General features: G+C 52.1%; 3 protein-coding genes across 4 annotated transcripts; all 3 read right to left on the bottom strand.

Moving 5' to 3' along the window:
- Nucleotides 1–1250: 1250 nt before the first annotated feature.
- Treml2 (triggering receptor expressed on myeloid cells like 2) lies at nt 1251–9831 on the bottom strand. Of its 2 annotated transcripts, none has more exons than XM_070023797.1 (6): nt 9769–9831; nt 8571–8675; nt 6304–6627; nt 4580–4910; nt 3644–3750; nt 1251–3427 (listed from the first exon to the last, which is right to left on the bottom strand). In XM_070023797.1, the coding sequence occupies exons 1-6, from the start codon at nt 9800–9802 to the stop codon at nt 3348–3350; spliced, it is 981 nt and encodes a 326-aa protein (XP_069879898.1). In that variant the 5' UTR covers nt 9803–9831; the 3' UTR covers nt 1251–3347. The 2 variants fall into 2 exon arrangements, with proteins under 2 accessions (XP_069879898.1, XP_069879899.1); XM_070023798.1 differs by lacking the exon at nt 9769–9831 and adding an exon at nt 9505–9581.
- A 9429-nt stretch (nt 9832–19260) lies between these two features.
- On the bottom strand, nt 19261–21767 carry Treml4 (triggering receptor expressed on myeloid cells like 4). The gene is made up of 3 exons (XM_070023500.1): nt 21707–21767; nt 21206–21544; nt 19261–19322 (listed from the first exon to the last, which is right to left on the bottom strand). Exons 1-3 carry the CDS (start codon nt 21765–21767, stop codon nt 19261–19263), a joined length of 462 nt encoding a protein of 153 aa, XP_069879601.1.
- Nucleotides 21768–26234: 4467 nt separating this feature from the next.
- Trem1 (triggering receptor expressed on myeloid cells 1) lies at nt 26235–29885 on the bottom strand. Its single transcript, XM_070023351.1, has 4 exons — nt 29835–29885; nt 29003–29359; nt 27752–27929; nt 26235–26621 (listed from the first exon to the last, which is right to left on the bottom strand). The coding sequence occupies exons 1-4, from the start codon at nt 29881–29883 to the stop codon at nt 26516–26518; spliced, it is 690 nt and encodes a 229-aa protein (XP_069879452.1). The 5' UTR covers nt 29884–29885; the 3' UTR covers nt 26235–26515.
- Between the last annotated feature and the right edge of the window lie 31063 nt (nt 29886–60948).

Raw genomic sequence — 60948 nt, 5'->3', positions numbered from 1 at the left:
CACACCTCCTCCCCTCCCTCTCTCTATATAACCTCCCTCTGTGCCGTAAATCCACACTGCATCTGGTGCAGGCTAGCTCTGCTGCCCGACTCTCTTCTGCCTTCATACCCACCTGGAGTTCTCCTAAGGGACGTTGGTGTGCGAATTTCAGTTTCCCGTACTTGCTTCAAGCTGAGTTTTTGATTTTTTTTGGGGGGGGGAGGTCCGGTCGTGGGACCTGAACTCTGGGCCTGGGCACTGTCCCTCAGCTCTTCAGCTCAAGGCTAGTGCTCTACCACTTGAGCCACAGCACCACTTCCAGCTTTTTTCTTTTTGCTTATGTGGTGCTGAGGAATGGAACCCAGGGCCTCAGGCATGCAAGGCAAGCGCTCTACCACTGAGCCACCTTCCCAGCCCAAGCTGAGTTTTTGAATACCTGGATATAGTTTACTGTGCCTCACTTTCTCTAATCTATCCTGGGCAACTATGGCCAAGAACCCGCTGCCTGCCCGCCCCGTGTGCACTGCTTCCTCCAAGGCTGGGTTATGCGATGTAACCTTTGACCTAGGATGTAACATGCTGGGGCTTTTTCATCATTTCCATCCTGTTTCCTAACCGGATCAGAGGCAGATAATGACGCACCATGTCACATGGAGATGAACGCTGTTCTGGATAGAACGTGAAATACCCTTGGTCCTCAGCTGGCTAGGTTATTTTGGAAGGTGCTGGAAGCTCTAGAGGAGGGGGAGGAGGCAGCCTAGAAGATGCTTTCGCCGTGCCTGCGAATTAACTAGAGGCTTTGCATCTGTGCCTGTAGATCTGCGCCAGTCTGCCGCGGTCACTTTACAGCCACCTGGGCTCTGGGAAGGTGGGGATTCGGGACAAGCCCCTGTGAGGAAGGCAGGCCCCCCCCCTCCCACAGGCAACGCCACCTTCCCCCCACCTCTGTAGCAAATGCTACAGAACACGCTCCAGGCCCCTAGAATCAAAGTGGGAGCTGAGGTCAGTTCAGCCATACCTGTGACCTAGGACTGGGGTAACTCTGCCTCTTTTCTCACCCCCTGACACCAATTCTCCCTACATAACCACCCCCTAAATCGGCAGAAGAGGCCCTGAATGCTGTCTTCCCATGGCCTTTCTCTGCCCTTCACCTTGCCTCTTCATAAGGCATGGGGTGGGGGAGGGGCCACTGGCCAGACCTAAGGTGAGCCTCCTTGTTAGGAAACTGAGTCATGAGGGCATTGGAATAAAGAAAAGAGCAGAAAGCAAACTCAACAGACCAGATGGACTTTAATGGAAAGTTGAAGCGCGATGCCACAGGGACCTGAGGAGAGTCAGGAGACATGGGGCGTCGTGGAGGGTAGGGGCAGGCATGGAGGGACTTAAGTAGGGTCTGAGGTGGGGGCGAGGTGGAAGGTAGCCGGAGAGTTTCAAGGAGTCTGGGGATGTGCCTTGGGAGTTGGTGGTAATGGTCCGAAATGGAAGAACTCGGGTGTCCAGCACCTGAGAGGTGGGGGTGGGGAACCGGGTCTGCACATTTAGGTAAAGAGTCCTGGCTGGAGAATTTCTGGAAAGTTCGGGGTGGGAAGGGGAGGGAGGAAGGTAGTTGGGGGGCTAAGCTGTGGCGCCATACTGAGTTATGAGAACAGAGTATATTCCCATCACTCCTGGACTTTGGGTCTAGGATTCTAAAACTTCAGTGGGGCCCTCGCTAGAAGTAGGGTACGGGGCGGGGGGCGGCTGACTGTGAAAGCTGAACCTGGTGCAGGTTCCTTCCCTGAGCCTCCGCTTCCACGGGCTCTCGCTGCTTTGATGTCCTGAAATCTCTAAAACCATGAGCTGAAATCAATCTTTCCTTGAATTGTTTGTTTTGTACTGGTCCTGGGACTTGAACTCAGGGCCTCGACGCTGTCCCTGAGCTTCATTTTGCTCAAGGCTGGTGCTCTACCACTTGAGCCACAACTCCACTCCCTGCTTTTTTTTTTCCGAGTAGCTAATTGGAAGAAAGAGCCTCACAGACTTCCATGCCTGGGTTGGCTTCAGATCTGGATCCTCAGATCTCAGCCTCCTGAGTAGCTAGGGTTATGTCAGCTTAAAACATCTACAGCCAGGCCAGGCCGGCCCCTCCCTCCTCACAGGAGGCCCTCACCAAAGGGGCCTCCATCCCAGGCCCCTGTGAGAGCCACAGGAGCTAGAGAAGAACATAGGAGCAGAATCACAGGCGCTTCCCTGGTTCATGTCGGTTTACTGTCTCCAGTAGAGGTAGACGTTACTGTCCCCTTTCACAAGAAAGGAAAAAACAAAGCTCAGATAGCGTGAATGACTTGCTCTGGGTCACACAGCGATGGTGTCATCACTGGCCTCCATTCCTAACTGCTTCTCCCGTGTTCTTGCCTCCCACAGGCTCCGTGCTGTGTGACGGCTATCAAAGGAACTGGCACAGGGTCCCCAGTGGAGGTGGGGTCTTGGGGAGCAGTTTCCCCTCAGATCAGGCAAGATCCCCTAGTTACTCACCAGAGTGATGGTTTTTTTACATATCGTTTACTGACCAAAGACTGGTGTGGGTACATGTTTGTGTGTGTCTGTCTTCTGTCTGTCTGTGTCCTGGGACCAGTTCTGTCTAGACTCCAGTCAATATGTGTCTTCCCTCTACTGCCCTCTGCTGGAAGTACGAAGAGGTGCAGGTGACTCCTCTGCTGGCCCCAGGACTGCTTCCCCTCCCTCCCCCCATCAGGTCCCAGACACATCCCACTGACCATTGTGTCTGCTGTCCCACCAAGCGATCCCTGTCCCAGAGCTGAGAGTAGGGATGTCGCACCTACCCCAGGGCCTGCCCAGTCCCTCTCTGGGGAAGAATCAGCCTGCAGCAGGCAGCAGTCCAGGCAGCAAAGACCAAGCAATGAGTTGAGAAGGCAGGGGGTACACTCCACAGACCACTGGACCCCCTGGCAGGAGGCTGCTGGGGACCCCTTCTTCCTGCCCCCTACCAGAGCCACTTCCCAGGGAGCTGCACTTGCTTAGGTCCAGTCTTTATGATTCAGTATCTGCGGGTGCACTGGCTGGGCAGGAGGGGGGTCTTGGACAGCTGTTGACCCTTCTATGGCTCCAGCTCTTGATCATTGTCTGAGCCCTTTGTCCGTGGGATGTCAGATTCCTCCGGCGCTCGTGAGCCCTGACCCCTGTCCCCAAGTGTATTGGAAAGGTCAAAGGGAGAGGGGAAAGTTGAAGCCTCCGTGGCCCTGGCCAGGGGAGAAAGCAGGTCTAGCCGCATTCCCTCCGCTCGGGCCATCTGTGGTTTTCACTCTTCTTTTGACCACCTGGGCCCGATGAGAGAGAAGTTTTTCACCCGGGCGCTACGTGGTCTCAAACTAAGCAGACTTCCACAGGGGCTCTGGGGCTCGACACAGGTACACCCAGGGTCTGGGGTGCTCACTGCTCATCCTGTAGCCTACAAAGGTCAGAAAGAAATCAAGAAGGGCTGTGCCCCCAGGGCCCCTGGGGTCATCCTGCCCTTCTTCTGGCTCAGCCTTGTTCTGGCCCAATCATCTCCTAGGAGATAAAGAGGAGCCATCCTGGCCTGGCCAGCCTGCTCCTCACTGGCTGGGGACACAGGACTCTAGGGTCCTCAGTAAAGGTGCCTGGAGCTCAAGATAGCACCACTTACTTCCCATGTGCCTCTTCCTCCAAAACCGATAGACCATGGCAAACATCACAGGCGCCGGAAGGAGGGTCAGGACCGCCACCAGCACGGTGAGGTAAGGCTCCTGTGGCCTGAAGAGGTGGGAGGGAGGGAGAGGGGTGAGCCCCAGGCTCCCCACCCCCGGCCTCGACTTCCCGCTAGCAGCATGAGAGGCTGGATCAGAAGCCTAACTACCTCCTCCATTGTGCCCCCAAACCTGTTCATCCATGAGGATCAGCACGCTACAGACCCATTTGTGAAGGGATGGACCAAGGCCTCTCTTGCCTCTGCAGTGACAAAGCCCTCCCTCACCCCTACCCCCACCCCCTGCTCTGGTTCTGTCTGCCAGAGAAGCAGCAGCTAGCGTCCACAGACCAGCCCTGGGGCCTGACTCACCCACATTCATTTCCTTCTCTCTCACTGGCGCCCTCTAATGCCAGCCACAGCAGGTGCCCCCTTACCAGTGATGAACAGGACTGGGGGTATAGAACTTTCCTGACTCTATCACCCGACAGTGGGAGGCTGACCAGATCCAAGGCATTAAGAGTCCTGTGTTCGAGTCTTGCTGAACACAGGAGTCCTGTAAGCTGGCTTTAAGGATGACTTCTTGTCCTCCTTCCCTTTCCTATCGCTCTTCATCACCCTCTTTCCAGAGCCTCAGACCAGACATCCATCCTTACCCCAGCATCTGTTCCAAACCAGTTACTCCACCTTCCTACCTTGCCTTTTCCATTGCTCTATTTAGACTCTCCACAACCCCAGCCCTGGGCCTCCACCCCGCTGCCTTCTTTTAGGGCCCTTCCGGTCCTCCCCCACCCCCATTCAGCAGAGGGGAGAAGGGAAAGGAAGGTCCAGTACTCAGGCTGTCCCTGAGGCCCTCCACCAGGGCCCCACACCTGGCAGAGTGTCCCTGTCAGATACCTGACGGCGGGTAAGTGGTTGTGGCAGGTGCCCGTGGCGGGGAAGCCACTGTTGACATGCCTGGACTTGGTGGGCGTGGACGCTGGGCCAGCAGAGGAGCCTCTGGCCCGGCCGGGGGACTCCGTGGTCCAGCTGGGCCCCGAGGTAGTGGCACTGTAGTCAGCCATGGAGTTTGGCCGGGCCCTCTCCGAGGTAGTGGGGGACGAGGTGAGGAGTCCAGAGGTGAAAGGGGCCTGGGAGCCGGAAGTGGACACGCGGCCCATGGTGACAAATCCACTGTCGAGGCCATCGGCCGGATGTGTCAGGAGCGGGTCCCTCTCTGTTGTCAGGGCTGAGGGAGCAGAGCGGGAGGAGGGTAGACTGAGTCAGGGGTCTTGGTGCGTACCGGAGGGGAGGTCCAATTTCTGGAATCAGTGTTGAACAAGAGCTATCCCCGACGTCCCATCATTGGTCTTTAGGGTCCAAAGATGAGGACATGAAGGGAAGTTTCAAGGGTCCCCAGGCCCCTGGGGCTTACTAGACACATCTGGCTGCCCCTTGGGCTGGCCATCCCTCCTCCCGCCACCCCCGGTCCTCAGGGAGCCTGGCACTCGGGCAGCGGGTGCGGAGACAGTCGTAGGAGTTTCATGAGGAGGGTCGAGGCTGCCCCACAGTCAGAGACGCCGCTGTCCCCACTACTGTGAAGGAGCAGCAAGCGCTCTTGAGGTGACCGCGAGGCGGTAGCTGAGCCTGAGCTTTTGTTCTGAGCCAGAGCAGCTCTCGTGTTCCACACAAGGGCTCCTCTGTCACTGAGGGCTGTTTTGTTTATTCGTCGGTCATGAGGCTTGAACTCTGGGCCTGGGCACTGTCCCTCAGCTCTTCAGCTCAAGGCGAGCGCTCTACCACTGGAGCCACAGCGCCACTTCCAGTTTTCTGGTGGTTAATTGGAGATAAGAATCTCATGGAGGGGCTGGGAAGGTGGCTCAGCGGTAGAGTGCTTGCTTTGCAAGCATGAGGCCCTAGGTTCGATTCCTCAGGACCATATAAACAGAAAAAAAACGGAAGTGGTGCTGTGGCTCCAGTGGTAGAGCGCTAGCCTTGAGCTGAAGAGCTGAGGGACAGCGCCCAGGCCCAGAGTTCAGGCCCCATGACCGGCAAAAAAAAAAAAAAAAAAAAAAAAGAATCTCATGGACTTTCCTGCCCAGGCTGACTTTGAACCACGATCCTCAGATCTCAGCTTCCTGAGCAGCTAGGATTACAAGTGTGAGCCACCAGTGCCCAGCCCTGTTTTTTTTTCTTTCTTTCTTTTGTTGGTCATGGGGTCTGAACTCTGGGCCTGGGCGCTGTCCCTCAGCTCTTCAGCTCAAAGCTAGTGCTCTGCCACTTGAGCCACAGCACCACTTCCAGCTTTTTTCTTTTTGCTTATGTGGTGCTGAGGAATTGAACCCAGGGCCTCATGCATGCAAGGCAAGCACTCTACCACTGAGCCACCTTCCCAGCCCCCGTTTTCTTAAGAGCACAAATGATTCCTGAAGTGACCTGTCCGCAGGTCATCCCCAGCCCTGATGCATCGCTGCCCAGTGTCATTCAGTACCCGCCAGCTACATGCCCTGGGGGTGGATTTCATTTTCTTAGGGAGATGTCTGTGATGGATCATTCTCATTCTAGCTGCTGCTGCTGCCGCTGGCCCACAGAACAGGGAGATCAAATCCCCACCCATCCCAATACCCCGCAGGTCAGCTCACCGGGAGACACTTCCAGCATGAAGCCTGACATAGGGTAGAGGGTCCCGCGAGTGTTCCGCATGCACCAGTACCGGCCCGAGTCCTGGCGCCTGAGGTCCCTCATGGTGACAGTGACCACCTTGGCCTGGGCATCATCCTCCAGCAGGTAGTGGGGCCCCTGCACCCAGTTCCGGACAAAGCCGGGTTCACACTTCCTCTTCCTGACCTTGCACCACACTTTGTCCTCCACGCGGTTTTTGCGGTGGTTGTAGGAGCACTTCACAGACAGGGTGTCCCCTTCCTGGTGACGCACCCGCGTGTACAAGCTCTCCACAGACGAGTAACCTACGGGAGGGACGAGGCCTGGTCAGCAGCAGTAGAAGAGGGTGTCCTGAAACCCCAAGCTCCAGGCAAAGGCCGAGGGCATGGATCTCCTGGCCTGGAGCCACCATGGGAGGCGGGACTGCTTCTCTGACCCCGAGGAGCTCCCTTGGGTCTGCTAACAGCTAGCTTCCAGCCTGACGGGGAAGGGCAGCACAACGGAAGCCCCGGATGAAGCAGAGAGGAGACCCCTGCCACACAGAATTCCATCAGTCACAGTCCTTTTCTATGCCTGCCTCCGAGACAGATGAGAGAAGAGACAGACGCCCAGACACAGCCACATCATTAAGTTCGGGAATTGCAGGATTGAGGAAGAGAAGAAAATGCAACGTTTGAAAAAGTAAAGAGTAATTAGTTCCCAAATAGTTTACAGGAGTTGTCTTTCTTGGTCTTGCTGTGTGTGTGTGTGTGTGTGTGTGTGTGTGTGTACCGGACTGAAGTTAGGACTTCACATTCTCACTTAGCTTTTTCACTCAAGGCTGGCCCTGTATCACTTGAATCTTACGTCCACTTCTGGCTTTTTGCTGGTTAATTGGAGATGAGTATCACAGACTTTTCTTCCCAGGCTGGCTTTGAACCAGGATCCTTAGATCTCAGTAACTAAGATTACAGGTGTAAGCCACCAGCACCTTGCACTGTGGAGGGGGGGAAGGGTTGGGGATGGAACCCAGGACCTCAAGCATGCTAGGCAAGTGTTCCATCACTGAGCCATGTCCCCAGCCCCTAGTTATATTTGTATTTTAAATAATAGCAAGCTGCCTTAGTTCATTCCAGGGGTGATTTAAGTTTAAAACATTCCAGGTGCACAAAACCCAGACTAAGCATACCCCGTCTGGCATACATACAAGCTCTCAAGGGGCCAAGGATTCGCTGGTGATTCACTTCATGGATAATATCTGGCTCTCTGTGCCTAGGCATGAGAGAGGCCCTGTGAGCCAGCTATGGTAGCCCATGCCTTAGAACCCAGCACTAAGGAGGCTGAGGCAAGAGGACAGAGCTTGCAGCCAGCGTGGGGGTAGACATAGTGAGACTCCGGTTCCAGCTGAGCTACAGTATCAACAATCTGAAAAGAGACAGAAACAGAGAAACGAACACAGGGGGGAGGAAGCGAGAGAGAAGGGAAGAGGGAGAGAGGGAAGGCCAGACGATGCCGTCTGGTGGGCAGCAGGGTGACTTGGGACAGAGGAAGGGCGAATGCTCTACTCAAAAACTCCACAACCCCAGACCTTCCGTCCCCGTTGGCTATAAGAAAACTCACTGACCACTGTTTCTCCTCTCACAAACTAAGCAGGCAGGTCCAACGCAACTGGGGGATGGATCACCCCAGGAGAGACACCCTGCGGGGGGGGATGGGGGTGCAGGGGCAGGGTGCGCGTGGGAAACCGTGCCCATGCCCACCTGCACCTTCTGCCCCTCTCCCTGGCTGTGAGGAGTAACAGGAAGTGGTAAGTGGTTGCCTTGGTAATCAGGGAGGCAGACGTGGGAGAGCCCCCCCCCCTTCCATGAGAGCCAGAGGCGTTCGGGGATTGGTCCCTTTCAGGATAGAGGGCAGGGACCGGAAGTGGCATCAGCATTCCGAGAAACACTGAGTTCAAAGCCCGCGCACACGATGCAAACATCAAGGCCGGCATCCGTGAGAACTTTTTCTGCCGGGCCTTCTTCGTAGGCCACTTGGATGAAAATCTGGTGCACTGAGGAAGCCTAGCCAAACCAAGGAGCCAACACAGAAGGTTCCAGAGCTTGGCTTGGCTGGTGAGGCCTGGCCTAGCATTGCCTGGTACCGGATCCTAGAGGACGGAACATTCCCAGGGGTGTCAGCTACGGTGACCCCACCGCCTCCTCCCCAGCCCACTGGGGCTGGGGGCCAGGCAAAGGTGGCCATCCCCCCCCAGCCCTCCTCCCCTCACCTGATGTGACGTCCTGCAACCACCACAGCAGTGTAAGAATGAACGCGGGGGCCATGGCTCCATCCAGACAGGGGGTGTCACGGGCCCAGCAGGGGCCCAGGATACCTGGGGGATCCAAGATGTGGGCTGAGGCGCGGGCAGGACATACCACCTGGGCCTACCAGGCAGGGACGATGGGTTCGGGAAGTGAAGTTGCCCGTTTAGGGAAGTGTGGGGACCCGCTGCTGCCAGCAAACCGCAGCCCCCAGCCTATCGGAGGGCAGCCGGGCAGCGTTTCCGCCCTCTTCCTCAGAACTTCAGGCAGGTGTGGCTGCTCCACCCAGTCGGGGGGGGGGGGCCCAGCAAGGGGGGCCCCCATCCCCAGAGTTCATGGGGCTTGAGGCTGCCTGCCTGCCTGCCCTTCTCTAAAACTTCTAGAACCTCTGCTACAAACTTGGCTGGAATCCAGAGACCCCCCCCTCCCCCAGGACAAAGGTTCTTCTTGGGCTTAGACATTCCTTCAACAAGGAAGGTCTGGAGAACTTCCTCCCTTCTTTCCTTCCTTCCTTCCTACATGCATGCGTGCATTCACTCATTGTGGAATGCCTCCTTCCTGTCACCCGCTTCACGCCTGGCTGCTCACAGCTTCTCACTGCTACAAATAAGCTACTGTGCACATGCATCTTATTTTTGTTATACAGGGGGTGGAGGGAGGAGGAAGATGCAAGTGACCAGACTTAGAGCATGAAAGATTAAGTTTGCAAAGGGCTCCCGTGTTCTCCCTCCGGGGCTGGGGCCTCTCTGCCTCTCGCTCCCCCTCCCCCTCTCTCTTTCTCTCTCTCTCTCTCTCTTTTTCTGTCTCTGTCTCTCTCTTCTCTTTTTCTCTCCTCTATCCTTTTTTTTGTCTAATATCTCTCTCTTCTTTCTCCCCTCTCTTTCTCTCTCACACACTCACAATCTGCCTCTTTCCTCTTTGTCTCTGTCCCTCTGGCTGCCTCTCCTCTCTTCTCTCCAGGCCCGGCAGCCCCGGCAGGCTTCCCTTCCCCCACCCCGCTCAGAGCCCCTTCCTCCGCTCATCCTGTCCCCCAGCACACGGGCCTGTCCCCTCCACTTCCTCTCCTCTGCCCTATCTCTGCTCTCCAGTCACCCAACTCCAGTTGAAATGACCCAGCATTTGTCCCAAGACCCCACCCTTCACTCCCTCCCTTCGGCCAAGTACCAGAAGGATGAGCTCCTGACTTCCAGAGCTGCATGGTAGGACCCGTGGCAGAGGCTAAGTAGGCTTCTGACTCGCTCTTAAGTAGGCTTCTGACTCGCTCTTCTTCCCTTTAGAGTGGACTGGGGTGGGGGAGGAGGAGTCCTCCACCTTCCGTGGCCACGCACTGTAAACTCCACACCCCAAAACAAAGAAGTTTTACCTCTGCAGAGCCTCAACTTTTTCATCTCTCAGCTCATGTGTGCATTAATCTGTTTCTGCACATGCGTGCGCATACACACACACACACACACGTACATGCTATGCATGAGGTTCGTTGTAGGAATGAGACAACCGTTCTTATTTCAAACTCCTTAGATCATGGAAGCTGTGTTGTTCTTGTTGTTTACTGACCTTTCTCTTTTTCAATGATTCTTCTGATACCAGAAAAGTCAGTCACCCGGATTCAAGTCCAATTCACAAATAATGACAGCAGTTTGGGGGAGAAAGGGAAGTCAAGGTTATGTTAATTTTTCCAAGCAAAATGGAGGACTGTACACTGTCAACGCAAAAGTACAGTCCCCCTCTCAGGTGAAGAAGGTGGGTTTTTCTAGAAAACCCCTGGAGCTGGGGATTCCAGACGTGGTTGGTAAGGTGTGACTTCTGGTTGATGGTGACCCTGGACTTCACAGTGTCCTGGAGTGAATCCTGGAGTTGAGTTCTCAGCCTTGGCTGGTGGTGTTTGCTTTGTCTCTGTGAGTCAGTGATAAGCTATTAAGAGAGATAAAGGATAACTGCTTGCCTTGAAATACAAAAGATGTAAAAATACTTTTGAGTTTCACTCAAGAAAGGGGAATATAGGGAGAGAGCCAGGACCAGGAGAAAGAAAAGGACAAACTACCAGATCCTCTTCAACTCTCCATAACTACGTGCACACTGGTGAAGAAAGGGAGTTGGTAATCAGGTTCGAAGTATAGCTGTGGGCTTGCTAAGGCATCTGCTCTTCTTGCATTCTCCACCCACTCCTCCCCCATCCCAGGTCCCTGAGTCCGGAGGCTTAACCCTTCCCCACCACATGGATGTCTTCTTTTCCTCCTTCTCTGTATCAGCTCGGGGGGAGGGGCTTCATGGTAGAGTGCTTGCCTTGCATGCATGCTTGAAGCCCTGGGTTTGATTCCTCAGTACCACATACACAGAAAAAGCCAAAAATGGCACCGTAGCTCACGTGGTAGAGTGCTAGCCTTGATCAAAAGAAGCTCAAGGACAGTAATCACACCCTGAGTTCAAGCTCCAGGACTGGCAAAAACAAAACAAAAAAAGGCTCCCCAAGTGTGCCCAGCACTGAGCAAGCCACGGTATCAACGTGGCCCCTGTGATTGTTGTACTGGTGAGGGTTTTAAGGGCTCAACACGCCTCACTCAGAAATTCACTGGTCTTCTTGGGACATTTGGAAATCTAGCTATTAAATATATGTATACATTAGGTTTTTGTATACAAAATAACAGCATCATTTACATTTATTTTTCCCACTTACACAGTAATTGACATCTAGTAACTATTTCAACCCCTTTGTTCAATGTTCACAGCATCCTTATTTATAACAGCAAAACCAGGGGACAATTCAGATGTCCTTCAATTAGAGACTGGATAAACACACTGGTACCTGCACCAATGAAATACCACTCAGTCACTGTTTTTTGGTGGTATGGGGGGGGGGGGGGAGGTTCTTGTTTGTTTTTTTGTTAGCTAAGAATAATACCAGTCATCTTTTTTTTTTTTTTTTTTTTGATTCCGGTCATGGGGCCTGAACCCTGGGCCTGGGCACTGTCCCTCAGCCACAGCGCCACTTCCGGCTTTTTTTACTTTTTGCTTATATGGTGCTGAGGAATCGAACCCAGGGCCTCATGCATGCAAGGCAAGCGCTCTACCACTGAGCCACCTTCCCAGCCCCCCAGTTATCTTTTTTAATGGAATTTTGGAGTTGGACAAACCCATGGAAACTTGGATCCATTACCATGATTGAGATAGGAAGAGTTCCACTAACACCCCAAAAGTTTCTCCATGCTCCTTTGCCTATAAATTTTCCCTTGTACAGAATGAAAATTATATAATAATTTCATATTCTTTTTGATGAAATCCAATATGTAATTTTTGTGGATCATATTTCTGTCATATCAAAGAAATCTTTCCTTAACAAAAATTGGAAATATTTTAACAGTTTTATGAAATGAAACTCAAATAATATAAATTGTCTCATTTAAAATGTCTAGTTGGGGGCAGGTGGCTCACAATTATAATCCTAGCTATTCAGGAGGCTGAGATCTGAGGATTGTACTTTAAAGCCAGCATAGGCTGGAAAGTTCATGAGATTCTTATCTCCAATTAATCACAGAAAAAGCCAGAAGTGGAGCTGTGGCTCAAGTGGTAGAATGCTAGTCTAGCATGAAAAAGCTCAGGGACCATGCCCAAGCCCTGAGTTCAAGAACACACACACACACACACACACACACACACACACACACACACACACACACACACACACACGTTTGGTTTTGATCTCTGCTAAGACTTCCAGAATGATAGCAAACTAGAGTGAGTCAAATAAACCTTTTCACCTTCCTTGCATTGCCTTTATCTGATTCCTGTTCACCATGAGGTGAACAAGCCTCCTCTTCCACCTGCCTGCCCCCCACCCAGTCTGCTTTGCCACAGATCAGAATCCATAGAGCTGAGGGCCATGGACTGAAACCAGAAGCTAAAAGAAGCCTTTCTCTCATTAATTTTGTTATATCAAGCATTTTGTCACAGTGCTGTGACAGCTGACTAACAGAATGTTTAAGGTAGTCTTATTTGCAGTAGGTAGAACTGAGGACAAACAACATACTCATCTTGGGTTCTGAATGGTGTATTGGGGGAGCAGGGTGCACTGGGTGAAGTAGGCTATGCCACTGAAAAGCACTGTCTGAGAACATACCTCCAGCAACAGGGAGACAGTGGATGGAAAGGTGAGATGCATCATGCACTATTTTATGCTAGTTAAAAATAGTCACACAAGCGGGAGCCAGTGGCTCACACCTGTCATCCTAGCTACTTAGGAGGCTGACATCTGAGGATCGTGGTTCAAAGCCAGCCCAGGCAGAAAAGTCCCTGTGAGACTCTTATCTCCAATGAACCATTCAAGAACCGGAAGTGGTGCTATAGCTCAAGTAGTAGAGCACTAGCCTTGAGCACAAAGAGGCTCAGGAACAGTGCCCAGGACCCTGAGTTCAAGCCCCACAACTGACAAAAAAAAAAATCTAAATCCCCAAGAATTAACAACCCAGTGAATAAGTGGATAAAATGAGTGGAACAGGCAATTCAATTCTTGGAAGAAGTACAAATGGCCAATAAACACATGAAGAAATGTTTACTCTTCCTGGCTATGAAGGAAATGTAAATCAAACAACATTGGGATTTCATCTCATTTGGGTAAAATGGTCATCATCAAGAACACAACTGATTGCTGATGAGGATATGAGGGAAAAGGAGCCCTCATACACCACTGGAATGTAAGTTAGTGCAGCCACTATGGAAAACGGTATGGAGATTCCTCAAAAAACTAAAATTAGATGACCATATGACCTAGTAATACCACTCTTGATGTCTAACTAAAGGATTTTAAGTCAAGATACAAGAGACATTTGCAAGTTTATTACAGCACTATTTACAATAGCCAAGGTATAGAGAAGCAGGCTAGATGGCCTACAACTGACAAAAAGATAAAGAACTATGTGCTACAAAGAATTAAGTAATGCAGATACACAGGGAACATTACTCAGCCATTAAAAAAAAAGAATTAAATTATGTCATTTGCAGGAAAACAGAGTGGAATGAGAGATCATCAGGTTAAACAAAACAAGACATGTTCAGAAGCACAAAGACAGCATGTTTTCTTTCATATATGAAATCTAGTCCTAAAAGACATCCCACATACATACATGCATGCATACATACAGACATACAGAGCATATGATTGTAACTGTGGGACTGTAGAGGGATGTGGGGGCTGGGAGAGAGGGTAAGAATAATAGAAGGTGAGAGATGTGGAAATCCACTGCGTCTACTATGTATGATGACAGCATATGAAATATGCTGGGAGTTGAGTCATTGAATAACAGAAGCGTGGGGGGTGAGGCATGGGAAGAGAGCATCAGGTGTCATTTGACTAACATATAAGGTAGGTGTGTGTGTATGCACACACACACACATGTGTGCACACAAAATACCAGAAAACCCCTTGACATAATTGATACACGGTAAAAGAAAATAACAGGAATATATTACAGGCTCTTTTTGGGGAGGGGGGTTAACGGTGTGAGGACACACAGAGAAGGTGCACGTGAGTGAATATGGACAAAGAACTTCATACTCGCATACATAAACAGAACAATGAAGCTGTAGGAACTGTTTTCACAAAGGGGTGGGGGAATGAGAGGTAGAAAAAGAATTTTGATATGGGTGCATCAGATACAGGTACAGGAATATCATGATAAAACCCCTTGCAACCAATGCATGCTAATAAAAAGATTTGTTGTTGTTGTATTTAACACAGCCACCGTGTTTTCCAAGTATACATTCAAATTCAGAATTTCATATGAAATTCATTAGAATGTTTGCCTTGGCAAAGGAGGCAAGTAGAAACAGGAAATGAGGACAAAAAGAGTAAGAAGTTAAAGAAAAAGAATGTTGCCGGGCGCTGGTGGCTCACGCCTGTAATCCTAGCTACTCAGTAGGAGGCTGAGATCTGAGGATCGCAGTTCAAAGCCAGCCTGGGCAGGAGAGAGTGAGACTCGTATCTCCAATAAACCACCAGAAAACCGGAAGTGGCGCTGTAGCTTAAGTGGTAGAGCGCTCGCCTTGAGCTGAAGAGCTGAGGGACAGCATCCAGGCCCAGAGTTCAAGCCCCATGACCGACAAAAAAAAAAAGAAAAGAAAAAGAATGTTAAAGGGAAAGGGTGGCACACAGACAGAAGATGGCTCCAGGGAAGGAACTGAGATTTATAGTATCAAACTTCTACACCTGACCCTATCACAGAAGATGACGAGAAAATGTGGTGTCTGTGTGGGAGTCTTCTCCGTGGCTGACATTCAGTTTGCTGTTCCTGGTAGACACCCATTCTGAGTGGCCAGGACTCTGATTGTGATTGTGTGTGTGTGTATGTGTGTGTGTGTGTGTGTGTGTATGTGTGTGTGCTGATACTGGAGATTGAACTCAGGACCTGGACACTATCACTGAGCTTTTCATTCAAGGCTAGCGTACCACTTGAACCACTCCTCCACTTCTGGGTTTTTAATGGTTAATGGGAAATAAGAGTCTCCCAGACGTTCCTTCTCTGGGCTGAACCCTGAATTTCATACTTTGGCCTTCTGATCATCCAGGATTACAGGTGCCTGGCCTGTTCTTGTTTTGTGGAGGTGATGCACTCTTCTGCTCCCTAAAATATGTACTGCTTAATCCCAGACAATGTATTTTGTTTGTCCAATCTTGCTGTCTTTTAGGTGGTGGGATTCCCTTCCACATTGAACATACACAATACTGACCCCTAGTGGTTAGATCTTATTGATTGATGAATATTAGGGAAAGTTCTGTGTCACTTAGATGCATCAGAATTTTTCTTTTAACTTCCAAGATTTTCTCAGCTTCCAGTCTGGTAATTCAAGTCTTTGCTGGTTTCAAATTTTTTTATCATTATTTTTAACTCATTTCTTTTTGGAAAAAAGAAAAACCTCATTTCCATTTCCTGGAGTTCATTTCGATAAATATTATTTTGTATGATCAGATACACACAGACATTGCACCTTTGTGATCTTCTCCTAAGAGTATCCCCTTCTGGTCTCACTGTGTGTGAATGCCTAGAGTCCTGTATAATTTAGCATGTCCAGTATGTTTTAGACCTAGCTTCCCATATGAGAGAAAGCACGCACCATTTGTGTCTCTGAGCCTGTCTTTATCTCATTCTAAGACATCTGGGATAGGAGAAGAGGAAGCCAAGGTACGTGTGACATCTTACCCCATTGTCTCAGACACTTTTCTTCTTTTTGTTTCTTTTTTCCCCCCAGCCTGACCCATTTTACTTCAGGGGATTGAATTTAAGCAAAAGCAGACATGGGTAGGGCTCACCTGTAGAGCAGAGTCAAACAAAACATGAGAGATGCTAGCACCCTGACACCCAGCGAAGTCAATGAGAAAGGCAGACAGACAGACAGACAGAAACAAATGGAGGGAAGGAGGGAAGGAACCTGGGAGAATAGGAGCAGGTATGGAGTTGGCATTGGGAAACTCAGACCCACATGCAGTGAACCCCTCCAAGAGTAGACAGCTCGTGGACCAACTGTTAAAGGATCCTTAACACCAGAATGAGGATCACCACTGCTAAATACAGGGACATGAGCTGTCTTCCACCCCCTTGAGTGTTTGCTTTTCCATGATTAGGGGACAGGAGGAGGAAACTAGACTTTCTTCCTGTATCCAGCGATGTCACTTCCATGCACCCAAGGGCTCTGGGGGCTGGGCTGGCATTATCAGAGCCCTCCATCATTGCTGTGCCCAAAGTGTCCTTCTAGCCCTGAGAAAGCAGGATGGGGAGGAAATTCATACATCAGAGTCCTTTCTCTGCCTCTTTCTCTGGTTTTCGTTGTTGATTGGTCCTCCCCCTCCCCCTTCCTCCTTTCATCGGCTTCCAGCCGCCCTTCCCTCTCCTCAACCCTCCCCCAGCAAGCCTCAGCCTTTCTCCTCCAGTTCTTCCTCCTCTCAGGACAGAGACTGAGCAAAGCCAAATGACGAGGTCCCTGGGAAACACTCTTTCTTTCTTTGAGGTCCCTCTCTGAGGAAAAACAGGTAGTGACTTCACGGAATAATGGGTGTTCCCATTATATATGATAGACCCAGTTACAATCAGCTCATTTTCCTGACCTTCTTCTCTGGGCCTGAAGTGGCCCTCGCTCTGACTGGCCTCTTTCACATCAAACCCAGCGAGCTCACCTGGCAGCGCCAACGACCCAGGAGCACACACAGAGCTGACAGTGCCAGGCCCTTGATTGCTAGGAGTCCATAGGACACCGAGACCACCAGGAGCCTGGGGGAAGTCCAGCCACCGCACAAGGGAGAACTTGAATTCCTGGAGAGGAAGAAGGGACTGGGATTGGACCGTCATCAGCTCCTACGTAGCCCTGAACTGGACTTGGACTCCTTCTTGGAGCGCGCACGTGTGTGTGTGTGTGTGTGTGTGTGTGTGTGTGTGTGTGTGTGTGTGTATATAAGGTCCCTCTGTGTGTGTGTGTGTGTGTGTGTGTGTGTGTGTGTGTGTGTGTTCCCATCCTGGGCAGATTACAAAGGGACAATGGACACTAAGTTAGGAGCAAGGGGTCCTTGGGGGTCTGTGGGCCTGAAATGAAACCTCATTTGTTGGATGGCAGAAAGATCAGCTAGGGGGAAAGCTAGGGGTCAGACTCAGCCAGTGGGTGGGAAGAGCCCCCAGGAATAGGAATGATGACAAAGTCAGATGGACAGGGTCCCCAGGCTAGCCCAGAGGCAGACGGCTGCGGCCACCAGACAAAAAGACATCAACTCTTGTCAGAGGAATGCATTACCTATCACTGGAATTATGAGAGAGACAAAGAGAGAGGGGGAAAAAAGCCTTAAGATTCTGTGAGTCTTTGTCCTTATTTTGTGAATTTGATCCATTTAAATTTATTGGAACTGCTTTTCATGTCTGGAGCTCATTTCTGCCTTGTTTCATCTTTATCATTGGACATGCCTTTTGTTGTTATTGTTGTTGCTGCTTTGCTTTGGTTAGAGTTTTATTCTGTTGGTTTAAAGAACATATATTCTATTTACTGAACTGAAGACCCAAATTATACTGATTAGCTCCAATGCTGCCTAAATGTATTAATATCTAATACTGCCTCTCATAAGACAAGTATTTAACCATCCTTTCCAGTCCTTTCTCTACCATGGTGTTGTTTTGGATGGGTGGGGGGAGGGGAGAATGTAGTGGGGAAGGGTTACTGAGGCTTGAACTCTGGGCCTGGGCGCTGTCCCTGAGCTTTTGTGCTCAAAGCTAGCCCTCAACCACTGGAGCCACAGTTCCACTTCCAGCTTTCCTGCCTAGGCTGACTTTAAAACATAAATTTCAGATCTCAGTCTCCTGAGTAGCTGGGATGACAGATGTGAGCCACTAGTGCCCCACTTGGATGTATTTTCTAATTGTTATGTATATATCTTCTCCTTTCGTTCTAGCTACCTTTTTTGTTCTTTAAGAATAAAAATAAACTTTACCAAAGTGCTTGATCATACTTACTTCTTCCTCTCTTGCAGCATCTCCTGGATTTGTTTTTTGACTTAATTTCACACTTCCTCTGACAGGAAGGATCACTGCAGTGGCAAAGTTTTGGTCCTAAACTATCCTGGCCACACATTGGAAAGACAGTGTGGCTAGATAGAAAATCCTATCTACAAAGTTTTGCTCACTCGCTTGCTTGCTTGCTTGCTTTCCTTCCTTCTTTTCTTTTTGCTCTGGTCCTAGGCTTGAATTCAGAGCCTGGGCACTGTGCCTGAGCTCTTTTGCTCAAGGCTAGCACTCTAACACTTGAGCCACAGCTCCACTTTCAGATTTTGGGGGGTAGTTAATTGGCGATACGAATCTCAGGGACTTTACTGTCCTGGCTGGCTTCAAACCATGATCCTCAGATCTCAGCCTCCTGAGTAGCTAGGATTATACATGTGAGCCACAAGTAACCACTATCAAAGTTCCTTTCTTTAATAAGACTGTAAAAATATTGAAGTTTACTTCTCAGTAAAAGGGGAGCTGAACACCCTTGAGTTCAAAGGCAGGAGCGGAAATATTGGCTGTGTGAGTGCCTATAATCCTAGATGCTCCAGAAGCTGAGATCCGAGGACTGAGGTTGAAGCCAGCCCAGGCAGGAAAGTCCATGAGACTCTTATCTCCATTAAAAAAAAATAGCAAAAAGCTAGAAGTGGAGTTATGGCTCAAGTGGTAGAGCACTAGCCTTGAGCGGAAAAAAATTCAGGACAGTGCCCAGGCTCTGAGTCCAAGCCCCAGGCCTGAGCACACACGCGCACACACACACACACACACACACACACACACACAGTATTCTCACCATCTACTTGTCATGGTCTGCTGTCACCATCTTCCCAGGCTCTCTCCATACCCCCACCCAACACACACACACACACACACACACACACACACAGCCTCCCTTTTCTGCATTTGAGGGTTTCATTTTCTATCATTCCAGAAATGCATGTTTATCTTCCATTATTTGTGAAGCACTCCTTCCTTCCCCCATTCCTGTGCGCTCACCCAATGTCAAATCCAGGCCCTAGGCGCTCCTCTACAGTGCCTGCCGCCAACCACTCTGGGAAGACCCCTCGGGCCCCTGCCCCGGCTCCCAGGCTGCATGAGCTCTCTGGGCATCCCTTCCTCAGGACCCACCTCTGGTAGAGTACCTGCCCTACCTGTGCTCAAAGCCAAGGATGGAAGGGTCGGTGGTCTCCGATGGAGAAGCCGTCAGAACTAAACAAACAAAAAAAGAAAAAACAAGGGCTAGTCAGAGGACCAGACGGGAGACTGAGATTGGGTCACAAGAAATGGGGGAGAAAAAATGGAGAGGAGACAGCCCTTCAGAGAACCTCAAACCAAGGATAACTGGATCTGAGATAGGGGTATTTTTTAGACTGAAACTTAAAATATGTACATATTTATGAGGCATGATGTGCTATTATAATGGATTATGTAACAGTCAAAGTTAGTATAGTCTAATGTACTCAAACATTTATCATTTATGATTACAAAAATTCAAAATCTTCTCCTAGCTTGTTTTTTTTTTAATAAAAATAGCATTATCGTTGTCAATAGCCATCCTACAGTGCAGTAGAATGCCAGTGTTTCTTCCCCTAACTAACTCTAAGTTGGTACTCTATCCAGACTTCACCTTCCATCCCTCCCCTGCACCCCTGGCCTCTGGCATCCATCATTCTACTCTCAACTTTATGAGAGCAACTTTTCTTAGATTCCACACAAGTGCGTTCATGTGGTACTTGGCTTCCGGTGCTGGCTTATTTCACTCAACACAGTGATCTCCAGTTCCAGGTTGTTAGAATGGGCAAGGTTTCATGATTTTGTCTTTTTTTTCTGGTTGTTAGGCCTGAGCGCTGTCTCTCAGTTCTTCAGCTCAAGGCGAGCACTCTACCACTTGAGCCACAGCACCACTTCTGGCTTTGTCTGCTGAGGAATCGAACCCACGGCCTCATGCATGCAAAGCAAGCACTCTACCGCTGAGCCACCTTCCCAGCCCCTGCATGCACTCTTTATCGATTCATCAGTCAGTAGACACCAAATTTGCCATTGTGACTAGTGCTGGAATAAATTTGGGAGTGCGATGTCTCTTTAATAGAGTAATTACACTTCCTTTGGCTACATAACAAGTAGTATAATTGCTGGACCCAATGGTAGTTCTATTTTTTTTTTGTCAGTCATGGGACTTGAACTCGGGCCTGGATGCCAACCCTGAGCTCTTTTGCTCAAGAATAGAGCTCTACCACTTGAGCCACAGTACCACTTCTGGTTTTCTGGTGGTTAATTGGAGATAAGAGTCTCACAGACTTTCCTGCTCAGGCTGCCTTCGAACTGCAGTCCTTAGATCTCAATCTCCTGAGGAGCTAGGATGACAAGCATGAGCCACCAGCCTCTGGCTTGCAATCTTTATAACATCTGGTCCAGTCTGGCACCTAGACCAAAGGGGACAAGTTTCTTCCCAAACCGGTGGTAGGCAAAAGGCAAGGCTGGGACACCGGGGCCTAGAGACTTCCAGTGAAAGCTGACCTCTAGGGGGCCCTTTCAGTAGACAGAGTCCACATGGCAGACATGAAAGGGACTGAAGAGAAAAAAAAAGAGAGAAAAGAAGAGCCAAGCGCCAGTGGCTCACACCTGTCATCCGAGCTACTCAGGAGGCTGAACTCTGAGGATCGCGGTTCAATGCCAGCCTGGACAGGAAAGTTCATGACACTCTTATCTCCAATGAACCACTCAAAAAGCTGTGGCTCAATGGTACAGCACTAGCCTTGACCAAACGAAACTCAAGGACTGGGCCCAGACTCTGAGTTCAAGCCCAGGACTGGCACCAGAGGGAAGAGCGGGGTCTGGCTGTGAAGCTGTGGTGGAATTCAGGGAACCCAGAACAATCTATTAGCCACAAGCCCCACCAGACCCAGCCACCAGCGCTGTTGGCATGCCAGTGTAAGGAAGGGTAGGTAGACAGGAGAAGCAGAAGGATGAAAAGAGAACTCATCTCTGGGGACAGAGAAGGTCCTGTCAGATCCAGGGGTGATCGAGACATGGGGTGAGGGACAAGTGACAGGTGCCCAAGAGAGGTGACACTTCCTGAAAGAGGGCCTCACCTGGAGCCACCACTAGGCTGATGTTTCTGAACGCCGTGACCTCATCGGAGAAAGGGTTGTAGCTTCCACACGAGTAAACTCCGGAATCGTCTTCCCGCAGTTGAGCCATGGTGACGATGAAGAAGCCGGCCCCTGGGTCGTCCCAGATGGTAAATCGGGACACCTCGGCTGCCTTCCAGGGCCGGGAGGTGGTGACCATTCTGTTACACCCATGTTCTATACCTGTCCGCCGACACCAGGTTTTCGCTGCGTAGGGCCCACTCACGGCTGGGTACCAACACTGCACGGACAGGGTCTGCCCCACCACCTCATGAACCTCCTCTACAGCATCCCAGGAACCTAGACCACAAAACCTGCAGGTCAGAGCCCTGGCTGGACCGCCGCACCCAGGGCTGGGGAAAGGGAGACAGCTTCTACCCCCACACTGGAAACAGGGGTCAGCCTTCTCCCTGCCCCCCTCCATCCTACCCGCCAGCCCCTTCTCCCCACCCTTCCTCTCACCTGAGGCCAGGAGTACCATGAGCACAGGGTACAGCAGCTGGAGTGGGCACCCCCAGGCCATGCTACCCCTCCACTGTTTCAGGCAATGAGAAGAAGGGAGACGGGGGGGGGGGGGACGCTCTGGGCAGAGGAAAACAGAAATGGGACCTGACTCTCTTCCCTAGCTTCTCAGAATTTCTGGGCTGGGAGAGACTCCAGTTCATGAAGTGTGAGATCATCTGTGGGTTCAGAGGAGGAGCAGCAGTCAAGCATAGATGGGGAGTCCCCCCCCCACAGCCGGCAGACTCTGTCTCAGGCCTGCTCCCCTCCATCCAACCTCCCACTCACCCCTGCCATTCTCTACCTTGCACCCCCATTATGCCCCTTCACTGGTGCTGGAGGAAACTCCAAGAATGTTCCAGAAGAAACAGCGATGACGTGTGAGACTAGTCCTCTAGCTTTCTCCCTTCGCTCTGTGGGAGATCGTTGAGGTAGATGCTGTGGCGTGGGATGTATCCCTACCTCTTTCCCACAAAGCTTTCCAAACTGGTGGGTTTGATTTGGATCTTTTTTCCCCCCAGTTCTGGGGCTTGAACTCAGGGCCTGGGCATGGTCCCTGAGCTGCTTTTTGCACAAGGCTAGCACTCTACCACTTGAGCCACAGTGCCCCTTCCAGCTCTTTCTGTTTATATGGTACTGAGGAATTGAAGCCAGGGCTTCATGCATGCGAGGCAAGCACTCTACCACTAAGCCACATCCTCAGCCCTAGATTGGGATATTTTAGGCTCCATTTGATAAACACGCAAGATTTATGTTTGGAACAGAACAGTCGGTGAGAAAGGCTTCTATCATAATTATACCATCAGTGTGCAACCAGGGCCACAGCTACACTGGTAGCTTGATTTGGGAAGTTTCTGGATTCTTCAAGATCCTGACTCCAGAGAGAGTCACAGAAGCTACATGGAATCTGATTCTATAACCATTTCTTTTTTTTTTTTTTTAATTCTAGCCAGGTGCCAATGGCTTGCACCTGTAATCCTGGCTACTCAGGATGCTGAGATCTGAGAATCAAGGTTCAAAGCCAGCCTGGACAGGAAAATCTATGAGACTCCTATCTCCAATGAACCACAAAAAAAAAAAAGTGGCACTGTGGCTCAAGTGGTAGAGTGTTAGCCTTGAACAAAAGAAGCTCAGGAACAGTACCTGGGCCTTGAGCTCGAGCCCCAGGATCATCACACACACACACAAAAGACCTTCTACTTAAAATAGGTAGATTAGATTTTGTTGCCTGCAACTGGACCTTGGAAGTCGTAAGAGAACAGATGGCAGATCCCAGGATGCGATGGGGGACCGGTATGTAGTACGTGCCAAAAACCGTCCAGGTGGCTTTGAACCCTCATCCACACCGAGGGCATGAAGACCAGAGGGTGCTAGGTGGATTTCCAGAGACCAAGAAGAAGAGGGGGAGTGGATGTCTGTTCCTTGCCTCAAGGGCTGTAGCGTCAGGACTTGCTGAGCTTACCCAGCAACGCATCCTCCCCCCCCCACCCCGCAAGTCTCAGAGATAAATAAAATTCTAAGCCCTTAAGAGAAATCACCCAAAACAGAGATCACAACAAATGCAAGCCAAAAACATTATCAGTGAATACTTTCCAAACCTTAACTCAAACTAAAGAAAACTCTGTGAGAAATAGAGGAATTCCTAGATAACCTCAACTTACCAAAACGGAGCTATTTAAGTGGATCTTTAACAAGTACTGAGATCAATGTAGCAGTAAGGGAGCCCCCCTACCCTCTTTCCTGACACCTCCTCCCACCTCCCTTCCTGAGACACACAGCAAGAGCAGCAAAGGCTTGATACCCCTGGACCACGCGGTCCTCCCTGAGAGCCCCGTACCTTCTCAGGCCGATGGTAGCCAGACCTCTTCCATCCACAAGTGTCTGTTGCCCCATGTGGCTATTTTCTGTCTTCTTCCCCCAGAGGCTCTGGAGGAAGAGTTGAAGGAAGGACTCAGAAAAATACAGAAGGTGGAGAAAGGAGAAGCTGCTATTCTTATGGCAGCTTCCTTCCTGCCTCCCTTATGGTCACCTTCTGATTGAGAAATACTCAGTGGCATCCCCATCATAGCAAGTTTAACGCCACCCACCTGAGGCCCCCTCGCTACTCCACTCACTGCCTCTGGTCCCAAGACACCATAGCCAATGGCCACTACCTCCTGCAACCACGCCCACCCTACCTCCCCCCCCCGCCCCCCATCTGAAGTGATGCAGCATCTGAATATTCCCACTCTCCAAGGCCTGACTGGAATCTGTCTAATGTTCACCTTCTTTCATCTCACTCTACCCCAGGGGCAAGTGATGGAGTTGCTCAGACAACGTGCCACAGGAGTGCACACACCCTGGCTCCACCTCCCAGAGGCTCTGAGCTGGCAGCCTGCAGGGAGGCCCAGGAATCAGCATTTTTAACAAGTGGACCAGGTGATTCTGAAACACAGTCCAGGTAGCCTGGGCCTGCAAATGCCGCTGGCCTTGGTACTTTGCCTATATGTGAGCAGGGAGTGAGCCAATGTCCCTAGAGGCAGGAGACCACAATTAGGATCGTGACCTGAGAAGCTGCTCTGTGAAGTACTACTTCCTACTTTACTAAGGGTCCATCATTCAACGCTCTCAGCACCCCGAGACTGTGCGATAGACCATCATCTTTTGGCTCTCTGGCAACAGACCCCTAATCAGTATGGGGGACCGTCCCCAGTGTGTGAGACTCGCTGTGACACAGCTCTACTTCCTCCTCTGTTAAATATGAAAGCAGATTGCCCCCTGCTTCTCTCCCCACCTGCTATGGGCCAGTGTGTGCCTTGACCTGAATGTGGGCAAAGGCCTAATTCTGTCCAGGATTCAGGAGAATGAGGAGATAATTGATACAAGATAGGCGTGGCTTACCCCAAGGCCATTAAGTATTCCAACTGAATCGTGGTAGAAAGAGCAACATCACCTGATCCTCTCCTGCCGCCATCTCCGCTGTGGCCTCTGCCCTCCACTCTGCCTTGGTTTCTATTTTCTTTTTTCTTTTTTTTGTTGTTGTGAGGCCTGAACTCTGGGCCTGGGTGTTGTCCCTCACTTCTTCAGCTCAAGGCTGGCACTGTACCACTTGAGCCACAGTGCCACTTCCGGCCTTTTCTTTATGTGGTGCTGAGGAATCGAACCCAGGGCCTCATGCATGCAAGGCAAGCACTCTACCACTGAGCCACCTTCCCAGCCCCATCTTGGTACTTCTTACTGAGGCACTTGTTATTGAGGCAATGGAGAACATGGAGGCCCAGAAGAGTCCCTAAGTCACTGAAGATACACTGCCAGGATGCAGAGCTGAGATCCCAAGTCACTGCTTGACTCCAAGGCCTATGTAATCACCCACACCACACTATTAAAGTCAGCCAAAGTCCCAGTAAGAAGCAACACTGGAACTGAGTTATCAAGGAGTGTTTAATGTTGATGATGGTCCAACTTGGGGGAAATCTAGGCAGGATGTTGCAGCACCCAGGGACAAGACTTCAGGACAAGAAGATGGAGTGGGGGAGTGGGGGAGGCTGGGAAGGGATGTGAAGGGTAAACAAAGGAGGAGGCTGCAATGCTTGATAAGAAATGTACGCATTATCCTGCCCATGTAATTGTAACCCCTCTGTACAGTATGTTCACAAAAAAATAAAAATAAAAAAAAAGATGGAGTGGGTACCTGAGCCTGGAGGTGATCACTGATTGGTTAGAGGCTTGAGGGAGAGGGATAGAGCCATCTCTGAACTTGATCTTTTCCCACCTTCTCACATCCTCTCCTGATGACCATTGGCTAATCCCAACCAATGAGCAGAGTTAATGAGATTGTACCTCAAAACCAAAATACAAACAAAATGGCAAGGGTCATGGCTTAAATGGTAAAATGCTTGTCTAACATTTGAGAGGCCCTGGGTTCAATTCCTACTACAGAAAGAAAGAGAGAAAGGAAGAAAGAAAGAAAGAAAGGAAGAAAGAAAGAAAGAAAGAAAGAAAGAAAGAAAGAAAGAGAAAGATAGATAGATAGATAGATAGATAGATAGATAGATAGATAGATAGATAGATAGATAGGAGGGGCCTCATAACACCCTCTATCTTTGGTAAGAGAGAGCTGTGGGTCTCATTCCACCAGTAAATGGTGACTCACATGGCCTTGCTCTCGTCCTACTCACCTCTACCTTCATGGACATTTTCAGGATGGAGAGATAGAATACACACAGTAACACTGAACACTGTTTGCCAGTCCTCTCCTCTGGGTCCTGCCTCACCTCCTCCATCTCGGATTTCCCAGGTCGTGATGCTTGAAATGTTACCTAGGGGAGGGCTGGTAGGGTCACGGCAGAAGGAAGAAGCCCAGGTGTTGGGTGCACCTGGGATCTGGGATGTTTTATAAGTGGGAACACAATCCAGGTGACCAAAACTACATGGTCCAAAGGAAGGAGGAGAGCAGAGATGTCAGCAGGGGCCTCGGGACCCACTCCCCACAAGACAGTGAGGGCAGAGACCACGGCATTCCGTCTTTATTTCATTGCAACCCACTGGTGGAATGAAGGGCCAGGCAGGCTGGGGGGCTGTATCTTCTCTTCCCAGAGCACAAAGCACACACCCAAGATGACCCAAAGGCAGAAGACGGGGCCAGGAAGGAGGAAATCCTGAACATGCGACGTTACATTTGATCACAGATACTCATGCCAGGGAGCCTTCCCCTTTCCCTCCCTCCCAACTTCTCTTCACACATCTGGCAGGCAGACTGGAGGTCAGAGGTCACTGTGTGGCTTCATGGGTCTAAGATCCAAAGGACCTCTGTGTGACCACACACAGGACAATGGAGACCAGGCTCTTAGTGACGAGGCCACAGGCCACGAGAATGATAAAGGTGAACGTGGGGACCCTGGAGGAGAGAGGAGAGTGATTGTTTTGTTTTGATTTTTTTGCCAGTCCTGGGGCTTGAACTCAGGGCCTGGGCACTGTCCCTGAGCCTCTCTGTGCTCAAGGCTAGCCCTCTACCACTTGAGCTACAGTGCCACTTCTGGCTTTTTCTATGTATGTGGTACTGAGGAATAGAACCCAGGGCTTCATGCATGCTGGGCAAGCATTCTTCCACTGAGCCACATTCCCAGCTCTGAGAGAAGAGATTGAATGGCCATTTCTGGCAATAATCCCCATGCTGCAATGTTTATAAAATTCCTCCAAACCGGGAGCTGAGGGGGCTCAGGCCTATAATCCTAGCTAGTCAAGAGGCTGAGACCTGAGGATACAGTTCAAAGCCAGCCCTGCCTAGACACACGCAAGGTAGAGAGCAGAAGGCTCCCAGTGGGAGCAGCGTTGGAGTAAGGGATGAGTTATACAGCTTCATCTCCATTGTAGCTGAGTAGTAGCAAGAGCAGAGTCAGGACCCGGGAAACCAGGCTCCGTTCTCAGTACCAAGACAGTCACTCCAGCCTTAGTCTCCATTCCCTCATCTATAAATCCAGAAGGTTCCAACCCCAGCTCAAGGGACCTCGAGTACTTATTCTCAGCCCTGATCACTGCAGGGTCTATGAATTCCCAGGCACCTTGAACCCAAGAGGAACAACTTGCCACGGGACCCAATCTCCTTTGCAGGACTAAACCAACCTTACCCCTGTGAGACTGGCCTGGCTCACGATACTCCTCCTCTCCCTACTTCCCACGAAGGTTTAATGAGCAAATACTAGATACACCAGGCACTTGGGCTGGTACCAGTCAAACAAAAAGGATGACCTTGCCCCTCACAGAGTCAAAGTCCATAGAAACACAGACACAACACCATTTTTTTCCTCCCTATTTCTTTGATGTTCAAGGAAACAGGGAGACTGGCAACCTTGCTGGGAGCCTCCTCCTCACTGTCAGCCTCTGCCTCCCTCCTGTGGAAATTTCCATTCCAAACTGAGGTGCCTCAAGTCTGCTCCTACCCCACCCACTACACCCACCCTCATTTCCTACTGCTTCTGAGCACCTGGGCTGGGAAACATGGACTGAGCACAGAGGCCTGGGCCATACCTGATCCCAGCTGTCACATCCGTTTGGTTGACTTCAGGGCCAGGAGAGGTGATGACAGCAGGTGGCCTGGGTATGGGCTGGGTTACAGCTCTGGGCCTGGTACTTGGGTCCCTTGTGGTCCTAAGGGCGGGACTCAGGGCTGGAGGATTCTGGCCAGAGGCAGGAGTAACAGAAGGATCTGCAAGAAGGCATAGTTGATCAGTCCATGGAAGGGAGGAAGGAAGGAGAGGTGGGTGGATGGATGAGTGGATGGATGCATAGATGGTGGATGGTTGGGTGGATGGGTGGATGGATGATAGACTGGTAGATGACTAGATAGTAAATAAAGCTGAGAAGGTAAAATGAATGTGGCCAAGAAGCAAAATTTAGCTGGGGATTAGTGGCTCATACCTGTAATCCTAGCTACTCAAAAGGCTAAGATCTGAGGATTATGGTTCAAAGCCAGCCCGGGCAGAAAAGTTCCCATGAAACTCTTATCTCCAAGTAACCACTCAAAAGCACAGAAGAGGAGCTGTGGCTCAAGTGGTAGAGTGCTAGTCGAGTCTAAAGATGCTCAGGGACAGCACCCAAGCCCTGAGTTCAAGCCCCACCACAGAAAAGGAAGGAAGGAAGGAAGGAAGGAAGGAAGGAAGGAAGGAAGGAAGGAAGGAAGGAAGGAAGGGAGGAAGGGAGGGAGGGAGGGAGGGAGGAAGGAAGGAGAGAGAAACAAAATTTTCTTCTGATAAAAATCAAAAAAGTAGTGTGAGGTGACCCTATAGTCAGAGACAAAACAGGAATGGAGAATAAAGGGATGGGGAAAGGAATTTTCTGGCCATTTCTGTTAGTTATTGGAGCTGCACCTGCTTGCTCCATGTGCCCCCACCTTCTCTGAGAGCCCCTTATCACCCTCTCTTACCACGTGCACTCTGCCTATGCACACACACATGGCTTCGACACTCCTCTTCCATTAATATACTCCATCTGAGCCTCATGTTGGGCTTAGAATGCTCCACGTGCTCAGAACTGAAGTGGGGCCCCTTCCCAATGCCTTCCTGAACCCACCCCACAGCAGTTGCCGTGGCTAGGCAGAAGCCCTTCTTCAAGGGATCCGAGAGGACTAAGGAGACAGAGAAGTCAACCTCGGCTTGACTATGGAGTCAGACCCTGGCATCTGGGCAAGGGGTGCAGTCTGAGCCCAGCGAGTTGCTCCCTATGAACACAGGCCAGCCCCTGCCCCGCCCTCCCCTGCCCACCCCCTTGGTGATCACTCACCCTTGCTCACCAGCAGGCGGAAGGGATCAGAGAGGAGGATTGGTTGGGCGGGCGGACGGTAGATGACACACCGGTACAGTCCAGAGTCCTCCACTCGCAGGTCGGTCATCTGGACGGTGAGCTTGCCCTCCAGAGGGTCATCTCTCAGGATGTTCCTCCCCACCCGGACCACCGTGGGCCTTCCCATCGGCCTCTCGGTGACGGCCAGTGTCTGGACCTCCCCTCCGTCCAGCAGCCTCTGCCAGGCCTTCTGGCTGTCAGCATAGATCCTGACGTTGACAGGGCAGGGCACCTGCAGGTCCTGCCCCTCTGTGCGGAAGACCTTTTCCTCGGCCAATTCCTCAGCAGCTCCGAGTCCTGGAAGACAACGGGGCTCATGACCAGAGACAGACCTGGGGCGCTGGGGACCAGGACTGGCTGGGTCATCATGGGAAGGTGTGGGGGGGGGGTGCAAAGTCTTCTACCAGCAGAGATTTAAGTCAGGGTAAAGAGATCGGCCTTGAGTGAAAACGCCAAGGGAGAGCACAAGGCCCTGAGTTCAAGCCCCAATACTGGCGCCCAACCAACAAAAGGTACCAGTGACTCACGCCTGTAGTCCCAGCTACTCTGAGGATTGCAGTTCAAAGCCAGCCAAGGCAGGAAAAGTCCATGAGACTCTCATCTGTGATTAACCACCAAAAAGCCAGTAATGGAGCTATGGCTCAAGGAGCAGAGCACTAGCCTTGAGCCCCTGAGTTAAAGCCCCAAGAGTGGCATAAAAATAAAGAGGGAGTGGGGAGCTCCTGAAGCTCCAAACCAGAGATCTCACCCGCTGACACCTCCGGTGGCTTACCTGAGGCTAACAGCATCCACAGTAACCCCCAGGGCTGGGCCATCCACATCCTGTCCCTTCACCAGCCCCAAGTGCCACTGCTAGCTCCCAGGCGTTTCCAGGCCCCCCACACCCCCACGCACCACGCCCCTGCCCGGAGGCTCCGGGAAGTTGCATAACAGGGTGAGAAGCAGCTCCCGGGAGGCAGCACCGTGGCCATCACTGTTCACTGTCCCCAACATGAACGCAGGAATCCGGAGAGCAGGGGTCTGGCCTCATCTAAGCGGGGCTGGACCTCCATTTCCTCTTCCCTGGGCCTGCTGAGGCCTCCCTTTACAAAAGGCCACACGATGTTAGTGAGAGTCACTGCCGTGGGAAGTGGCACTGTGGCTCAGCGTGGTAGAGAGCTAGCCTTGAGCACAAAAGAGCTCAGGGACAGCGCCCAGGCCCTGAGTTCAAGCTCTACCACCACCACCACCAACAACAACGCATATTATCATTTGAGAATAACTCCTGTGAACTCTGGCCGATGCGTTCATTCACACCGTGAGCGTGACTCCTTCCCAGAGCAGAGCTTACTCACCGCCTACCACAGACACCCTTCCCAGCGCCGCCGTCATCCAGTTCCTCAATGCGGCCACTGTACTTCCCCCTCAGGTCACCTTCCTGTGGACAACGAAGCACAGCCTGCCCCCACGGGGCCCCACGCCCCACATGGACCAGGCCAACACGTCACCATCCTAGCACGGCCTCCTGGGACTCGTGTCTGCCTGCTTTGAATCCACCAATTAAAATTCCCTGTGGGGAGCCGGGTGCCATGGCTCACACCTGTAATCCTAGCTTCTCAGGAGGCTGGGAGCGGAGGATCAGGGTTCAAAACCAGCCCATGGGACTCTTATAGAAAACCAAAAGTGGCGCTGTGGCTCAAAGTGGTAGAGCACTAGCCTTGAGCAACAGAGCTCTGAGTTCAATCCCCAGAAGAAGCACCACACACACACACACACACACACACACACACACACACACACACACACACACACACACACACACAGAGCCTGGGAACTATTGATAGAGTCAACAGTTTGCCACAATTAAATCACAAATCAGGAATAAGTGTGTGTGTGTGTGTGTGTGTGTGTGTGTGTGTGTGTGTGTGTGTGTGTGTGTGTGTGTGTTCAAAAATTCAAAACACTCAATCATGTTCTTTCTTCTTGCCCGGGAGCCCTGTCTGTGTTTGACAATAAAACCTTCGACTCCTAAAATGGAAAGGTTGCTCCTAAAATTCCAGAGTGAGACAGACATCCATCCTATCATCCTCTCACACAGGTCTTACTGAACAGAAAACCCAACGCAGCGGCTTTAAAACCAGAAAGGAAGGCCAGAGGACCCAATAGGCCATCTGTGTAGAAATTCCCAAACTGTTTATGTCATTGGGAAATAAGGTCAAATACACACCTATGTTACATTTCTTTGCCCTCATCACAGACAATTACACACTTACTTTGTATAGAATTAGCCTTGTGTGTGTGTGTGTGTGTGTGTGTGTGTGTGTGTGTGTGTGTGTGCCAGTCCTAGGGCTTGAACTCAGGGCCTGGGCACTGTCCCTGAGCTTCTTTTGCTCAAGGCTAGCACTTCTACCACTTGAGCCACAGCGCCACTTCTAGCTTTTTTGGTGTTGAATTGGTACTGAGGAATCAAACCCAGGGCTTCAGGCATGCTAGGCAAGCGCTCTACCACTCAGCCACATTCCCAGCCCAGAATTACAGCCATTTTCACAGCTAATCTTTAGTCTAGTCTAAATTTTTTCAACCAGTTTCTTCATTTGACAATTTCTTTTCTTACTTTTTACTTCTGTGACCTGAAGTGAATGTTCAGTTTCGCTCTCGTTTTAAAAGAGAGTTCTCAGGTTCTTTCAAATGAAAACTCCTTGGATTACCTTTATAAATTAGGACAATTTAATGATGCATAAGATGATTGGATCATAATATTTTCTCTGTTCTCAAGAGACGATAATTTGTTGTCTACTAGCATTCCGTGAAACGGCAGAAAATTTGAGTCAACAAGATTTTTTTAAGCCCTGTGGAAAATCCTTCTGTTTATCTGTAAGGAGGCCACCAGACAGATGGAAGCATCTGGAATGTGCAGCCACAGCCAGCCTCACATGATAACCCCGATGGCTTGCCTGGAGTTGGCACAATACAGAAAGGAACTTCTGGTGGTGATGGTGCTCAGGTTTGAACTCAGGGACTCACTCTTGCGAGCAGACGCGCTGCCACTGAGCCACATCTCCAGCCCCTTCTTCTGCACTGGTTTTCTTTGACATAGGGTCTCACTTCCTGTCCAGGTGCTCCGCCTGCACCTTGGTCCTTCTAGTTGTCACTTTCCATGCTAGCCCGGTACCAGGCACATGCCGCCGCATCACGGATTGTTCTGCCTCCGAGGACCCAGAACCACAATCCTGACCACCAGGATGACAGGTGTGCACCAGCATACCCAGCTACTCATCAAGAAGTGGGTCTTTTCTCCCTTAAACTGTAGCATTCAGCCTTCAACTTTACGCCTTAAATGATAATCCTCTGACCTCAGCCTCTCAAGTAGCTAGAATTAGAGGTGAGCCACTGGTGTCCAGGTCCACGGAAGGGTAAGGCTGTTGATGACATCATCATAAACTACGATGGCATCATCACTGGAGTTTATGACCTCATTATAAATGATGATGTCATTAATGTTTAAGCTGTTTATGACTGCAGCATACACTAGCCTACCTTGTTTGATAAACCCCAGATCTCTCATTTTGTTGGTTAGCTTTTGTTGTTGTTGTTGTTGGAGATAGTGTAAGTCAACATTCATTTCTCTTTTGTTTTCTTTTCTTTTGGCCAGTCCTGGGGTTTGAACTCTGGGCCTAGACAATGTTTGTTTTTTGTTGGTTTTTTGGGGGGTCAGGTCGTGGGGCCTAAACTCTGGGCCTGGGCACTGTCCCTCAGCTCTTCAGCCCAAGGCTAGCGCTCTACCACTTGAGCCACCTTCCCAGCCTTGGACACTGTTTCTGAGCTTCTTTTCCTCCAGGCTAGCACTCTACCACTTGAGCCACAGCACCACTCCCAACTTTTTCTGTGCAGTTTGTTGGAGATAAGAGTCTCACAGACTTTTCTACCTGGACTGGCTTCAAACCGCTGTCCTCAGATCTCAGCCTTCTGAGTGGCTAGGACTACAGGCGTGAGCCACCAGCATCGGGCTCAACATTCACCTTTTTCACTTCCAACAAATATTTTCTTCTGTTATGTCTTAAATCTTTATTTTTTTTCCCTTGTTTTTCTGGCCTGCCTTTCAAGAATACCTCTTAACTGTTTGCTATCTGATTCCCATTATTTTGTGGATTATTTCTCCTTGGAAGGAATAAAGGGGAACCTAGCTGGCCACAGCGGCTCCTGGTACCCAAGCAACTGTCTGTCCTTTGGCTGGCTGAGAAACCAGACACCGGGGCAGGAAGAGAGCAGTTTGTGGGGAAGGTTCTGGTGAGCTGGGTGTCATCTCACTGCATTTTAACAGAGAACAAATTTCAGAACAACCTCTCGAATGATTAAGGATTACTGCAGTCTTTTTACAGATACAACAGTAAGTCCACCACCTCTTTTGTTGCCATTAAGAACATGTCACAATCATTCAGTAAAACTGTCCTAAGCTTTTGCTTTTATACTAAGATTTTGTTTACTACTGAAAGGCATATTGCCTTGCTGTCTGGCATAGAAATATTAACATCCAAGTTACAACATACACAAGAGTAGTTGTTCAATTCTCATATTTAAAACCATTCATACAAAACACATTCCTTAGGCCAGGCACTGGCGGTAATCCCAACTTCTCAGGAGGCTGAGACCTGAGAATCAAGGTTCAAACCCACCCAGGGCAGGAAAATCCATGAGATTCTTATCTCCAATTAACCACCAAAAAGCTGATAGAGGAGGGCTGGGAAGGTGGCTCAGTGGTAGAGTGCTTGCCTTGCATGCATGAGGCCCTGGGTTCAATTCCTCAGTACCACATAAGCAGAAAAAGCCAGAAGTGGAGTTGTGGCTCAAATTGAGCTGAGGGACAGTGCCAGGCCCAGAGTTTAGGCCCCACGATCGATGAAAGCAAGCAAGCAAGGAAAGAAAGAGAAAACAGGGAAGGGTGTCAGTGGCTACTCCTAGCTACTCAGGAAGCTAAGATCTGAGGACTGCAGTTCAAACCGGGCAGGAAAGTCCATGAAACTCACCTCCAATTAACCACCAGAACCTGAACCTGGAGAAAGGGTAGCCAGGTCCCCAGAGCCCCACAGAGGGGCCGCACAGTCCCAGGATAGAGCAGAAGCCCCATCCTCCCTCGACTCACTCCATTCTCCAGACATCCGGGTATCTGGGTGTCCAGAGCAGTGTGGGTTTCCAGGGCCCAGGGTCTTCCCCTCAGCAGCCCTGGCTCCCCACTTCCTCCTTCCTGTTCTCACTTCCTTCCTGGTCCATCTGGGAACCAGGCTCCACACAGGACCCAGGAAGGGAATATGGAGGTGGCCTGGGTCTCACACACCACAGCTCAGTTCCTGGCCCGTGGCTGGAGCTCCATGTCTCTGGGAAATGTGACCATGAACGGAGTCATCCTTTTTTCATTTGTGCCAGTACTGGGCTTGAACTAAGGGCCTGGAGCTCTGCCCTTTAGTTTTTCCACTCAAGTCTGGCGCTCTACCACTTGAGCCACAGCTCCATATCTGGTTTTCTGGTGGTTATAAGAGTTCTCACCAACCTTCCTGCCCAGACTGGCTTCGAACTGCGATCCTTAGATCTCAGCCTCCTGAGTGAATAGGATTACAGGTGTGAGCCACAGGTGCCTGTGTTTATTTTTCAACCAACACTTTTCAAGCATTCACAAATATATCTAGACTTGCTAGCCCGAGGATTCCTCCCTCCTTTCCTCCCCACCAATCCCTCCTACTACCCTCTCACCCCCATTCCTTTGAGAATGAGCTCTGTCCTCTTTGCAGTATCTTTCTCCACATGCCTGCAATCTCAGCACTGGGCTAAGGCAGGCGGATCTCAAGTTCAAGGCCAGCCTGGGCTACATAGTAGGAAGACTTTATCTCAGAATAATCAAAACAACAACAACAAGAATCACATACTGTAAAATTCCATTTCTGCAATATTCTTGAAATGACAACCTTGTAGAGGTGGTGAACATAGAGATCAAACACAGCAATCACTGGGGGTGAGGACAGACGGGTGGGTTTGGCTATAAGGAGGTAGCAGGAAAGGCATTTTGGGTGGGGGTGTGAAATCTTCATACATCTTGGTCACGGTGCGGGTGACAAGCATCCACAGGTGGCTGAGAGGGATGAGGAACATTCCTGCATTGTCTGGGTTTCCTGTGAGACTGTATTATTATTTAAAGTCGACAGGTGAGGGGAAGGGGCACCTGCGTTGTTTGGACTGTAAGCAAAAGTTATCAGCACTTACTTGCAGGTGTTCACATGGTCATACGTCTTATTTCCCTAAGATAAATGGGGACAACCTGGAGAAGCCATTTTCTATCGATAGTCTCCACGATGAACACCTGAACCCAGTGCTCTGAACAGAGGACAGAGAAGCAGCTTCTCTAACTCCTGCGAGAAGACAGCATAGGGTAGCTTCTCACTGAATGCTTGTTGGAGGTAATGATCTTAGTGTTACATGCACACAACTCTGGGGAGTTCTGCCGCCAGATCTTTCCAGAACTTTCACATCTCCCTCCCAGGACACTGGCTCCAGCTTCTAGGAAGAAACCTGCCTCCAAAGGGAAAAGGTAGGAAAGTGGGAGGGAGCCTGCTGACTGCAGTACCGTGCTACACCACTAGGGAGCAGCAGAGGATGGAAAATGGCTCTCAATAGTGAGCCAAAAACTCCGGCAGGCAAAAGGGAAGGGCTTGCCTAGTCGGGCCTTTCCCCAGACTGGCTTGAGGCAGGTGCCACACCACCGTGCCCGGTTTCCAAGTGCCTGATAAAGGGGGAGTCCCTGTGCCTAGAAGGGGTGTGCCGACCGTACCATGTGGGATGGCAGACGCCTCCCCGCCCCGACGTTTACATAAAGTGAAGCACCTTGCACGACACCCAGCACCTGGCAGCAGCCAGGTCCTCGCGCCCCCTGCCGCCCCCGGCACAGTCCTGCATCTGGGAACGCGATCTCGGCGGTCGTACCCCTCACGGCCACCAGGGGTCAGTGTGGGACCGCGGCGGGCGCTTGGTGAACACCCAAGACCTAGGAAAATGGGGAGCCGGCTCGGGCCTCCTTGGCCGGAGCGGCGGGCGCTGTTCCTCCAGCCCAGAATGGGCCGGGAGAAGCCGAAGCAACAAGTGGGGCTGGGATTGAGGGAGAGCTCTTCACCCACCGCCCAGACTCCAGTGCTGACCCACTTAGAGACCCACCCCGGGCTCCCTTCTGGGGTGACCCCCCCCGGCGCCGCCACCCCCTCCGCCCGGGGCCCGCCCGGGGCCCGCCCGGGCAGCCGTCTGCGCGCTCCTCCCGCTCAGTCCGCCCCGCGGTTGATCTGTGGATGCACGCAACCCGAGCCGCACCCCGATGCTCCCCCACTTGGAGGAGTTCACTACGAATGTGTTGAGCTGAGATGAATTCATCTGCACAACGCGAGGACCGCAGAAGGCCCCAGCCGGTGACAACCCTGGGTGAATGGCACTCCGACGGCTTCCGGGCGCCCCTGGCGGGCGTCTATCCATCCGTCCGTCCGTCCGGGCTCTGGGCGTGGCTGAGCCCCCGCACGGCTCCTCCCCTCGCCCCCGCGGGGCCGCCCTGGAGCTCCCCCGAAGGGGCGGCCGCCCTCCCTGCGCCTCCCCGGTGTACCCACCGGGCAAGACTGGAGGCTGGGGGCCCCTCCCTTCCCCGCACCCCTCCGGCCCACCTCCAGATCCCCCACCCCGGAGCGAGAGAGAACGGGACGGCCCCGGACGGGCGAGGGTTGGCGGGCCGCGCTCAGGCGGCGTCGGACGGAGCCCCGCGACGGGGCGGGGAGGCGGGGGAGATGGACGCGGGGCCGCCGGGGTCCCGGTCCCCGAGCCGGCCTTGTACCCGCGTGTAGCCAGTGAGCGAGCACGCGTGCAGCTGGCGTGAGCGTGTGCGGGACTCCACACGCTCCCGATCGGTGCGGGAGCTTCCCGCCTCGTCGATGGGGAGCAGTCAGACAGGGGAGGGGACCTGAGAGGGAGAAGAGCCGGGCGGCTCCGGGGCGGGAACTTTTCTCCCTCCCTCCCCGCCCGCCCGCCGCCCGCCCGCCTCTCCCCGGCGGCCTCGGGGGACGCTCCGATCCTTTCTCCTTGCCTCCTTGATTTATGCCGCCGAGTGGAACGACCTTCTCTGACCTCATTTCCATGTCGGCGCGAGCGCTCCCGGAGCCCGCCACGCACGGTCCGCGGGAGGCTGCGCGCGCACACACGCGCCTCCGCGCACACGAGCGCGCGCCCCGCGAGGCCCGGGCGGCCGGACTCCGCCAACCACCCCGCGGCTCCCACCCGCCGCGCCCCGCGCCCGGCGCCGGAGGACCCGTCCTCATTAGCATCCCGCTTTGAATACATTTGCATTTTATCCACTTCTTGTCCCCCGAGCTCAGAAGTCGCGGCGGCCCGCACCCCTTCCGGAGCCTGGGGCCCGCGGGGCTCGGTGTCCCGCACACTCCCCGGGGCGGGGCGGTAGCTGCCCTGCACCCCACTCGCCCCTGCGTGGTCACGGCCCCCTTTGTTTCCATTTAAAAGAAAAAGAAAGGAAGGCTGGCGGACGTCTCTGGGCGCCCCGGCGGGCACCGGGGACGCGTGATCCCGGGAATCCCGGCCGCGAGGAGGGAGGAAAACTAAGCCAGGCGCCGGGGCGCACGCCTGGGACCCCGGCCACGCAGGAGGCTGAGATCTGAGGCTCGCGGCTCGAGGCCAGCCGGGGCGGGAAGGTCCGTGAGACTCTCATCCCCAATGAGCTATCCAAAACAAAGCCAGAAGTGGAGCCGCGGCTGAAGTGGTAGAGCGCCAGCCTGGAGCACAAAAGCTCAGGGGCAGCGCCCAGGTCCTGAGTTCAAGCCCCAGAACCGGCACAAAACAGAAACACAACGGCTCCACGCCGAAATGAGGCGGCGGGAAGCCGAAGGCTTGGGCCCCTCGGCCGCCCAGGACCCTTCCCGGGATGGCTGGGGGGGGGGGGGCGCGGCGCAAGCCCGGGGCGGGCGGGGCTTCGCGGCCGCCCCCGGCCTGACCCCGTCCCGGAGCGGACCCTGCGGGGTCGTCGGTCGGTGCTGGTCAGTTAAGAAAAACAAACAAGGAGGCTCCCCACGAGCCCTCCCGGCCGCCGCGCCGGACCCCCGCGCGCCGCCCCTCGGGATGGGGCCCTCCCCGGGGCGCGCAGCTCAGGCCTGCAGCCCGACGGCAGCCCCTGAGCCCCGCGCGCCCCTGCGGCTGTCATTAAACGCCGAGGGGAGGGGCGGGAGGATGAACGAGGAGCGACCCAAACCCGCCCCAGCAAAGCACTCCCTTTCGGGATCGGGGTGGGGTGCTTCCAGCAAAGCACTCCCTTTCGGGATCGGGGTGGAAGGCTCCAGGTGTGCCCCTTCCCTCCCGCACCTCAGGGAAAGGCCCGGCTTGGCACCGCGCGGCCGCCTTGGCTCCGGGGACGGGGGTGGGGGGCGGGCTGCAGCCTAGGTCAGGGCGCCCGGGGAGAGGCGGCCTGGACACACCCCGAGCGCAGACAGCACGGGAGGACGGCCCTGCCCTCGTCCCCACGCCCCCGGGAGGAAAGCGGCCTGCGGGCGGCCGCGCCGCGCCCTGAGGGGAGCCGCCGAGTCCCGGCGCTCAGGTCCGTGCGGCGCCCTCGGGGGCCGCGGAGGTCCGGGGACTCGCCACGGCCTCGACCCCAGCGGGCCACCTTCGGGATAACCCGGGGCCTGGCTTTGGGGAGGGGGGTGCGGGGCGCACCCGCTTCCTCCGAACTCCGCCGCCGCAGATTGTGGCGGGGCCGAGAACCGCCGGGAAGGTGGGGCTCCGAGGTCCAGGAGGCTGAGGGTGGAGGTGGCGCCGAGGGCCGGGGACACCCCGACGCCGCGGCTCCCCGACCGTCTGCGGTCACCCCGGCGCGGCGGGCCTGCTCGGGAGACGGTCTTCAGCGCAGCCCCTACGCGTCCCCGCGCTCGCTTTCCCGCTCCCGTTTACTTCGCAGGGTTGGGGGCCCGAGGCTCTCCCGGGAGAGTGCACACACACCCGCACACACTCGTGTGCGCCCGCGTCGCCCGGAAACCTCCAGAGTCTCCCCGGCCTCTCCAGCCCGGCCTGTCCGTCAGCACGGATGGAGCGTGCCCGCCGCTCCCGCACCTCCACGCCCCTGCCACGCACACGCGCGCCTGCACGCCGCCTTCGATGCCCTTCCTTGCGCTCAGGAAAGGGCGAGACGTGAACTGGGAGAATTCCAGGCTCCCTAGCTAGCGGCTCCAAGGGAAGTCTTCTCCCTCGGCAGCCATGGGGGGAATGGAATAAATGAAAGTTCTCCCGGGAGTCGGTGGCGGAGGAAGGGGGACCCCGCCGTCGCCGCCCCCAAAGCCCCTTTCCTCCCCGCTTAGACCGAGCGATTCTCCAAAATCGTTCGGGAAAAACACGACTTTGGAGCCGAGCAAATAAAGTGCGTGGCTCCGGTGGGGCCCCGGCCGCGTGGCGGTGGCCGGAGAGCAGGGTGCGCTTCGAGCCGGCGTCCGGAGGGGAGGGGGCATCCCCTGGCCCGCACTCCCCTACACCTGGCCCCCCATCCTCGTGGGGGGAGAGGGAGGAGGGAAACTCAACCACCGATCCCCCCCACCCCACCCCTAGCGAGGACGCGGCTGACAGCTCAGTCGCCTCGCAGGCCCGAGGCGGGGAAAGGGAGCGCGAGTCCCGATCGCGCCCGGCAGACAAAGCGTCTCCCCTCGGCGCGCGGGGCCGGCGCCGCGGCGCAGACCTGTCAGCGCGTCTCCCGCGCTGGGGAGAGAGTTTGCAAAGTCATAATTATATCTCTTAACCTGTCTTGCTCTCGCAGAAGAAGGTCCCATTATATTGAAATGAGATTATTAGCCATCAAATACTTTTCTTTTCTCCGGAGTTTTTTTTTTTTCTAATTCAAATACCTTAACGACTTGGCAAATGCGTTTTCATCAGATTTAGTTGGCATCCCAGCCGAGAGAGAGAGAGAGAGAGAGAGAGAGAGAGAGAGAGAGAGAGAGAGAGAGAGAGACGGGGGGGGGACTGCGGCGGGAAGGCAGGGGTGCCTAGAGTTTGCAAATGAAAGGACCCCTCTTTTATCCTTGGGGCGCATTCCCCGGGTCCCGGGCCCCTCTGGGCGTAGGGAGGAAACCCGACCGGTCGGGGGAGGGCTGTGCTCTCCCGTCCTGGGTTCAAACTTTGTTTTACCCACAGCGCCAGGCCCGGCCGGGGCCCGGGCTCGGGGAGGGTGCCGGCCGCCGCGGGGGTCGGGCGGCGGCGGGGCGCCTGGGCTCGGTGTCCCCGCGCGAGGCCGCACCGCAGCCTCGGGCCAAGCTCCTGGAGGACGGAATGCCCGCGCGTAGAGAATGAGGGGTTTGCTCCGCGCCCAGCCAGCGTCGGTCTGGTTTTCCCAAGGATTGCAAGCCCCTGTGGGTGGGGGGGAGCCCGGGGAGCCCATCTTGCTTCCAAACCCCGAAACCCCTGTTCCTGCCGCCAGCAGACACCGCCCCCATCCCCGGACCCGGGCGGGACCACGAGGGAAGACGTTCCAGACGAACCGTGCAGCCCTCGCGCGCGGGGCCGGGCCCCGCGGGAGGCGGGGCCGAGCTCGGGCTTCCCATGGCTTCAGCCCAGACTGAAGCCAGAAATGAGGACTGGGGACGGCCGCCGGCCTCCCCTCCCCTCCCCTCCTTTCCGCCTCTCTCCTCCCCCCTCCTCTCCACCTCTCCTCCTCCTTCCCTCCTCCTCTCCTTCCCTCCCCTCCCCTTCCCTCTCCTCCTCTTCTCTCCCTGACCGGGCCAATCCGCATCTTAGGCCCACCCCACATTCCAGATGAACACAGCTCTCTCCTGTGCTTTAAAAACCCATCATGAAGATCCAAAGTCCAGAAATGTGGCTTCTAAGCCAGGCTTGGACCCTCATCCAGGCCTCCCCTGCGTAATCAAAGGCTCCGACTTGAGATCTATGTGATTCCTATCATCTCTGACCTCATTTCCTGTCAGGAAAGGTCTTAGATCAGGTGCAATCATCTGGAAGATTCGAGGGAAGCCTCACCATTCCTGTTTTCCCATCTCCCCGCCCTGCCCCCCAAAGTTGGGGGAGTGGTAACTAATTAACCAACTATGGCTTGGGGGAATTTTGCCAGTTACTACAGCTGAGGCTCTGCACCCAGCACTGAACAGGTAGCATGATCCCGACAGAAATTCAGACATGCGTTTACCACAGAGTCTGAAGACAAGTGTTGTCAGCACTGGTCTAGGCTATGACCCCCAAACTGGAAATCACTGGGTGCATGAACTATAGTAGAGTTACCCAATGGAATACTACATAGAAAAGATAAATAACGAACTATTGCTAAATGTAGTAACATAAACCTCTCTGGGGTTTTTGTTTTTTCTGTTGTTCTGCTCTGGTGGGTGGCGTTCTACCACTTGAACCACAACTCCACTTCCTACTTTTGATGTTTTGTTCTTGTTTGTTTTTACTGGTTGATTAGAGATAAAAGTCTTGCAGATCCATCTGCCCCTGCTGGTTCCAAACTTTGAGGCTCCGATCTCAGCCTCCTGAATAGCTAGAATTATAGGCCTTTCACTATGCTAAGCAAAAGAAAACCAGACACAGGAGTGTTGCATGCTGGTTCCTGCAAATACATCCCCACCAACTCAGATAAAAGAGCAAGGAGCCCTTTAGCCAGCGGCGACTATACCCCACTCACTGGGTAGTGAAACACAACAGCCAAGCTCTGTCATGGCATGGCTTATAAAGGCAAAAGCCACACGCAGGTGGCGGTGTACATGATAGCAAGCAGGTAATGGCAAGCTGGTCTTATGCAGAAGGATCAGCAGTCAGTAAATTGCAAATAGCAATTCCCAATAAACAAGCAGTAAGTTGGAAGCAGAGACCCCACTCTGGATTTTCCCTTTGTTTACCTGATTTTTACCTGTTTAACTGATGTTTACCAAAACAGGTTCCAAGCTTCCTATTTACACACGCCAGTCACCTGGTGTGTGTTTGTTTTTTCACTCCCTAGTTCACTTTGGGCCTCTACCTCTGATATTTCCCCTTTAACAATTAACCTGGAGTTTCTCACTACAAAGAGAGTCTACCTTTAATGCTTTGCCCTATTTTTAATAATCAATCATTTTGTTCTGTTTTCTGATTTCACATTTTATAGGACTTTTTACTAAAAGTACAAGCACAGGGAAAATGAACTGGTTCGGTTAGAAGGCAGGGTTGGGCTTACCTAGACAGGGCCTGGATGGGAGGGACTATGAAACAGCTATAGAGCAGTGGAGATGCGGTTCTGATGTACACAGGATGCTTGGGGGGGGCGGGGAGCAGCAGAAGGGGCAGCTCACTGAGCTTGTGTGCCTGGGTTAAGGGTACTTTGTGGAAATCCATTATATTTTGACTTCCAATGGGAAGTTTCCTCTTCCCAACCCTCAATGTCACCCATGTATTCAAAGATCCTAAATGCTACAGTGATAGGAAATCACTCAGTAGTCAGGTCTGCCTCTCCCCCGTCCTTCTCCTCCTCCTCCTTCCTTTTCCTCCTCCTCCTTTCTTCTCCTCCTTCTTCTTGTTACTTTAAAAAACAAGCCTCGAATTCACAATCCCACTGCCTCAGTCCCCTGACTACTGAGATTATAGGCATGAGCCATCATACCCGGCTCACAGCATATTTTTATTCCCTGTGCTTCAAGATTCATAGTCAAGCTCGGGAGGCACGTGAACACACAAACACAGGAAACAGTCGTGGGACCCTCCAGGGGAAGAGTACAGAATGGATGTCTGGTTCGTGTTTGTATCATGGGATACGTGAACCCCAGCCCTCCTTTTTGGCTGTGTGCCCTGTGACAAGGGACTTCCTGAGTCCCAGTGTCCTCTTCTGCAATGTGGACGATGCTAACCTTGCCATGGGTCTCTTGTGAAGATTCCACACACACCCTGTGGCAGCAGCATGTGTTAATGCTGGCCACTCTTCACCTTGAGGTGCTGTGTGCTCAGCTCCAGGTGCTCTGCGTTCATTCAAGGCCGAAAGGAGTGGGAGGAGGAAGGAAAGGGCCACGGAGGGAGGGACAATTGGAGTGGGAGATCCTGATGGCTTTAGAAAGGAACACTGATTCTCAATCAAGGGCCATTTTGCCCTTCAGGGAACAGTTGGCAGGGTCTGGGGACATTTTCTAGTTGATGCAATGGAGGAGGCACTGCTACTGACATCTATCTAGCGAGTGGAGGCCAGGGTGCTCATATCCCGGGATGCTCAATATCCTGCGAAGCACAAGACAGCAAAGAATGATCCAGCCAAGACATCCAAGCTGGCTGGGAAGGTGGCTTAGTGGTAGAGTGCTTGCCTAGCATGCATGAAGCCCTGGGTCCAAATCCTCAGAACCAAATACACAGAAAAAATCGAGAAATGGTGCTGTGGCTCAAGTGGTAGAGTGCCAGTCTTGAGCAAAAAAAAAAAAATCTCAAAAATAGTGCCCAGGCCCTGCATTGAAGTCCCAGGACTGGCAAAAAATAAAAATAAAAATAAAAAATAAATAAAAGGGGCTGGGAAGGTGGCTCAGTGGTAGAGCGCTCGCCTTGCATGCTTAACGCCCTGGGTTCGGTTCCTCAGCACCACATAAGCAGAAAAAAAAAAGCCGGAAGTGGCGCTGTGGCTCAAGTGGTAGAGTGCTAGCCTTGAGCTGAAGAGCTGAGGGACAGCGCCCAGGCCCAGAGTTCAGGCCCCACGACCGGACCCAAAAAAAAAAAAAAAATTGGAAGTACCCATGAGATCAACGTGATCTCCCTGGAGCCGCCATACAGTGAGAGAGACCAAATGATCCGATGTACAGAGATCACAGAAAAGAGAGCCAGAAGCCTACCCCACCTCCTGCTGCTCCAGTCCCCACCCTGCTGACTCCAGCTGCCAGCCCACCGCGATCTCACAGAACGAATGACCTAGCTGAGCTTTCCCACCTTGAGTGTTGTAGTTTTAAGGTGCTTGAGTGGATGATTTGTTACACAGCAGCAGCTGACAAGAACATTGCCTAAGAGATCCTGAAATTCCCCAGACTGAAAAGATGAGTTGTCAGACTAAAAGGGCCTAGCATCACACATGGAGAAAAGGCCCACTGCCAAGTCCAATCTGTGAAATTTCAGAACCAAAGGAAAAAGGAAGCCAAATGCAATGGTCTTACACCTATAATCTTAGCTATTCAAGAGGCTTAGATCAGGAGGATCAGACTTCAAGGCCAACCCAGCAGAATTAGTGGCATTATTATGCCCAAGGTCCCCCAAGTGAACTGCAACAACCCTATGTATTAGGCATGTACCAAGATGAGATAGCCAAACGGATGGTCTTTGGATCAAAAGAAATTCTACCAGACTTGACAGAAGGGCTGTGTACCACCTTAAGGTCTTGGACATGGAGCCAAAGATCAATCATATTAATTCACTAACAACTGAGGCAGGAACTACAGGAAGGCAGCACAGGTTTCTGGCACATACTTCGAGTATGTGTGAGTTTCCCCTTTCATGGCTCTGGAGCTCAGCCTGGGCCAGTTGTGTTGCGTAGCTGTCTGTCAACAGGAAAGCTGCAATTATGTACGATCTAGTGGCAGGCCTAATAACTGTCCTGATTTCCAAGTAGTGATGAATATCTGCAACAACTGTAATATGATATGAAAATATGTGTGATTTCTTCTGGTGACAAAGTCACAGGGATTGCTAATGCATTTGTGGGTTCTTGTCTATACTCTTGGTAGAAACACTGAATTCCAGTTCCGCATTTTATCCATAAAGATGTACTTTTGCCGTTCAAGTTCATCAGTTCGGTTGAACTTTGACTCTGTTGGTCACGCTAGGACACTTGCTGTGGGCCCTTGTCATATGACCAGCCAGCCAGAGAGAAGACTGTGAAGACAAAGTCTTTATGGTCCTACCCAGAAACCCACACGCACATTGTTTCCATTCACTTTCCACTGGGGAGAAGTTCGCCATCTAGCTTCATCGGCCAGCAAAATAGACAGAAATAGAAGCCTTTTCTGAGCACTGATGAAGAACAGATTTGAATATCAGCTACAAGTCAAGTCTCTTCCACAGTCAGCAGCAAGTAGTCAGAGAGAACACAGCTCACTCAGCCGCTCTCTGAGGAGTCGAAGCAAAGCCTGGTGTCGCCTTTGCATGCAGCCCCCGGCCGGGAACTTCAGGCATTGTGCAGCACTTCCTGCAAGTCCAGTGGGATTCCATTCCCACAGACACTCAATCAGTAAGACGACTGCAGTTCATCTTAGGCAACACAGGCAGTCCCTATACATAACTGGCTGAGATCTGAAGATCACACTTTGAAGCCAGCCAGGATAGGAAAACCCGTGAGACGCTTATCTCCGTTTAACTACCAAAAAGCCAGAAGTGGAGCTATGGTTCAAGTGGCAGAGTGCCAGCCTTGAGCAAAAAAAGCTTACGGGACAACACCTAGGCCTTGAGTACAAATCCTAGTACCAGCAGACAAAAAAGAAGAAGACACCAGGGAGTTGAGGGGTAAGGAGCTTTGAACACTGTGTTAGGAGGCCGGGATTCAGGACCCGGGATTCAGGACCCAGGTCTCACTCAACCTTTCACCTTGAGAAAGTCAACCTCTCTTCTCCAGGTCTCAATTTCCCGATGTCTGAAATGAGAGAGAAACATATGACCCTGGTCTCTAAGGAGTCAAGTATCTCCATGGGGAGACAGGGGACCTCCCAAATGAGTGAACTAGGGCAAGAAGTCAAGTTCATTCGTCCAAACTGAAAGCTTTCAAATGTTTGAAAACCAAGATCTCACTAAACAAAGTAGGTGTTCTGGATGAATTAGGACTTGATGGCCGGTTTGTGGTGTATGGAAAACCTCTGAGCTCCTTCTCCTTTTCAGAGTTCAAGAGTATCACCATGCCAGGCGCCAGTGGCTCATGCCTGTCATCTTAGCTACTCAGGAGGCTGAGATCTGAGGATCGTAGTTCAAAGCCAGCCCAGGCAGGAAAGTCCTTGAGACTCTTTATCTCCAATAAAACCACTAGAAAACCGGAAGTAGCGCTGTGGCTCAGGCAGTAGAGCGCTGGCCTTGAGCTGAAAAGTGCAAGGACAGCGCCCAAGCCCAGAGTTCAAGCCCCACAACTGACAAAAAAAGAGAGAGAGAGAGAGAGAGAGTATCACCATCCACATGAACGGGGCAGTGGAAAACTGCTCCAAGAGAAGGAAGGCAGGAAGAAGGAAGGAAGAGAGGGAGAGAGGAAAGGAGGGAGGAGAAAGAGAAGAAGAGTTCAGTAACCTTGATTCTACTCACTTCTAGGGTTATCATTAAGAAACAAGTAAAACCATCATAATGTGTATCTAGATAACTGAGTACTATCTAGACTCAAGGCTGGGCTGCCATTGTTTCCCATGTGTGTGCTCTAGCTTGTGTGGCCACACAATTCATGAGTCAAGCCAGGATATTTGTCAAAGCATCCATTTGCTAATGATCCAACAGGCATTGTCAGGGCTGGGTCTCTGTATCCAGCTTGCTGAGCAATGTAAATTTGGTCAAGTTACCCAGTGGGGAGAATCCAGCTGGGGAAAAAAAGAAGGAAATATTCTGGAAAGCATTTAGAAGTAAGAGAGCTCATCGAAAATCTCCAGTGAAATAAATTAGACTATAACTAGGTAACTACAGGACTGAAAGGGAACATCTTTTTCTCTTCTAGTCCAACCATCCCTTCTCTCAAGGTGCAATGACCTATTCATGGTCCCCTTGGCCTCTACTCTCCCCTGTGTCTGACCATTTCCCCAATGTGTGCCTGGCTCCCTGAGACGCCTACCCAGAAGGCACCACCTTGCAGGAAATCCCTTGCAAGTCCGTCCTCACTTCCCCTCCAGATCTACAGCTCCCAGCATGGTACAAGCTTGCTGGAGTCTGGGCCTCCTCCCACCTGACTCCCATCTCCTCCCCTGTTCCCTCTGACCTCACTCTTTATATTCCAGAAATTCCAAAAGCGTGTGCCTCCTGGAATGTGGCACCATGTTTATACCATGATGTCTGGCTCTTGGCCATCTTCTCAGCCTGAAAGGTTCTTTTTCTCCCTCCTGCTCTCCATTCATCTCCTCAGGAGGACTTTCCTGGACCCCCAAGACCAAAAGCAGTGAATGCCTTCCCCATGCCCTACCCCTGGTCATGGAACATTGGGGTGGTTAAAGGCACATACTTGGGGTATAGGGCTTAGGTTTGAATGTCTACCTATCCTGGGCAAGTTAATCACCCAGTGCCTCAGTATCCCTATTCACCTCTTGGAGTTGCTATGAAGACTAACTTTGATCATGTGGCTGGAAGACAGAAAATACCCGGTCAGTAGCCGATGTCATCTTTTTTTTTTTTTTTTTTGGTCGGTCATGGGACTTGAACTCTGGGCTTGGGCGCTGTCCCTCAGTTCTTCAGCTCAAGGCGAGCGCTCTACCGCTTGAGCCACAGCACCACTTCCTGATGTCATCTTCTGATAAAGTTTACCCCTGAGTTCCCCATTGGAGACCTTCAGGAAGATTCTACGCCAGGGGGAAAAGGTCAGAAGTGGAAGGGTGGGCCGATAGGATGAGACATTGACATTTTCCTCTCAGCTGGTGAGAGGTGACTTTGCCAGGAAGACAATGACCCATCTTTGTACAAAGCCAGGTTCCTCCTCCTTCCAACCCCCTAGGGAAACTCATCTCAGGCCTCTGAGGCTCATTTCTGCCCTGTCTCCCCATGCACCTCCTTTCTGGGAAGAGGGGCAGTTCCTCACATCTAACCCCTGCAGCCACACATGTGCCACACTTAGGAAACTAAGACTACAAATAAAGCATCCATATGCGTGGCCCAGAGTCAGATTTCAACTTCCCTACCTCTGACCTTGAATTTCTAATTACACCCAAATTATTATTATTATTATTTTGTCTGTCATGGGGCTTGAACTCGTGCCTGGGCCCTGTCTGAGCTCTTTTTGCTCAAGGTTAGCACTCTACCACTTGAACCACAGCACCACTTCGAGTTTCTGGTGATTAATTGGAGATAAATCTCACTGGCTTTCCTGCCCAGGCTGGCTTTAAACTGTGATCCTCAGATCTCAGCCTCCTGAGTAGCTAGGATTACAGGCGTGAGCCACCAGCACATGGTTCATGAAGATTTTCTTTCTTTTTTTTTTCTTCTTTTCTTTTTCTTTCTTTCTTTCTTTCTTTCTTTCTTTCTTTCTTTCTTTCTTTCTTTCTTTCTTTCTTTCTTTCTTTCTTTCTTTCTTTCTTTCTTTCTTTCTTTCTGTCACTTGTGGGGCTTGAACCCTGGGCCTGGGTGTTGTCCTTTAGCTCTTCAGCTCAAGGCTAGCAATCTGCCACTTAAGCTATAGCACCACTTCGGTTTTCTGGTGGTTTGTTGGAGATAAGTCTCAAGGGCTTTCCTGCCTAGGGTTGCCTTTGAACCGTGATCCTCAGCTCTCAGCCTCCTGAGTAGCTAGGATTATAGGTGTGAGCCACCAGCACCCAGCTATGAAGATTTTCTTATAAGCAAGTCAACTTATACATAAGACATTCACACTCCTAAACTGACAAAGTGATTTAATTGTATAAGAGGCACTCGAAGTCAAAGTCTAACATACGCTTCAAAATTTCCACAAATTCCCACTTGAAGAAAAGGGCTCTGAAGAGCTTCAAAGTTCCCAGCCAGTTTTCTCCTCTAGGCTGACTATTGAGTGGCGGAGCTGTGTCTATGAAGAGCACTTTGGAGATGAGAATGCCAGGACCTTGGCTGTCTCGTGTGCCCAGCCCCCCAGCCTCTCCATCACCACCCGCTTCCCACCTCTGCTGACCTCCACTGGAGGAACCAAGGTCTCCTCTGCAGACGTAAGTTCCCTAGAGGCCAAACATCTGGGCAATGGCAGGGTTTCAGCTCTCCCTTGCCTCCCTACTGCCAACCCTTGGGAGATGTCAACTCTTCAAGAAAATGCCTTGGGGCTATGAAGGTGGCTCAGTGGTAGAGCACTTGCCTTGCATGCATGAGGCCCTGGGTTTGATTCCTCAGTACCGTATAAGCAAAAAGAAAAGAGCCGGAAGTGGCTCTGTGGCTCAAGTGGTAGAGCGCTAGCCTTGAGCTGAAGAGCTGAGGGACAGCGCCCAGGCCCAGAGTTCAGGCCCCACGACCAGACCCCCCCCAAAAAAAAGAAAGAACCTGCCTTGAGGTTTTCTGAGTGCTGGTGGCTCATGCCTGTCATCCTTGCCTAGCTACTCAGGAGGCTGAGAGCTGAAGATCACAGTTCAAAGCCAGCCCAGGCAGGAAAGGCCATGAGACCAATAAGCCACCAGAAAACCGGAAGTTGCACTGTGGCTCAAGTGGTAGAGCGCTCACCTTGAGCTGAAGAGCGCAGGGACAGTGCCCAAGCCCAGAGTTCAAACCCCATGACTGACAAAAAAAAAAAAAAAAAAGCCCCACCCCCAGGAGGGTCCTATTACCTTGACAGTTCTTGAATCCAGGGTGCATCCCACATACTCAGGGTGATATACTACTCTTTGTCTCTGAATAGATAACAGGAAATGGTTAGAGAAAGAACAGCAGGAATTTGGGCTTAAAACTCTTGACAGTTAGTGGGTGCCATAAGTCATTCAGGCTGCTACCACAAAATGCCTCAGCCTGGGTTTGAATCCAGTCTTCTCCAAACCTCAGTGTCCTCTTCTGTATAATGGAGGGGGGAGAGGGATGATAACCATAGCATTTTCTCTTCTCCTCCTTCTCCCCGCCTCCTTCCTCCCCCCTCCTCCTTCTTCTTCTCGTTTCCTAGTCCTGGGGCTTGAACTCTGGGCCTGAGCACTGTCCCAAGTTCCTTTTTGGCTCTTTTTTTTGCTAGCACTCTACCACTTGAGCCACAGTGCCACGTCTGACTTTTTCTGTGATTTAATTGAAGATAACTCTCATGGAATTTCCTGCCCAGACTGCTTCCAACTGTGAGCCTCAGATCTCAGTCTCTTAAGTAACTAAGATGACAGGCCTGAGCCACTAGCACCCAGCTACCATAGCATTTTCTATAAGGAAAATGCCATGGGTCTTCTATGTTGATTAAACACAAAAGGATTCAATGTAAGTGACTCACACCTGTTACACTAGCTACACAGGAAGCTGAGGTCTGAGGATCACAGGTCAAAGCCAGCTTGGGCAGGAAAATCCATGAGACTCTTATCTTCAGTTAATCAACAAAAAACAGCAAGTAGAGACATGGCTCAAGTGGTAGAGCAATAGCCTTGAGCAAAAAAAGCTAAGGGACAGTGCCCAGGCCCTGAGTTCAAGTCCCAATATGGCACATACACACAATAGGAATCCATGTAGAACTTGTTATATAATACTTGCCTGGTAAGTGTCTCAGCCATTATGGCTACTCCTAGGATTGGGGTCCCATGGACCAGTCTCTAAACCAGCATGTGCTTCTCTACCACGTGACCTCATTTCCATCATGGACAGGTAGGTTGTCTAGTTGACTCCATCTGATTGACACCTGTAGGTGGTCAACTGACCAGGTCCCCAGATCTACCTGTGTCTGCCCTGCTGTGCTGAGGAAGCATGCTGTCAGGACCCCCAAAGACCTATCCAGAGCTCCCCAACACTAAGAAATGGGCTCCCCTACAGCCCAGCAGTAATGAGATGGAAGATTTGGGCTAATCCGGAGCCAAATGAGGGTCTAATTCCTGCTGTAAAAATCTGTCAGCTGCTAGTTAACAGTTCCTCTGGTCCTGGGGATGGGGAGGGGTCAGTGAGGGAACACTGGCTGGCAGAAGCAGTTGGCTGCTCTTAGGGTGATGTTTTTCTCCCTGTTCCTTGTTTTTTTCTTTTTTTGGAATGCGAATATAAACTTTATGAAGGGGCCTGGTCTCTGTTCACACCGGGTGCTAATAGCCCACAGTTAGAAGCAGAGGTGCAAAGAAAAAAAGGGGGGGGAGGTAAGAGAGAAGAGAGGTACGGGGAGGGGGGCGAGGAGGGGCCAGGAGGATATTTAATATTGAATTTGCTTTTCTTTTTCTTTTTTTTTTTCTTTTCCTGTTAATGTGGAAACTTTTAGACACAAACTGGCCCCTGTGTTTAAGTCATTAAAACATCTTTAAGTATTTTTCTGGTTTGAGTTTGTTCTGCAGCCGTCCTGGTTCCTGGAATGTATTTTATTTTTCTTTTAAGTCGGTAAAAGCAGAAGGAAAAGGGGGTGGGGTGGCGGGATTTGAGGTGCGGCGGGGAATAGGGGGGAGAGTGCATTTCCAACAGATTTTTCTTTTTTTTTCTGGGGCAGGGAAGGAGAGAACAGGGCACCCCTGTGTCCCCCCCTGCCCCCCTCCCCGCCAGAATCCTGCTCCAGCTTCTAGGACTGGTGCACTTGCTGACACCCAGTGTTTTCTCTGTCTGCCTGCGCTCCAGGCCCAGCTAGGGTTCTTTATGAATGGAGTTCCAACACTGGGGATCCCCGCCCCGTCCTCTCCCCCATCCTCAGGTATGGCAGAGCCCTTGTGGCAGAATGCTGCCCACTTCCTCTTGACAACCCTGGAGTGTCTGGCTGGAGCAGGTGGGGACGGTGACTAATGAATACAGGAGGAGGGTCAGAGGTCATGCCTGCCACACCTTGGCCTAGAGTGGCTTGGTGCCAGCCTACCCCACCTCAGCACCAAATAAAACCATAATGAACAGCAGTGAGCAGTCTGGGTCTTCAATGAGGCTTGGAATCTGTTTCTTGGGGTCGTGAGGTCTGAGGCAGGGCTCTGGAAAGGTTCCCGACTCCCAGCCCTACTCCCCCAAACCCCAGCTTAGGTGTCCACAGCCCAGATGGCCCACCCAAGCGCAGTGTGGGGACTTGAGTGAGGCCGGGTCTGGAAGCTGGAGCCACTGCCTGGCACCACTCAGTCAGACTGCCATGGGGGGGCACCAAGCAGGCTGCAGGGGTCCCACAGGTGCCAATGCGGGGTGACCTTTTCATAAATGTGTCCCCCCTCTTGCTCCTACTCTGCACCCAGCCCCCCTGTTTTACAGAGTAATAGGGGGGACTGCACACCCTTATGAGGAGGGGAGAGGAGAGGAATGCACAGCTTCCCAGAGTGGGGTTTTTTCCACAGGGTTGGAAAGGAGGGTGCAGCGACCCCTGAGAGGGAAATTGGGTGGAAAGGCTCCCCAGAATCTCTGAGGGTATCGAGGACCCCATCCTTGATAAAATAACCTCCTCTGGGTAATGAAGAAGCAGGTGGTGGGCAGGTGGTGGGCAGGTGGCTGGTCTCCAGCTCCTCCATCCCCCAGTCCCCTGCGGCTTCAGATGGACCAGTCATGGTGGGCACAAGGGTCAGGAAAGGGTCTGAAAGCTAAGAAAGACCACCAGGCAATGTGCTAGGGGGCTGAAGGAAGTCCTGGGCCTCCTGGACTTTTTTTTACAGCCCTGTAGGGAGAGAAGGTGACATCAGACATAAAGCCAGGAAGTGGAGGTTGCCCTGGTTCCCTGATGACTCCATTCCAGCCGTAACCCAGTTCTGTGACCCCAGATTTAGCTGCAGCCTTCTGGGAACCTAACTTGCAAAAGGGCAGGAAACCAACGAGGGCTCACAGAGCACTGACTGCAGAGCTGCAAAGAATACGCAGTCCGTCCTCACCCTTACCCTGTGCAGACTGGATTTCTCTACAGTTCCTCTGCCAGTGCCCTTCCCCTCTCCTCCCCCCCCCAGCATAAGAGTTATCAGGACCCTTACACCTTATAAGACACCCACACCCACACTCACCTCTCACACTGCCAAGGTGGAGGGTATAATGATGATATCTTTCACTTCTAGGATGGAGAAAACCAGGCTCCGGTGGTTCAGGCTTGTGATCCTAGGTACTCAGGAGGCTGAGATCTGAGGATCATGGTTCATAGCCAGCCCAGGCAGGAAAGTCCATGAGACTCTTACCTCCAATTTACCACAAAGGCTGATGTGGAGCTGTGGTCCAAAAAGTAGAGCACCAGCCCTGAATGAGAAAGCTAAGGACAATGCCCAGGCCCTGAGTTCAAGTACTAGTGTCGGGGAGACTGGGGGGAGGGGCAGGCAGGCAGGGGTGGACAAGGTGTCCCTGGAACAGGGTGCTGGGGTCTGACAGGTTCTTCCTGAAGGACTCAGAGCAGGGCAGGTATGCACTCAGCCCTTCCAGGAAGGACCTTCCGGGCCATTCCTCAGCCCTGCTGATCTGCAGGTCCTGGGAGGCACCAACATCTCTGCCTTTGGGACACACTTCCATGCCACAAACGGGCGGGGCTCGGCAGTCTTTTGGCTCCAAAAATTGGTGCCACTGGAGCAGCTGAGAGTTGGCAAGGCCGATGCCCCGTGGGTCAGCGTCTGTCAGTCCACATTAAGATATGCAAAGCTGAGACTCAGACACCGCCGCCCGTCCCCTCGCTATCCTCCACCCGGCCAGTAATTGGTGTCAACTGTTTGATTGTGATAATTGCTACTGTCTGGGGAGGTGGCATCCAGGCCTGGTGAGACCGATCTGCCACTGCTGACCCCCAAGGGCCTGTGAGACCCCCAGTGCTCTCTGTTGACAGGGTCTAGAGACCTGCAGGCCCAGGGCTGGAGTCTCCCCTTCCCGGACAGCCAGCCAGCCACGCGCCACGCCCCTCCCCCACAGCACCAAGGAGGGGGAGCTGACAGGCTCAGGCCCGAGAAAGTCACCCAAGTCCCACAAGGCCCGCCCCTTGACAGCTACAGTCACAATTACCTTTGTGGCCATTATCTACGCTGATCCGCAGCAAAGCTGGAAAGTGAGCTTTATTAAATCCTACTTTCCAGATAAGAACTTGAGGGGAGGATTGCTGTCAGACACCTGGTGAGAGGCAGAGCCCAGCAGGGAAGCTAGAGTCCCGCCCCACCCCCCTCCCCACCCCACCCCGCCCCACCCCCACCCCCGCCCGTCCCACAGGGGCGCCTGGAGCCACACTGGGGATTTGGTCTTCTTGCTCTAGGGGACAGTGGAAGTCGGGGCCATTTGGGAACAGCCATGATACACGTGTGCAAATGCGCCAATCCTGGGGCTGGGAACTCTGGATCTGGGCACTGTCCCTTAGTTATTGTTGTTGTTTCCCACTCATGGCTGGCACTCTACTGCTGAAGCCGTAGCTCCACTTCCAGCTTTTTGGTGGTTCAGTGGAGATCAGAATCTCACACAGACTTTCCAGCCCAGGCTGGCTTCAAATTGCAATCCTCAGAACTCAGCCTCCTGAGTAGCTAGGATGGGACAGGCGTGAGACATTGGTGCCCAGCTATGATATCATTTCTTATGGCCTTGGGAATGAGAAAGTGCTCGTGTCTGGACCGCTCGTGAGCACACTGGACATCTCAGACACACTCAGCTGGAGGGCAGAGCCCTCCAAGATGAGCAGGGTGCATCTTCCTCACGGCACGGGGTGGGGGGCGGGGGGCATCCGTCCTGGGCCCCCCAGGGCCTTTAGCAGCAGACCCCTCCCAGACACCCCCAGATGCCAGTACCACAGGTACACATCCCTTCTATGGTTGTCATAATCAAAAAATGTCCCTGAGAAGAAGGGAGAGAGACCACCTCCAGTTGAGAACTGCCAGTCGCAGCTGGCTGAACTGAGCCACAATGTCTTCCTGTCATCCTAGCTACTCAGGAGGCTGAGATCTGAGGATCACAGTTCAAAGCCAACTGAGAGCAGAAAAGTCCATGAGACTCTTATCTCCAATAAACCACCAGAAAACCAGAAGTGGTACGGTGATTCAAGTGGTAGAGCACTAGCCTTGAGCTGAAGAGCTGAGGGACAGCGCCCAGGCCCAGAGTTCAAGCCCCACAACCAACAAAAAAATAGCCACAAGTGGAGGTGTGGCTCAAGTGGTATAACACCAGCTTTGAGCAAAAAAGTAAAAAAGCAAAGCAAGAACACAAGGTCCTGAGTTCAAGTTCTGGAACTGGCACGCAACGTAATAATCAAGACCACTGCATTCAAGGAAAAACACACAACACTTAAAGATCCTGGGATGTTTTTATTTATTTATTTAATTTTGAGATGGGGTCGTGCTTGTTTGCCTGGGCTAAGCTGAACTCCTCCTACCTCGGGCTTCCCAGTGCTGGAGTGACAGGTCCCTGGCACCAAGTCCTGCTAAAAGACAAGGTATTAGGTGCCATGTCAGAGTCTATATAGATTGTTTAGAGGGGCAGAACAGAACTCTGGTTATATGCTCAGTAGTGCAGGAGGGCTTCCAAGAGGAGGCAGTGCTGGGCTAGATGGCTCTATGTGTGAAATAACAGCAGTGTTACAAAAGACTGCTATTTGCCTCCATTCTCCACCTGCCCAGAAAGGGTTTGGAGCTCACGTTTCTGGAACATATGGCTGCAAATACATTAACCCCAGTGGAGAAATGGAAACAGACAACGAATGTCTTTTGCCCATTGAAAAATTTCAAACAGTAATGAAATGTACCAGAAGTCTATCTGCTTTTTTATTTTATATGCAGACTGAGGTCTGAACTCGGGACCTTGTATGTGCTAGGCAGGCACTCTGACACTTGAGCCACACGCACACACTCCCAGCCCATTTTGCTTTCATATTGTAGAATAGGGTCTTAGGTGTATGCCCAGCTGTCCTGAACCACGATCCTCCTACTTAATGCTTCCCCTTCAACTGGAATGGCAGGTGCATGCTTCAGGTCCAGATATTGGCTGAGACAGTCTTGGGAACGTTTTGTCCCTGCTGGCATCAAACCATATTCTGCCCAGTGGATTGCTACCTAGCAGGGGGCTGGGGTTACAAGCAAAAGCCACTATGCCTGATTAACATCATCATCAGCTTTTAATGTCACCTTATATTGGCAATCTTGTATTAGTGGTAAATACTTTTTGGTGTAAAAACCAACCAAAGAAAAAAAAATCCTTCTTTTGTACTGTGTTCGAAGGCATTACCTCAGTTATCATTGAGCTTCAAGAACTGGTTCACTCCTTATAATGCTACCTATTCAGGAGACTGAGATCTGAAGATCATGGGTCAAAGCTAGCCCGGGCAGGAAAGTCTGTGAGATTCTTAGCTCCAATTAACTGGCAAGTGGAGCTGTGGCTCAAGCGATAGAGCATGGAGGGAGGAGGGGGAGGGCAGGGAAGCTACAGCACAGTTCCTAGGCCCTAAGTTCAAGCCCCAGTACCAACTTAAAAAAAAAATTCCATTGAAGTGTCTAATACATTGGGTACCCCACTGGTCTAGAAAGGAAATGCCAGACCCAAAATGCTCCTCAGGCCACCAATGCCCAGCAAACTGACTGGTGGGTGGGTTGTGTGGACCCTGGCTTCCCAGTCTTCTTCCTGCTAGGCCCCACCCACCACGCTAGGCCCCACCCACCACAGCCCCGCCTCCCACCCCCACTTCCAGCCATCTCAGCCCAGCTTCTGCAGTGACTCAGAGGAGACAGGGGATGATGACTTCAGGGCCACAGCCTTGTGGCAGGACCTGAGAGTGCAAGCCGTTCACATCCTGAGCATATAGGGGAAACTGAGGCCCAAGAAGAAATGTTTTCTCACGGAAGGTCACCCAGCTGGCTCATGGGTAATGGTGGAACTAGACTGGCCTTCTTGGACTCCAGCCACAGCACTCAGCCTTCACCTAATGGCAGAATGTTCAGCCAAAGAAGCAGGCCTCTCTTCTGGTCTTGGGGGGGGGAACCCCTCCAACCCAGACTTGGGCTGCTGCTGCTCTCAGGGCAGACAAAGGGACTGATGGCGGTTTGGGTTTGGTTGGTTTTGAGGTAGGTTCTCACTGTCCTCGAACTCACAATCCAGCCTCAGCCTCCCAAGTGCTGGGCTTACAGGCATGTGCTATGCACCCAGTGCCCACCTTCGTTTTTTGATGTCACTGGCTTCCATGCACAGCCACCCATGGGACTGGTCTCCTCAAGCGTGTCCCTCTCTTAAACCCCCTGGTCACCCAGGCTTTGGTCACCTGCCCATCCCCCAGCTCAGTGCTGCCTGAGCACAAATGATTGTTCCCTTTGCTCTCTTTGTCTTCCTCTCTCTCTTTTCTTTCCTTTTTTTTCTTTTGTCTGTAGTGGGGCTCGAACTCTGGGCTTAGGCCCTGTTCCTGAGCTTTTTCCGCTCCAGGCCAGCGTTCTACCAATTGGACCACAGTCAGTGCTACTTCTGGTTTTCTGGTGGTTTATTGCAGATAAGAGTCTCACGGACTTTCCTGCCCGGGGTTGGCTTTGAACCATGATCCTCAGATCTCAGCCTCTGAGTAGCTAGGATGACAGGCGTGAGCCACCGGCACCCGGCTCCTCTCTGCTTGTTCTTCGCTTTTCCTCCTCAGTGTTGCCTTTCTCTCTTTCCTTCTTGTGCCCCAGTGGGTGCTGGGAGCAAAGTCAATGTGTGATGGAATTCTCTAGAGCTGGGTCCGGGTGCTCTGCCTGGCATCTAGAAGCACTGCGCTTTCCTGGGGAGCTGGGGTTTGCACCAAAGGCTTGGCCTGGAGCTGAATGGGGTTGCTGCCCCGCTTTGTTCCAGGAAAAGGCAGACCTGGGGACCCTCCAGAGAAAGACCGGCCGTCTGAGTTCTACTTCTCAGAAGCCCCTCCCCCAGGTCTGCCGGGGCTGCTCCTGTTTCCACCAGCACCAGTTCCATTAATAGCATCCATTTTATTTGCTCCAGCCCCAGCTCCCTCCCCGATCCCCAGGGGCACCCGATCCAGAATGCCAGGCCCTGCTTCCTTTTTCTCCTGGAACACGCTGACTCCCTCCCCTGGGTGCCCGGGAAGCTGGCAGGATAATAACCTGTGAGAGGAAAAACTCTCTCCTCCCTGCCTTCTAATCTGCAGCGCTCACCAAATTAGAAAAGGCATCAGAAGCCCATGGGCTGGCTGCGGCTGGGCTGTCAGGCCATTAACCCCGGGCTGCCTCCTGCCGGGGCAGGTAGTCAGGGAGGACAGCCCTGTGCCTCCACCCCTTTCCCGCCTCACCCACCTCTGTGCCCTCATCCCCAGGCCCACGCAGACTCCTCCTCCTCTTCCTCTCCCCACTCCCATCCTCTCATCCCTTCTGCCCCGCATTCTGTGTTCTGTATGGGGGGGGGTGCAGGGGGTGGGCCCAGGGCTCCAATCCCAGCCCCTAGGCCCACTGTCCTCTTGGAAGGACATTGACCTCTTGTAGGACCTAGCTCAGCTGCTTTGTCATCTGTCTGCTCCACACACAGCCACTGAGCCCTGACCAGAAACAAGTCCCACTTTCAGTCAGGCGCTAGTGAGTCACCTCTGTCATCCCAGCTACTCAGGAGGCTGAGATCTGAGAACGATGATGTGAAACTTGGCCTAGGCAGAAGCGTCCATGAGACTCTTATTTCCAATGAACCACCAAAAAGCTGGAGGTGGAGCTGCGACTCAAGACAGCACCCCGAGGCCTGAGTTCAAGCTCTGGGACTGGCACAAAAGAAAAAGAGAAATCCTCCTTTCCTGGGCTCACCAGCCGCTTCTGTGCTTCTTGCACAAAGCTGCCCTCGCTGCCTCCACATCTGTACTGAGCAGACATGACGAACGGAAGAGGTGTTTGCTGGGCGTCAAGACACACTTCCATCATTCCTATTGTGGAGGGGGAAACTGAGTCCCAGAGGGGCTGTGACTCATCTAGAGTCAGCCCTCGCCAAGTGAGGAAAGGAAAGGAAGGGAAGGGAAGAGAGGGGAGAGGAGGGAGGGGAGAAGGAAGGAAGGAAGGAAGGAAGGAAGGAAGGAAGGAAGGAAGGAAGGAAGGAAGGAAGGAAGGAAGGGAGGGAGGGAGGGAGGGAAGGAGGGAGGGAGGGAGGAGCGATGAGGGTACTCTGCCTATCACCTTTGTCCATTCCCATATCGGCAAACATCCCCAAGTGCTTCCTTCCTTGTGTCATTCCCATCTCCCCACCTGGGAGGCTTAGGACCCCAGACCATGCCCCCTCCACCCCTCCAGAAAGCCTTCCGAGCCAGCAGTGCCATTGGAGCGGGACCTCCTGTCTAGGCCGCCCACTGAGGTACACCCAGTGGCTGTCTCTAACACTTTAGGGCTGAGACCAAAGTGTGAGCCTCATACCTGCTGGCTGGGCTTCAAGACCAATTCTCCTTGGGTGATGCAGGCAGAACCGAGACAGGATTCTAGCTGCAGCTCTGCTGTTGTTCCCTCCCTGTGTGGCTTCAGGCAGGTCAGCCCCCTCGCTAAGCCCTAGCTTCTTCTACGTCAAACGGTGAGACTCGGTGTCCTCTAGGTTATTTTCCTCCATAAACTTCCAGCTTTGACTATACATTGCAGAAGTAAACCTTCACAAGCCAGCCCCAGACAGGCTCTTCTTCCCCATTCTGGCTGAGGCTTGTCTTGCTTACAATGCTCCAATAAGGTAAGGAGTACCTACAGCATAGTTAGGAGGAGCCAGGCACGGTGGTGCATGTCTGTAGTTCCAGCATCCTGAGAGGCTAAGATAGGAGTCTAGCTTGAACCCTGGAGGTTGACGCCAGCTTGGGCAACATAGCAAAAGTTCCTGGTCTCTAGGCCAGGCACTATTGGCTCACGCCTGTAATCCTAGCTACTCAGGAGGCTGAGAGCTAAGGATCACAGTTCAGAGCCAGCCAGGGCAGGAAAGTCCATGAGACTCTCCAATGAACCAACAGAAAACCAGAAGTGGCACTGACTGTGGCTCAAGTGGTAGAGCACTCACCTTGAGCAGAAGAGCTCAGGGACAGCGCCCAGGCCCTAGGTTCAAGCCTCATAACCACCACCAACAACAACAACAAAAACAATTCCTAGTCTCGCTGAGGAGTGTGTGGAAGAGCCACTGTACACAGCACGTGGATGTTGAGTGGGGTAGGGCAGGGCTGGGTGGAGGGCCCAGAGCTGCCTCTCCCAGTCGCTCTGGTCTGCAGGTGCCTGGACCAGTGCCCTGTCCCGTCACTGTTCTAGCATAGCAGGTTTGCACAGGGAGGTGTGGAGGGCATGCACAGGACACTACTTACACTAGTGGGAGCCACATGGGAGTGTGAGCTGACAGATGCACAGACAGACAGAATGCACCCGGGAACTGCGGAGACCAGAAGGGAGCAGGAGCCATTTCTGGGACAGAGAAAAGGAGCTACTATGCAGAAGAATGATAGTGATGATGATTAATAATAATAATAATAATAATAATAATAATAATAGACAAACGCAAACCTTTTTAAAAAAAATTTCCTCCCCCTTTTCCAAGGCGAATGTGAGCCGGAGCCGGGCTAAGGGATTAATCTCTTAAAAACTAAGTGCCATGCGAGGAGACAGGCGGTGATTAAGGTTTTAACTGATCAGTCTGCATCTGACAGTGAACCAGCTATTATCTTAACGGAATCAAACGAACATTCAAAGCCGCGCTCAGCCCCAAACATGAAAGGAGATGTCATCTGCTGGCAGCTGGCAAGCCAGGGGGAGCGGAGCGAGGGGAGAGAGGGAGGCATGGAGGCAGAGGAGGAAAGGGACCGGGAAGGTGAAGAAATGGAGTAGGGAGAGGCTGGAGAGATTTCTGTGGAGCCCTGTCTGTGTCTGTCTGTCTATCTGTCTGTCTGTGTCTGTCTGTGTCTGTTTCTCTCTTGTCTCTGTCTCTGTCTCTGTCTCTGTCTCTCTCTCTCTCTCTCTCTCTCTCTCTCACACACACACACACACACACACACACACACACACACACACACACATACAAACACACACAGGAGAGTCCCAGACCCTGGATTCTTCTTGTGACACTCTCATTCTGAAGTCTTCAATGGCTCCCTGCTTTCCCAAGTACGCAGAACAGACAGGCTGAAGACAGAGGCGAGGGGATAGGGGGTGAGGCTCTAGCTAGCATCTCATTTCCTGGGGTTAGGGGAACCCAAGTTAGGGAGCACTGCTTTTCCCCACAGCCCTGGTGTTCTGAAATGTCAGCATAAAACTTCCGAACAC

The sequence above is a fragment of the Dipodomys merriami genome, unplaced genomic scaffold (genome assembly GCF_024711535.1).
Source record: "Dipodomys merriami isolate MVZ:Mamm:240054 unplaced genomic scaffold, mDipMer1.0.p SCAF_16, whole genome shotgun sequence".
NCBI classification, from domain to species: domain Eukaryota; kingdom Metazoa; phylum Chordata; class Mammalia; order Rodentia; family Heteromyidae; genus Dipodomys; species Dipodomys merriami.
Note: the sequence above shows the minus strand (reverse complement) of the source record. Positions and strands in the feature narration are given on the sequence as shown.

Bases quoted from the DNA above. Each gene is read 5' to 3' on its own strand.
- Treml2 (XM_070023797.1), bottom strand. From the start codon at position 9,802: ATGCAGCTCTGGAAGTCAGGAGCTCATCCTTCTG. The intron at 4,911-6,303 runs GTGAGCTGACCT...CTGCTCCCTCAG, and splicing joins CATGCTGGAAGTGTCTCCCG to CCCTGACAACAGAGAGGGAC. The intron at 3,751-4,579 runs GTATCTGACAGG...CCACCTCTTCAG, and splicing joins AACCACTTACCCGCCGTCAG to GCCACAGGAGCCTTACCTCA.
- Treml4 (XM_070023500.1), bottom strand. From the start codon at position 21,767: ATGGCCTGGGGGTGCCCACTCCAGCTGCTGTACCCTGTGCTCATGGTA. The intron at 21,545-21,706 runs GTGAGAGGAAGG...TTTGTGGTCTAG, and splicing joins CATGGTACTCCTGGCCTCAG to GTTCCTGGGATGCTGTAGAG. The intron at 19,323-21,205 runs GTGAGGCCCTCT...TTGTTTGTTTAG, and splicing joins CAGCCTAGTGGTGGCTCCAG to TTCTGACGGCTTCTCCATCG.
- Trem1 (XM_070023351.1), bottom strand. From the start codon at position 29,883: ATGTGGATGGCCCAGCCCTGGGGGTTACTGTGGATGCTGTTAGCCTCA. The intron at 27,930-29,002 runs GTGAGTGATCAC...GCCTTCTTGCAG, and splicing joins CCGCCTGCTGGTGAGCAAGG to ATCCTTCTGTTACTCCTGCC. The intron at 26,622-27,751 runs GTATGGCCCAGG...TCTCTCCTCCAG, and splicing joins GATGTGACAGCTGGGATCAG to GGTCCCCACGTTCACCTTTA.